Source organism: Castanea sativa, chromosome 12, assembly GCF_040712315.1.
Source record: "Castanea sativa cultivar Marrone di Chiusa Pesio chromosome 12, ASM4071231v1".
NCBI classification, from domain to species: domain Eukaryota; kingdom Viridiplantae; phylum Streptophyta; class Magnoliopsida; order Fagales; family Fagaceae; genus Castanea; species Castanea sativa.
In genome coordinates, this window is record NC_134024.1 from 7352222 (window position 1) to 7422951 (window position 70730).

The window sequence follows — 70730 nt, forward strand, 5'->3', positions numbered from 1 at the left end:
TATATATATATAATAGAGAGAGAGAGAGAGAGCAATATAATAGAGTAGCAAGAGGAAGCACCCCACAAGATAACATTGAATGTGTTATCAAAAAAATAATCTACTAGATGAATAGTTGTAGTACAAGTCTACAAGATACACAATAAACCTTCCAAGCCTAATGTTATCCTAGCATTTAAGCCCTCCAAACTCTGATTAGCAACTGACTATGTCAAATCCTTTTTCCATCTAATCACAAAATCAAAAAATTGGGTCCTCAATCGCAAGCCACCAAGTCTTCTTGGATTTGTGATATTGCTCCAATAATATCCAAATCCAAACAACTCTTAGCACTTGACTATGGTGAAGATATTGAAGGATAAAATCTCTTCTCATTAATATGACAATGGTGAGAGGGAAAGAGAAGAGAGAAAGACTATATGTATGACTATCTTAATAGGAATAGTTCTCTCTCTCTCGCTCTCTCTCTCTCTCTCTGTGGGAAAAAAATTGAATATTGCCCTCTCTCTCTATCTCAAAAAAAAAATTTGAATATTGCCCTCTCAATTACATATAACCCACAAATTACAATATATTAAAATAATTGCAAACAAATTAGCTCGAAATTAACCTAACAAAAAATCAAGACTTAACAATGTGACTAAATTAAAAGAATACTCAATGTTACCACCGCGCACCCTTGGCACGTTGGTTACTCCACAAATATAAGTGCTTGTGGGGTGTGGGGGGCAAATGCCGAACTTCAAGTCTTCAAAATGAGCTTCACACATATATATACTTAGATTAAGATAGAGTAGAATTTCTATCTTGTATCAAAAAAATTATAAAAAAAAACTCAATGTTGAACTTGATGAATATGAGAAGCAAGGTATATGTGTTGAGTTTTTTAGTGTCCATTAATATTAGATCTTTCTAACTCTTATGGCAACTTGGGGGTGTTGTGAAAGCCCTCTAGCAAAAGGGAAAAGTCTATTTCGGATATAGAATTTATTTGCCAAACTTGAGCTTCTGGGTGGTGGGATCGTGGGATTCATAGGAGATTGGTCTTAATTTGATTTGCATTTGACAAAGCAATCCAAAAAATCTATTTCTTTTTAAGAGAGTTTCAACTTATGGTGTTCGTTTCTGATGATAGCAATTCATTATCAAACTAAGATACCAGTCAGTTTTTTTGGTGTAGGCGATAATTGAACCCTAAATCTCTTATTCAACCATCAGAGTTTTTATCAATTGAGTTAATTAGAACTCACAGCAATCCAAACAATCTAGTTCAATTAGTTTGTAACTATGAATAGAATTAGGTATTTTGGCGTAAAAAATGTTAGAGCATCTCTATATCTATTTTTTGGAGCAAAAACACCACTCTTCACACTCCAACATATTCCCCATCTCCATTTTTTAGATTAAATTTGCTACAGTGCTTCTCTACAAATAGAGAACACGATAGCTTTTATTATTTATATTTCAAATGTTTTTTCTATTATAATAATCAGGTATTGAATAAAAAAATATTGAAAAATAGGTAGTTGTTAAAAAAAGAATAAAGAATGAATGGAGAAATAATATTTAAATGAGATGGAGAAAATGATAGAGAATATGTTGGAAAGTGTATTTGAAAAAGTAAGTAGGTAAAAAAACTAAATATCACTGTTCATTGTCCAAATAGTACAAAAATTTAGATAAACCGCTGGAAATGCTCTTAGAACCACAATTAAAGCCATATCTTGTCCATGTGTTGTGTTGTGATTGACTAAATAAAAGTGGTGGGTCCACAACTTCACCTTTCATAACTCGCTACTTAAGCAAGTTATAAAAAAAGTTGATTTTAGTTGTATTCCTAGCATTCTTGTTTTGGAACTACTAAATTTGTGGATTCATGATGGTTAACATAAATTGTGACGAAAATATTGGTTCTTATGAATTTGAGATTATAACCATAAGTTTTCATTTAATATGTATATAGTCTTCATTGTATCACATGTGTTTAGGTTTATGTATAGTAGTGAGTTTCAGTTAGTTAACTAATAAAATCATATTTCACCTAATAAAAAATTTGTGATTCGAACCCAACTCTACCAAAAACCAAATGGGTCCCTCTCTATTTTTGATGACGTGGTAAATATGTAGGCGGGTGACCACAATAGACAACAATGCACTATTCCACACCCAACACATGGAAATGACTAACATGCGCCTGTGGCCATAAATACCACCCACTGGCCACTTCCAAACTCTTCTCAAATTTTCTACACCCTCATTCAGATCCTAACAAATCTCAATTATACCCCTCTCAATTTCCACAAATTTCCAATCCCACCCCTCAGATTCAATTGAATCAATTCCCATTTTAATTTCAATTTCTAGGGTTTCGCTAATCTCACCGGTGAGTGAATGCAAACAAAAATGGAGGACCTTCCTCTTCCAACACTGTTCGAACAAGCTCGTAAGATCCATTCAACCGCCACAGACTCCGGCGCCGATCAGGTACACTCAATTCTCTGAAATCGCTTTCATTTTGGGAATTTGGGGTTTTAGGGTTTTGAATTTTGTGGGAAATTTGGGAAAAATTGTAGGAGGTGGTGAAGAAGGGTTTGGAGGCTTTGTTGAAATGCGAGGACATGGTAAATAAGCTTGGGTTGTTCTCATCGAATGAGACCAAGGAAGATATCAGCACCACCAATCTCAAATATCTCCTGGTAATTTTTTGGTTTTTAGCTTTACTATATTGAATTTTAATTCGTGAAATGAATTGGGTTTTTCTCTTTTACTTCGTAGAGTTCATAAAAGAATGAAATTTAGTGAATTGGGATATGGGATATGGTTAATTTTCTTTTAGGGTGTTTTGGGAGTTTATAAAAGAAGGAATGGATTGGAGATGAAAGATTTGAATTGGTATTGTAACTGCTTAGCTTGTCATGGGTGAATGTCCCTTGGATTACCCGGCTACTGGTTTTGGCGTGTGGGGTCGGTTACCCGTGCTAGAGGCAAGTCCAAAGGGCTCTTCTTTCGAAACAGTCCTTGCATTATATATTTCATTAAAGGAATGATTGTTACTCCCATTATTAGGAGTCCTAATAGCCGTTTAATTCCTTACTAGTGTTAAAGAAATCCCTTTCAATCTATTCCGTTGAATTCATTTCCTCGCTCCCTATGCACTGTTAATGAAAATTTTGATTTATCAAAAAGAAAGGGTGGGTAAAAGGGAGAAGAGGAAGAAACTAGTGCTATGTTTGATTCATGAGAAAATGTGCAAGGAGAATTAATCGAGAGTGAAAAAGAAAGTGTACTGCTTTTAATTTGGAAAAATGTTTAATTGCACTGTTAATATTCTACTAGGAAGAAATGAAGCTAAAAAAAAATAGCTTGGTTTTTTTCTTTTGATGAATAAGAGGAAAGAAAAAGGAAGTTGATAAAATGTGAAGCTTTCCTAAATCAGCCATTACAGGATTTTTTTTTTCTTTTTTTTTAATAAGCTCTCCATAGGATACTGAGAACTGAAATTTATTTTTAGTTTGAACTGGATTTTTGAATTTTTCCGGTGGAACATTTATTTATGGAAAAATGTTATACTTAAATTTAGATTTATGCTGATGGTGACTCTGTTGTCATTAACACTGAATTTGGAGGAAAAATCATTTATGAAGAAGAAACATAACTGTTGTGGACTGGTTTTGCATTTGTAAGGAGGATGGGCCGATGGGGAATAAGTTGATCATTTGCTTCTACACTATGATATGCTCATAGAGTTTTGGTCTTTAGTGTTATGATTATTTGGGCTGCAGTGGGTCATGCTTTAGGGGGTTAATTGATATGTTGGCTTGTTGGAATTGGCGATTAGCTAGACATTGAAAAGGTGGTATTTGGAATTTGATTCTTTTGTGCTTAATGTGGACTATTTAGAAAGAATGAAATTGGCTAATGATTGAAGGATTCAAACACACTACGATGGAGCTTAAGCTAATTTTTTTTTACATACTTTCTTTGGTTGGAAGACTACGTTAAGTGGCCATTCTTTCTCTAATTAACTCGAGTTCCTAGATTATTTCCCTTTTAGTATAATTTTTTCCATTAAGTGCACATTCCATATATTCAGTTGTGATCTTTGGTCTAAATAAATAAAAAATTTACTTTCCTATCCAACAAAAAAGTCCATTGCATGATTGAATTGGTCATCTGCCAATTATTGGCATAAGTCTGAATATTATCATTTTGAAAGGATCCTTAAGTGTTTCTATCATTGAAGTGGTCCTATGACAAATCTTGGCATAAATCCAAACATCGACATTCTACCAGAACCTGCAAGTGTTTCTATTCCAGTGATTGAAATTGTGGAACTGGTCATCCGCTGTGGCTTTATCCTTTTGTCTTTAAATATATAGAACCACAATCATTAATCATTTAGGAATGAGCAATGCCTTTATTTAGGAGATTTAGATATGATGAACCTTCTTAGATTTTTTTAGGTTCATTAGTCTAGGAGACACGAAAAAATAACTTTGCTTCTTGGTGCATGATTATGATCTGATTGACATTATGAATTTTTCTTTTCAAAAGTTGTAACTGAGTATGGAGAAAATGTTTTTATGGGTATGATTGGACTTCAGTGCATCTTTAGAAGGTCGTCATCACAATGTTTATGGTTGTTATAATAGCTGAAGATAGTGTAGTTGCAAACTTGGTAGTTCTCAAGTTTGGTTTCATTCTTATTGGAAGCTCTCATGAATTTCTCGCATCCAGGTGCCCTTTTATCTTGCTGAGTTGACTGAAAAAGTTGCACAAGATGACAGGATACAGATTCTTAAGGCTTCCCAGGAAAAATTAAAGGTGAATGCTTTTCATTGCCTTTAAAAAAAAAAAGTTCAAAGCTTTGTTAATTAAATGTTGTTATGTCACTGTTGACACTGGGCAACATTTTTTTTTTTCAAGGAATTTATATCACTATGTGAGGCAATGGAACTTGTACCAAAGGAGGAATTAGAAACATCTACTCAAGGAGTTCCAAATTCACCGGCTGATCAGAGGGCTCGCAAGGTAGGTTTAATTACTTTTTTAAATTGTTCAATATATGAGAAGCACAAATTTCTATGTTATGACTCAAACCCCAAAGTTTCAAAGCCTATGTGATTTTGCTGTTCTCCTTTTTGTAATCACCCAAGACATGAATGTTGCATCTGCAGCATATTATGGTGGTTAAAAAGGTGGAATGGAAGCATCTTCTTGTAATATAGTACTTACTCTTCTTGTGCCTGTATCTAGATTGCTCGGTTCAAACGCCAAAAAGCTGCAGAAGCAAAGTTGCTGGAAATAAAGGAGCGGAAGGAGCGGCGTGGGCGTTCTACCAAAGCAGCTGCCTTATCCACTCCTGTTGAGGCAGGAGAGGAAGATGAGCTGGATGATGATGGAGAAGAAGAAAGAGAGGTTAGCTGATTGGTCATTTGTTTAGGGTGCTGCTATGTGTACTCCATTGTTATTTTTTGCTTGATATCATGAGTGCTGGGATGTCCCTAAAATGCAGAAAGTCAACTCTAGGACTATTTATTTTAAACTTTTATCAAAGTTGTTGTCTCCCCACCTTCAGGAGAAAAAAATGTTCTGATTTTAACTGTTTTTGAAGATTTCCTTTTGTGATTCTGCCTGATTAGGTCTTGTCCCAGAGTATGTTGACATCGCCTTACACCTCGCTGGCTATCTTTCTAGATCTTTGAATTCTAGTTATATATTATCTGAATCTATTTCTGGTGCAATCAATAAGATCTAAAAGGTTTTAAAATGCATTTACTGACATTTGACTAGATCTTTCTTGTACTTGACAATTTTTGAGATTACCATCAGCAAATATCATATGCACCAATTTGTGGTTTTTACCCAAAGAAATGCATTCTTCGGTCTTGCAAATGTGATCTAAATGTTCTGTACTCTATTAATTATTAAGAATGATGGCTTTTTTTTTTTCAATTTAAATCAATATGGTTTCAGATTTTCTTTTAGCAAAGAAAGTTACTTTGCTCTCTCTACCTTTAACAGTTTCAGGATAAATCTAATTATATGAGTAATCAATTAATCAGGCATTGTGAAGGCTTAAAATTTTCATCAACTTATGCCATCAATTATGCCTGGTTTAGTTTGTTAAATGTCAAGTTACCCTTTCTTTTTCTTTTTCTTTTTCTTTTTGGTTTTTTGAAGCTATTGCAGTTTTGACTGAAATCATATTTTTCTCCTTGTGCAGGCCTGGCTTACCACCATCTCTTTGGCAATCTGTAAGGTTAGTTATGTCTTCAATATAACCTGCTAAGTTCAAGGATTATTTTTTTCTTATTTTAAGATCTCATTAAATCTTCATGCCATGTGACAATTTTCAGTCCTTTGATCTTCTGAAACTGCTAAAGGATGAGGAAGAAATTCTCTGTGCTGTAAAGGAAAAGAAATCGAAGGTACTAGTATGGTTGGTGTGAGTTACCCGGTCTGTAATTAAACATAAGCTTACTAAATGATTCTACTAGATAATTTGCTTTTCACTCAAGACTGTAAATTTGTTAGTGGTGCATGTGTTGCATGCAAGCTCATGGTCTAGTCACATACACTTACACTTTAACATATATATATATATATGGTTGTTTTTGTTTCTTTTTATTTGTTGGTATTTTGTAGGCGTAGTTGGTCAATTGATAGATTATTAACTTTATACAGTTTATGGCTATGCACTTGTGTATGTGTCTGTTGAAATTTGTACATACAACACTTCTAACTTGAACTCTGTATTATTTAGGAAGGGGACAAGGAGTTCTCTCGAGATGTTCTTGATAATCGCACAAAGACAGTAGAAGCTTGGCATCGTGATGCTGCAGTCCGAGCTCGGTATACTAAACCAGCACAGCCTATCACATGCGCTGCATTTGCTCAAGATGTTCTAGAAGGCAGAGCAAAGGTCTCTGAAGTACATGACCACAAACACCAGCCAATGATATTTGGTCCAGCGAGTGTTGTTGGTGGAGGCTTTACAAGTGAAAGGGAAAGGATGGCAGCTCAGGTTTTTCAACCTACTCACAGGTATAATTTTATTGCCTAATAAATATACACCTACAAGGAAAGGCGAAGCCCGATTTCTTGTTTTGCTACTCTTTGCTTTTGTTTGAATTAGGAAGGGTAGAATGAAAATGATTGCTAAGATCTCTCTCATATGAAAATGAGAGAATTTATGGAATACTAATCTTCTACTTAGAGGAAGCAGTTCTTCTGTTATTTTAAACACCCCATGTTTAGATGCTAAATTGAATATTTTGTTCAAGGTTGCCAACCATGAGCATAGAGGAAGCTGGTCTAAAAGAGATGGAGATAATGAACAAATGGCAAGAGCGGAATGTAAAATTGATGGAGGAAGCCAATCACTCATGGTACAAGGACAATCGAATGCCGAGGCCAGGTGAAGAGGAGGATGAAGATGATGATGCTGTCGTAGAGAAGGCAAGAAGATGGGATGACTGGAAAGATGAGAATCCTCGGGGTGCTGGTAATAAGAAGCTAACCCCTTGTGGATAAATGTGGCACAGACCGATTATGTATTCTCATCACAGCTAATTAATACCGTTTTTGTGTTCATTTTTCGAAAATTTTGAGTGACTGATATTGGAATTACAAGTTTTATGTATAATATATAGATGATCATTAGAAAATAATTTTCCAAGTTTTTTGCAAGTTTTGGTCGTTGGAGTGCTTTGCTTGACTGAGAAGTTTGTAAGAATTAATTAATGGATAATAGAATGAAGTCTGATCAATGATACACATACCAAGGAATTGATCAATTATATAAAATAGAATAAAAAATCATACAAAATTATATGTTGCATGCTCTGCATGACAAATGCAAGAGACCGAGTGGCACATGTGTATTGATAATGAAGTTTCCATTCCGCGTCATTGAGCACGGAAATTTTGAAAGAGACGTTTTCCAAGTTGCTTTATCAATCTTCTCAAAACAAAACAAAAAAAAAAAAAAAAAAAAAAAATCAAATTATTGCAAGTTAGGAGTTATGACCTCTTCCATTTCTTTCGGCTCCTAACCTCAAATTAATGTCTAGCAAATTATATTGCACCAACCCTACGTTATTTGCAAGTTTTGCTAATATTAAAATTTTTATTAGGAAAGACAATTAGAAAAATAGAATGCTGGCCACAGAAAATGCTAAAATAAAAAGGAATCATTCTGTTTTATTTTATTATTATTAAGAAAAAATAATAATATAAACAAAATGAAATTATTATTCTTCTTTTTTTTGTTAAGAAAATTTGTGAAGTAAGCTTCACTTAGCTTAACCGATAATTCTTTTGTTTTTGAATAAGAGGTTAGGGATTTGAATCTTGCCTACACTAAAAATTAATTAGCATCATATATAGGTTGAAATTCTATCGATATTTATAAAAAAAACAAAAAATAGTGAAAATGAAATGCTCCAAATTGAAAGGAGAATGTGTTTTTTTTTTCCTGGTTCTTGATTTTTTTTTTTTATAAAAAAAGATTGCTTCATATTTTGGCCTCCCTAGATCCGGCCCTAATTTATAAAATTATCTATAATCAAATTGGTATTATCTTTAACATTTCCCTTTCTTTCTTGTCATATCTACTGATTTGTCTAATATCGCTAAGCCGCTGCATGGCCCCTTAATCCCAATGCAGTTGCACTTGATTTTTCTCTCGTTGGTTGTATTCCAAATTGAAAAGCTTCAGTTCCAAATTCATTGTCTTCTATTTTTCTTTCAAACCATTTGGTCTTCCTTGCATCCAACTTATTTAAAATAATTTGTGGTGTATTCAGTGGTGATTAGCTCACTAGTTTTGCTGCGCCCCTTTAATGGAACCGTGGACAAATTAACTGTTTATATATTGTTCATTTGTTTGAACTTTGAACAAGATTTTTGCTGTCTTGTAAGTTGTAAGCAAGTGGAAACATCTGAATCTCTGTCATGTAAGGTTTAAGGGGTTAACAGATATCATCTAAATTACACATACATTGTGGAACCAAATTCCTGGTTTTTCTTTCGAAAGCAAAGTTATATTTATAAAAATTGAGGCTTTAAATAGTTGTAAATAAATTAATAAGCTAACGGAAAAAAGCTAATCCAAACACACATTTTCAACAAAAGTTTTCAGTTTTATTTAAATAAGTTGTTCCCTAACCGACACTAAATACAAAGCCTCCTAGGTCCAAACCTCCAAAAGCACATTACCTCGCATATCTGATAAAATTTTATAGTTCCTAATATTAGTTATATGTCTCCTTTTCTACAACCTAACTAAATGTATCTATTATAAAGAAAGCAGCATTAGGCATCGTCCATGCATAACTGCATTTATATGGGATTCCCTGATCACTTTTCTTCACCTATTATGACACTTTGCAAGCAGTTTTAGTCCACAAACCACTAAAATTGGAAAACTTCCCTCAGCATAGCACACATTTAACCATTAAATTTAGTGCACATCACATGAAGCTGCCAGCTTGTTTTAGACACATTTCCAGAAATAGGATATGTACAGCTAATTAAAGAAGATGGATCCAGTCAACACTCGTTGGTTACATTCAAGTTTGGTATACGTGAACTCTTATACTTGGATGGCGGCGGGACAGATTAAATGAATCTAAATTGTAATCTACTATCAGATATAATCAAAGCTTTAATGTAATATAAAAAATTAGGTAAAAATTCTAGAATTCCACTATGTGCTCTTCTAACACCAATCAAGATGCCATGTTCTCCTTCCTAAAAGGCTAAAACACAATTTCTTCATCTCCTTATTTGAAATAGAAAGGGGGAAAAAAATCTATCATCTTCCACCTCAAGAAATTATCTAAGCACAAACACCCAAAAATCCTGAGCGTGTCAATGTTTGGACACTCCTACATACATGCATCCAGAGTAAAAAAAACATAATTCTTTATTTGATTTTATATATGTTTTTAAAGATTTTAATAGTTGTTATTTGTTTTGAAAACTTACGATAAACATAATATATGCCTAAAATTAATATAATTAATTAATTAATTGTTGTATTTCCATACTAATTTTTCAAGAATTGCCATGTCCATGTCTTAGGATATTAATAAGTTCAGCAAACAGGTGGAAAGTAAATAATGAAAGACTAACAAGAGAAAAAGAGAGGGTGGAAATGGGGGCAGTCAATAAGATTTTTTAAAAAGCATGAACATACATAATTATAACTAAACTTATATGTAATTATGTACACAATGGCATAAGACTTTTTTTTTTTTTTTTTGGTGGGGGGAGACAAGAAACCAAAAGATTGAATAGAAAGGAAACTTAAGCCAGCTCGAAATGTACTTGGCTTGTGTAACAATTTAAATATCAAAAGAAACCTCTCCTGCACAAGAGAATGCCACCTATAAGCTTGGAATTAGCTTGTCTGTCATTTCTTCAGGTTGCTAATACGCATCTGATTCTGACATACATAAAGAAGGCAACTAGAAGACTCAATTATACCAAATGATAAGGTTTCTACTCATATCACCAGAAACCAACATTGAAAAGCAACCATCATAAAATAAAAAGCAATTGAAAGGGATAAAAATAACATGCAGAAGCTATTTGAAAAGATGAAACATAACTCTATACCCTGTTAGAAAAGGCAAGACATACCAATGACAACATAACAAAGTGTAGGAGAAAGAATGAAGAACAAAATAAAGAAGAGAATTGAAAGAGAACACGCCTTCATATCTTTAACAATGGCAATGCCAGCACAAGTAGTATCTGTAGGTATACAAAATATAATACATTACATAAGATCATTGCCACCGTGAACTGTATAACAAAAGCTATATTACTTGTCTTGAAAATCATACAGAGATTTCACATGATAAACAAAGAAAAATAAGCAATCAACAAGACTTACATATGTACCCCCATTGTTCAGCAGTCACAAAGTGTAAGTCTTTGTCCTAAAATTCTCATCCAACTGTAGAGTATAACACCAAATATACCCACTTCCCTTCCAAGGTACACAACAAAATACACCCTCAACTCAACTTTCAACGCACTTAAATCCCCTGCAAATGCACAACCATATCACAAACAAAACCGAACACACAAACAAGTCCAGCAACAACACCACCCACACATGTTTCCTCCAAATTTGCTTCGACTTTTGCCGATCATTGGCAAAAACCTTTTGCACTGGCAATGAAAAATCCCTGCCATTAACATCATCAAAAACATCCACCTTTTTTTCCAATGTACCACTTTTACTATCACCATTGGCTTTTTCACTACCCGGCCTCTTCTTCTTCTTCTGCAGCCCTTTACTCGGCTTGGCCCCAAGCAAAGGTGTCATCACAACCTTCATCCCTTTCGTAGAGTCCATGCTCGGATTCCTACTATCCTTAGATTCACTACCTGAAGAATTCAGCAAGCTCAAATCCAATGCCATTGCTTCCAAAAAAATAGGATCACATTCCTTTTGAAGGCAATAAGGGCTAAAACTATGAACACCCTTTAAAGCCCCTGATTCAATAACCTCCTCAAATGCGCATTTTATGCGGTTTAGGAACCAAATTTCCTGTGATTGTTCCATATTCTCATCAAATATCGCGAAATACACAAAAGGGTCTTTGATTAAGAACGTGTAGGTCCTTTTTCTAATGGTATGCGTGAACATGGAGTGCAAAGGTGGGATCTTTTCAATGCATTTCAGAGCTACGGATTCGAGATCGGGTTCTCTGATGAATTGGGAGAGAATTGTGGTTCCTTTGGCAATACAAACATATTGGATGAGTTCTGGATTGGTAATCATTGATTGGGTTTTTTTTTTCAAGGAGGGAAATCAATTGGGGTTTGAAAAAACTGAAACTTTTTTATGGGTTGGGGATGGGATTTGGGAATAGAATCGAATTTGGGGAAATGGGCATTGAAAATCTGAGCTTCTTATTGGGGCTCCTCTCAGAAAGTTGATTCCTTTATAGAGGGATTCCCAATTCATCAACCAGGGACCAAAATCTTCAAAATTCACCACTCAATGAAACTCTCTTTCTCTCTCTCTCTTTGGAACTTTCATAATTTTTTTCCTTATTTCCCAAAAATTTAATCTCTCTCTCTCTCTCTCTCTCTCTCTCTCTCTGGGTGAATTTCTAGGGTTTGAGATTAGGAGGAGCTGTGAAAAAAGAAGAAGAAAGAGCTGGATCCATTGGAAGGAAGAGAAGGGAAAGGAACAAAATAACGATTCCCTATGTGGAATGGGCCTTTTTGGTCTATGATTTAAAAGGGTCAAATTTGGGTTTGCAGTTTGCAGCCTGGTTTTTTGTTTTTGAACCAATAAAGTGATGCCACGTGGGAGGAATATGGTGGGTCTTATTAGAGGCAATCATTGGTGGCAAGAAACTATAAAATATATGGGGAGAGTTTAGGCGTGATATCTGACAAAACAAAATGATTGCTCTAGTTTAAGATGCTTTTAGCTTCGTTAGTTGTCAGAGAATAGATACAGACTACATGTTCTTGTTAATTGATGTTATTTTGTTGGAAGCTTGAAAATAATTGGTGCAGAAATAATGACTGCTAAGTTATTAATAATTTTATTTTATTACCCAAAATAAAATAAAATTCAATACCTTTGTTGATTTGAAATGTGAATTCTAATATCAATATGTCCTTGGGTCCTTTTCATCTGGCATTCAATTTGAAACCATTATTGCCATCTATGTCCAAAAATAGAGTTCTATGTAACAAGGGTGATATGAGGTGAGACCCATCCGTTATGAGAAAGAGAAAATATATACGTCCGGTGCAGGGTATATTTATCCCACGAGGCTGTAGCCATTCATAGAGTCCGAGAGGCCCTTAAGATAGAAGAGCTGTTATAGGCAGGCCCACATAAGGTCGTTATAATTAGATCCCATAGCCATACCCGCATACCAGCTAATCATGTATTGTAGTTGTTCTTGTTATGCCCATTCCTTTGGGAATGTCAAATATCAAGTCATACCTGAAATTGTTTAACCTTTTTGATGAAGTGGGGTGGACACAGTAGTTTTGAACCTTCAATAGTTATTTTAGTTTCTCTCAATAGTAAAGTCTCTATAGATGAAAATTTCGGTTCTTGTTTCAAATGTGATGGAAATCAGATTGCAAAATTGTTTTGTTTAAATGACTCATGCAGAATCCTTTCTTTATTGGTAGGTGACTAATGCAAAATCAGATCAAAGAAACTCAACCAAAGTCTGATAAGTATATCTTCGAAAAAAAACCCAATAAGCATGTGTTCTTAATTTCGGTCTAGTTGGAACCATTTGGAAGATCCAAAGAAATGGCTGCAAAAGTCATTTGCACCGAATTTCGTGTATTGATCCATAAAACCAATAGCAATGCATGAAACATAAAGTTGCCTGAGATAATATAAGTTCTGTGTGTATTTTCTCTATATATAAAAAGACATATTACAACATATACTATATGGAAGAATGAATGCTAATCGTAAATTTTGTTATATCTTCTAAACAAAACGAATGACCAAAATTATGGTAAAAATTCATACCCAACATGCAAGGGGGAAGAAAAAAAAATGTTTCACTAGTATGATCTCCAAGCTAATATGACACAGAACATGTCCCATATAAGTCTGAACCAATTAAAATGTCGGAGTTTTGTCATTGTTCTTCCTTTCTTTCTTCTCTTTACACGCTCAGCTAACATAAGGTGGATCGAGGAAGGCCCATTCGAAAACCTGTTCATATTGGATAGCAGCATTTTCCCATGTGTAGTCCCTCTGCATACCTCTTTTCATCAATCCTTCCCAAGAAGGCTTGTGCTCTCTATAAGTCCGAGTAGCATTTCTTAAAGCCTGCAATTTATCAATCAGTGACATTAAAAACAAGCGAGGATCTACCCCCAACCCCCCCCCCCCCTCCCCCCAACAACACACACACACACACTATCAATGTAGAAAACCCACAATAGATCCATTTGTATGATTTTTTGTAGCCATGTGAAGAAAAAAAGTGCATGAAGAGTTTAAAACTCCAATTGAAGATCCATAAGCACCCCCCCCCCCCCCTTTGCTTGACATGGTAATGACTAGATGGGATCCACAGGAAATAACAAATGAAATCAAATTTAGCATTGTGTTGCTGACTTGTCAGGTCATAGAGTCCGATGCTAAAATCCAGAAATCAGTCATCATCACTTGGATATATTCCATCAGACATATATATTACTCATTTCTAGACTAACCATCAAGTTACTTTTACCCATATGTAAAATTATAAAGCTATAATGATTAGTTATTGTCATACACAAAAACTTGTTTAAGTAAAAAAAATAGAGTATGCAGGAAGTTTGTGCACGGTAAATTTAACTTACCGCTAACATACTCTCTTTTGTTAGTGGAGAAAAAGTCCACCTGCCAATGCATTCCACAACAACATTATAATTCAGCCTTAGGAAGGTAAACATTATTCATGACAGAGTCATAATGAGATTGTGAGGAATGGAAGCTTTATCGATAGCATTCATAATAAGATGCAGAGGAAATAAAGCATTACCCACAGTACTGTTGTAGTTCTTATACTAGTGAAATATTTTCCACAAAAAGAAATTGCTGAAAAGTAAGACTATCAAAATGAAATATTAACCAACACAACAAATAAAGAAAGGCTCATCACAAGCTTCCAGAGTTGCTATGTCATAAAGCACAATGGCAGCTTCTTTGATACTATGCTGTGTCACAATTAGCAATGCCAGTCTTAGCGACATCTATTTCTTGCCATCATAACAATTTCTCAAAAAGGTGAACATCTTTTCATAGACAAAATGCTTTTGCAAGCTGGAAGAAATCACTGGTTATTGTTTATTTTTAATTCTTCTCTGATCCATGTCACAAGCAAACTAGATATGCATTAATTTTGAGCAATATTGACATCCTTCTGCAAGGTATTTATGTTCCAGGCATACAAAGTTCTTTTTGAAAACAAGATGGTGATATTTTTTAACCCCTCCACACTATTGAATGCTTAGTTCTCTCTCTCTCTCTCGACAAGTAAATGCTTAGTTCTCTCTTATTTTAATAAAAGATCTTCAAGAAGTGTCTTGCTTCAGGGTTGCAGATCTGACATTTACAGTTATACACAGGTTAAAGGATCCATGGTCCATCATTATGCTGGTGTCACATCCCCTGAAGTAGAAGCAAGAAGCTGAGATTTTCTAAAAATTTATGAGAAATTACCGCTAATCCTAAAGGGGTAATAGGGTTTGAACTCAAGACCACATGCTCTAATACCATGATAAATTACCACTAGTCCAAAAAGATTCAACTGTTAAAAAAGGATGAGTTTAATTATTTAACCATTATTCTAACCATATCTATGACATAATCATTCCTCAATTTTTTCATTGATGAGGAGATGTTGATGAAAATATACCCAGACCAAGAGCTCAAGGAAGACTACATACCCTGTACCTTCACCATGGCCTTCCTGAACAAATGGATTGAAATTTTCTACAGTATCCTGACATACAAAGAACAAAAGGCATTAAATAGAAATAAGCCATATAACGAACAACTCCATTTGATTTCTTAAATATTTAAACTTACTCTGAGTCCTCCAGTGTCATGAACCACTGGCACAGTTCCATATCTCATTGCATACAATTGATTTAGTCCGCAGGGCTCAAACCTTGAGGGCATCAACAGTATGTCACACCTGATCATTCCAAAACAAAAGTAAGTTGGGGCCACCAATTTTTTTAGGAACATGTAAACCATGAAATACAAATTTTGAAATACCCTGCAGTTATCTTATGAGATATTGGAACATTAAATCCAACCCAACCCCGAAATTTGTCTTTATAGGCAGACTCTGTTGCTCTCATCCAGTCTTCAAAATCTAGATCCCCAGATCCAAGCATAACCTGAAAAATATTTGATAGCTTTACTTATATAAAGGAAAATAATAATCTTAATGAGACACCCAGATAAAAGGGATAGAAAGACCACACTATAGCACTTGAATGTATTCCTTGATGTAGACTAGAGCTGATATCTTTCACACCCATACATTAAATACCTGTCTACTGTGGTCAGGTTTCAGGGAGCAAAGATTCTGAGCTAATTCTAATAAAACCATTAAAGATGCAACTAATTTTATCCATCTTATATTAACGGCAGTTCAGTCTAGATATATTCCTCACAATAGAAAACAGGATAGATATTTGGAAGCAATGTAAAGGGAGCATGACAGCAAGCAGTAAAATGATTATTTGACATTCTTCACTAATAATTAGCTTACAAATTGTACTTCATCTTCCATTATTTCTGGAATTGCTGATCGGATCAGGTCAATGCCTTTCTGGTAGTCCAGTCTCCCAATAAATCCAATCTACGAAGTTTAACATGAACCAATAAGAGAAGGGAGAATATAAATTTTTTTTCTACCAAACCTGTGTGTAAAAATACATTAACATCTTACCAATGGGCAATCAGGCCTAATGGGAAGACCCACTTCTTTCTGCAAAGCAATTTTGCATTGTGCCTTCACCATAAAGACAGTTGAGGTAAGAATGCTAGGGTTTTGTATAATACCGATTTTAAAACAAAATAATTAGCCACCTTTCCATTAAGATTTTCAGCAGAATAATGGCAAGCAATATGCTCATCTGAAGATGGGTCCCATTCAGCAACATCAATGCCATTTGTGATCCCTGGTAATAAGTAAAAATAATTAGTTTGAAAGTTAATACCAAACTAAATAATTTAATTGAGCAACACTTTCTTCTATTCACCAATTTTTCTTTTTATTAGCTGACACAAACACATGTATAAGGCAGAGAAATGGAAATGATCATTAATGATGAAATTGGCAAATCCCTTCAAGCACATCCAAATCAAAGGCAACTCCAAAAAATTTCAAACTTTGTCAGCAGAAAAATTTAAAATCCCCATTATTTTTTAAGTTTGTTAAGATTATATGAGTTTTGAAGATAATATACATATAAACCACGTGTGGTAAGAAGAAACTAAACCACCTCACTCTTCAGCCAAACTAGTTTGACACAAAGAAAACATGTAAAGTTTCTCCCAAAAAAAAAGAAAAACACAGCTGGCGAGACAAATGTTTAATAAGAAATGTACTTAATTTCAATTGGTTTCAACCAATCCACGTTGCTTAATGCAAATACATATAAAAACTTGATTTATATATCAAACAAAAAATCACTCTTTTAAATTCTTGAGTAAACTGTCACTTCCTAGATGTAAACAGACTCAAAAGTCAGTTAGATAATTGCTTAGCATTTAAAAAATTTTAATCTTTGAAAAATAAATCCAATAGAAAGATTGTTCAATTATGTGATTTGATCTGCTGAAGGGCCGATGTTTTAGTAATATTGCTTGGTTTAGACGGGAACTCTTCACGATAGATGGGAACACTGTATTAAAAATGTCTACATCAATTGTAAAAGATATATGGCTTTGGGACAATATCTCAAAATATAAATTATATTTAAAACTTTCTCTGAAGCAGTGTAAAGTTCCATCAGAGGATAACAATTAGTTAAGATATTAAGGTTTTTGAATTAGTTGAAAACATAAAATGGTGTCCAAAGATTTGAAAATTTGATAAAGATTATAAAAATGACAGGACATGAAAAAAACATTCCACACCTCACCATCAATATGATACTCTTAACTCTCTTTATCAAAAATAATTCTCCTCTAGTACAGAATTTGCAAAGGTATACTTTAAGCTAAATAGTAAATAGCTAACACATACCATTAAGAACGCTCCTTCGACTGCTTATAAGCCCATTTAGACCATATCCACCTTCAGCTGTTGTTATTTCCCAGGAATACCCCTACAATAAGAAGGTACTGTTTTAACATAAAAAGCACCATATCATGATAAAATATACGGCATTTATCTAAAAGAAACATTGTTACTATACCAATACTATTAAAACACAACCGATCTAAATGTTTATTTGTTTTCTGAAATAATTTATCTCCTACATGAGGCCAATCAAATATGGTTTCTAATCCAAAATTTTCAATAACAAAAAAATTTCTAAAAAATAGTTCGTCATTTATTGATCACTGCACAAATGCTTGGTAGCATTTAAAACCTGGCTAACTGTCAGTAATCGATCAGCTGTCACAACTGCACCCTTCAGAAGATTGACTGCTTGACCTGTGTCTAGAGCATGTTTCCTTGCCCATGTTGGAAACACCCATTCCACAGCTCCATACCACTCTGGAGGTAGTCCCAAATTCATATATGTTGTTGCTGGTTCCACTCCCTTGCATATGCAAGACATTAGTTTATTAGATTAGTGTTGACTTAATAGCCAAAAGACATATTTACAAGAAGTATACCAATCTTCAAATTGTACTTATGAGTGAAGATTGAGTTGCTTATCACCTCTTAAAGGAGCATGAAATTCACATAGGAACCCTTTTAAATGGAAACACTTCATGTGTTAATATTCTCTACAGTTTCACAAGGCAACAACCTTATACCCATCAAGAGTGATCTAGTTACATAAAGGAATCCTTGGGGCATCTCAAGGGTGTTCTAGAATGCACAGGAACATCTTCCATGTGTTCAGAGCCCACTTGGACCATTTCCATGGGTCCATCCTTGTAAGGAAGATTAATTTGAGATGTTCTAGAAAAATACAAAATCTTAAAAAAAAAATAAATAATAATAGAGAGTAATTTATAAATCATGCCCCAAGAAGTGACATACTTAGAATTTCTTTCTAAGTATCAAAGAGAAAATGTAGTTTTTCATTCTATTTTCTCTAGCATTTTCACTATAACATATAAGGGTCACTTACAGATTGGCATTCATGTCAACCAATTCTTTTTGGGAGTTCATGTCATACTATGTTGGGTTAAACAGATGTAATCACAAGCCATTGGATATGCAAATGTTCTATTGTTTTCTTTGAAAAAACAATAAAATAAATTAAGATGAAAGCATCTACCTGATGTGCAAGGTTATGTATTACAAGAATGCTTCGGGCATCTTTATAAACTCCATATGGACGATACTTGGCTGCCAAAAGTCTGCATCACAAGAATTCTAAAGATAAAAAAACCCCCCTACCAGTCTTGTTAACTTTAACTAAAGACAACTACTAGAATAAATCAAAGAAAGCTCCTAAATAATAATTCTATGCCTGAATAAAGCATAATCTGCAGGAGAAAAAAATGTACAGCAATGAACTACCCAAATCATTATCATATGGCAAGAGCATTAGAGCCAACACAGTAGCAAGGAATCTCCCATACATAATATTCACTGGTTGATTAGCAACTACTCCCACATCAGTAAGGAAATGAGTACTTAAGGGCAAAACATATCTAGCAGAGTAATCTATAATGCCAGAACAGTAAGCGTTGGGGGGAAAAAGTGAGACAATAAAGCTGCAAAATACATAAAGAGCAGAGTCTAAATCTTAGGAAATATAGGGAATGAACAAAGTAAGCAAATTGTCAAACATATGCAGAAATTAGCAAAGACCTCTTACATTGGCACAAGGCTTGCGTGCCAGTCATTGACAAGGAACAGACATTTCTCCCCATAAGTGAACCCTCCCAATGGAAGCACTAATGGAGCTTCACATGCTGCATGGCAAAGTAAAGTGAACCGGAACTGTAAACCAAATAAGAAAAAGTTGTCATTAGTTGCAAGTAAAAGAACGTAGAACTCTATCAATCCAGCCTTATAACTTTAAAATTTTAGAAACATACCTGATTATCACCAAAAGCACCATGAATATCCCCATATGGATTTCCAGGTCTATGGTATGAGGGGTGGTCAACAAATACCTAAATGAGAACAGAAAGAGCTATCATTATCATTAAGATTCTCCCACTGTCATGCTATATTGACTACCGAATGAAATAAGAGTTCTTGGCTAACATAACTATTCAATAAAGGCACATGGGTTTAAGCGTATAAATAATTCAAACACCCCAAAGATTAATAAGTAACTGAGAAGCATGCAGAATTTCCTACCCAATCAACTCCATCCCTATACTCATGGAAGAAGCCAACTTCCTGAACCCCTCCAAAGCAATATACTTTGATGAGGCGATCTAAATCAATAGCATTAGCAAATTTCTTATCTGCAGGAGTACCGTTGACATATTTAGGAGAGACGACCATAACACGGTGTCCACGAGCTGCTAATGCTATAGGCAAAGAACCACAAACATCTGCTAAGCCACCTGTCTTTGAATATGGTGCTGCTTCAGAAGTGACAAAAACAATATTGTGGGTTACTTTTGTCTTGGCATTCTTTTCTCTTCCTATGTCCTCAGAATCTTCCAGGCCATTGGTAGTTGTTTTTTTGGAAGAGTCATTGACCCCATTGAATTGAACTTTGCCTTCGGTTCAAGAACATAACATTTGCAGTCAACTCTTAGAAATCTTGATAATCAGTATAAATTTAAAGTTGATAAATTGAGAATGTGCGAGTTACTCAGAATCAAAATGATTGATAACCAAAAATTATTTAGTATATAAAAAATTACGAATATCATCCTTGTAAGTTGTAAGGCAAAGGAGAATGGAATAATAAGCACAAATTTAAAAACAAATCAACAAGAAAGTCAAGATGAGCTGAGGAAGACTATGCATTACTTTAATAAATAAATAAACTGGAAGAAGGGAAGAATTTTAATTTATGATTGCTTATCACAGTTAATACATCATACGAGATTAATTGCGACTGTATCTTCCTAGTGAAAAAAAAAATGTTACATGTGCACTAATTAATTCAATGGTAACAGAGTAAAATATAGTTTTTCAGATGATCTTTCCTCAAATATACAGGTCATATATTAGCCAGGCAAGTGATAATCAACAAATATTCCAGTATATACTTTTGAACAAGATTCGGATCCAGTTTTCTATAGACATGTCACTAAGGTCCAGAACACCTTACACTTGAATTATATGTCCACATAGATATGGAAAATGAATCCAAAGGGAATAATTTTTAACAGGACCCATCAATCAAATACCAGTCTCCAGTAGAAGTTGTACACCTCAGAATTAGTGTGGTCTTAAATATCTTATCATCTGAAAAGTTGACATTTTCTCCCAAATCCCACTCGACCCACTTGATAATATCTCTTTCTCAAATGACCAGGATAATCTCTAAGGTCTAAATTTAGAAATACAACAGAATCTAAGAGTAAAATTGATTATAACAGTACCCCTTGATATATTTTTTTCTATTGAAAGTACCCCTTGATCTTAGACCATCTTTTTCATAATTAGAAATGATCATATAAAAATAATAATTTAAATAAAATAATAACAATAATAAAAAAAGTATAAAACAATCATTAAAAATTTAAAACAACATAATATAGAACTTAACAACAATTGAATAGATTCCAAAACACAAAACTAAACCAAATACATAAGTAATACAAAGATACATACCAGATTGAGGAATCAAGTTAAAGCCAACAACAGAGCCAGAGCTAGAGCCATCCAACTCTGTGCCCAAAAGAAGTCCCTTTTTTTCTTCCTTTTCTTCATCTTCAACAGCAGAATTCCCATCTTGTGAACTACTACCACGCCCACCACCTAAAACTGATGCTCTAATCCTCAAACACCTACTTCTGCTTCTTCCACTCCAAAAAGGAGCATAACCCAGTTGCCCAACTACTGTAAAGTTGCTAAATTTAGCTTGCACTGGATTCCTAGAAGATGGTATGCATGAAGAAACCTTGGTGGTCATTTGGAGAGACTCCATCTCTCATAGAGAAAGAAGTCCAATGTAAGACGAAAAGGATCGTGAATTGTGGTTGAGAACCATAAAATAAAGATGGAAAGAAAAAGAGAGAGAGAGAGAGAGAGAGAGAGAGAGGTGACAAAAAGAGCAAAGTACAACCGTTTGGATTGAGAGAGAGAGAGAGAGAGAGAAAGAGAGAGAGAGTGTGTGTGTGTGTGTGTGTGTTGTGTATCAGATCCAGCAAAAGCGCGAAACTCGGAAATGGATCCTCGGTGAAGTTTCATTCATGTACCGACTGTAAGGAAATGGGATCCAATGATAAACTGCCACGTAATGGTTTAGTTTTACATTGGAAGTGGATGCGGCAGATGTGGATGTACTACGATGTAAAAAACCAATAAAAGTTTTGGTTTTTGTTTGTTTTTGAAGTCGGCGATTGTGACTTCGTTTCGAGTTTACTGACGTGGCGCTGTCTCAATATGCCATTTTGAAAGTTTGTGAAATAAACAAAGGGGGAGGGACGTAGCATCACATTTATTAATACAAAACTATGACCCGTGAAATACATAAGAAAAGTTTTATGCTATCTTTAGAAGGTTTGAGGTGAGCAGAGGAGGATAGGTTACTCGAGAAGGGAGTAGAGTGAAATGGTTATCTCTCAATTTGTTTGAATATTTTTAAAATTAAGTAAAAGAGAAGGGAATAATTAGAGTTTATTTGGTTTAGAGGAATTTTGGATCATATCACTCAAAACTCATAATTGAGTTATCAAAATACATTGGACCCACACAATTTTTTTTGTTTGGCTTAGTTTTTAACCCTCGTTTCCATCACTCAATTCTCTGAATTTTGAGTGATAAATTATGAAAATTAAAAACACATTTTAGGTGGCATTTTCGTAATTAAACACACACGGAGGAATCCACGGCCAGAGCAATAGCCGCAACTTTTGACCCTTTTTTTTTTCCACTGGGTTCGGTGAGTTTTCCTTTCACACTGGCTTCTTCTTCTTCTTATTTTTCTTTTTCCTTTCACACTGGTCTTTTTCTTTTTCTTCTTCTTCACGCTGGGTCTGGTCTGGTTTTCTTCATCTTTTTTTTTTCTTCTTTTCTTTCCTTATCACATTGGGTTTTTGGGTTTGGTTGCAATTTTTTTTCTTTTTTTCTTTTCCATTCCTTTTCACTAGGTTTCTGGGTTCTCTTCTTCTTTTCTTCTTTTTCTTTCTTTCTTTCTTCACTTCTCACGATCTTTTCTTTAACACACAAACACAAAGCCACAAACATGTTCATCCACACAAACCCACCAAATAGAAACAAACAAAACCCACTAAAATTAAACTTAGAATTCTAAACATATGAAGTTCAAGATCAACTCAAAATTTAACATCAAGATCTTTTTTTCCAACTCAAAATTTAACATCAAGATCTTTTTTTCCAACTCAAAATTTAACATCAAGATCAACTTGAAATTAAACAAAACCCACATGATTTTTACTTGGTTTAGGGATACAGATCAAGATCGTCTTTTCCCCACCGTGCCGACGGCTTCGAGCTCACCATCGGAGCAAACGGAGACCAAGCTGAAGAAGAAGAAGCTGTAGAAGATGAAGATAAAGAAGAAGAAGAAGCAGCAACCATTTTGAGAGGTACATATAATGGCTTAGTGGGATGCTTTATGAGGCTAATAGAAGGGTCTAACTTGGTGATCAGGTATAGGTCCCACAAAAAGGTTGAAATATTTGAGTGATAAGAAGTGAAAACAGTGTCCAAACGGGTGTAGTAGTGAAAATTGGGGTATTTTAAGTGATGAGTGATAAATGACAAAAATTGAGTGAGGAGTAATGAGTGATGAAAAAAAAAAACCAAATAGGGCCTTAGTCTTTTAATTTGTAATATTGTTAATTTAGTAAGGGCAAATTTGATAATTCATTTGGTCAAGCATTTTTATTCTCCACTCTCCCTCCAAATCTCTCCAATTTGAGGGAATTAAAAATGAGGGGTTAGAAGTAATTCAAACCCCTCCAAAGCCCTCCAAATCCCTCCTCCTCATTCCTTAAAAAATATCCAAACAAGGTAATTTAATCACTCTCTCTTCCTCTACTCTACTCCCCCTCATTTTAGCAGCATTTGTGAGGCATATTGGGGAAACAAATAGCTTTGTTGCGGAGTTATGGGGACTGAGGGATGGGCTCATGCTTTGCAGTTCTCTGAATATACCATGTGTCATTATTGAGTTAGATGCTAAAGTGGTGGTGGATGTCCTGCAAAATACAAACTATGTTAATGTTGTTGTCTCTCCTTTACTGGATGATTGCAGACAGCTTGTAGCCCGATTCCAGTAGGTGCAAATTAAACATTGCTATCGTCAAACTAATCGGTGTGCTAATTTGTTGGCAAGGATGGGCGTGGAGCAGGAGGCAGATTTTGTTAATTTTCATGGTCCGCCTATGGACATTTTGGATGTTTTTCATTTTGATAAGAGTGGCTTGTATGTTAACAGGGTATGCCCTGAACTGATTGTTTTTGTTTAGTTCTTAATGCAACGTCTTCTTTACCAAAAAAATATATATATAATACTTACTACTAGTATAATATACTTTTTTTTAAAATATAAAATTTAATATATTATTATAGTTACTAATAATAGGCATTTATTATGTATATGTATATGATTTTGTTTGTATATGTATAAGAGACACTTTTCAAAACTTGGATGTGGATAACAGGATAAGTATTGTAAACCTAAGATAGCAGAAGAATCCAAATCAGTGAGTTAAGGCAATGAGGTTGGCCAAGCAAGAAGGCTTTACAGCACTTAATCATTGAGAATGACTCAAAAAGTTATGCATGAAGAAGCCTCTTGAGTCTTGAGTTCCCAGGTAAAGAGCTTTTGGTTTGAATTTGATATGTTGCTAGAGAACATTAGGTGTGTGTCTGGATGATAGGATTTTTGTCCATGTATTAGATTTAATTTGAGTGATTAAGGCCTTGATTGGATTTTCCTGGATTGAGTTAACAAATTCTAGTTTTGTTAACTCATAACCCAAAATCAGTGGGGGCCACGGGTAGCATGCTTGTTTGGATGAATTTCGAAACCCTTAACTCAGTGATGATATCTCATAATTTCGAGTGATGGGTGAGCAATTTTGGAAACACAGTGAGGCTGTTTTCAAGTTAAGAGTTTTGAATTATCTGTGGCAATTTTGTAAATTTCCAGCAAACACAGGTCCTACAGCAGTGTCTCGTCCCATCACTGCAGGCTTTTGTGAGCAACGGATATTTTTCCTCACTACTTTCCCAACCACCAGACCATACTCTTCTTCATCGCTTTCCCTTTTCCCTTCTCCCAAACCCATAGCACAAGCACAACCCTGTCCAAAGCATTCTTATAGTCCTTCAGAAAATCTTTTGCTCCAATTTCGTCGATTAGCACAAGGCCTAGCTCCAACGAAGCTCCATTGATCGATTCCATTTTTAGGTGAGACCCAAATGCTACCCCTCCTTCGTGTGGGTTTCCCGATTTGAAGATCAGAACGAAGAGAGGAAGCCTTGAATGGACCTTCGGTCTTCTTAGGGTGGGACGGAGGTAGCAGCAATGATTTTGATGGAGAAAAAAGGGGTGATGGGGAGGAGGATAGGTGAGGGGCAGAAAATGAGAGGCAAAGAAAGGGCTTGTTGGATATGTGAAGGTCAATGGTTTGGGTAAGGAGAAGTTGCAGATAACAGAGGAGTTGTGGAGAGAATGGAGAGAAGCTGATAGGGGTGTGCATGGTTGGGTTGGGTTAGGTTGAGGGGATTTTTTGACCCAACCCACCATGGTGGGTCAAAAAAAATTCAACCCAATCCAACCCATCACATAAGTCCAACCCAACTCACATGGGTCGGGTTGGGTTGGGTTGAACCCATGGGCTGGACAATTTTTTATTTTATTTTTAAATTGAGTAGAAAAAATATAAATATAAATATATTAAAAAACCCAAAGATTAGTATCAATGCAACTCCTTAAAAACAAACAACACTAATGACTAAACAACAATAGTAATTTACTAGGGTTTGTATGAACTAATTGGCTTTTATATAGGATAGGAAGAGCTTGTTATATTGAAAATTTTATTAATTATATAATATTATATATATATATTAATTAAATATATGGGTGGGTCGGGTTGGGTTTGGCGGGTTTGAAATTTTATGACCCAAACCCAACCCTACCCGCTATCAAAAATTTTTTTGTAACCCAACTCAACTCACCAAGGTCTAAAAATCGATCCAACCTGACGGGTTAGGTTGGGTTGGGTCGGTTTTGGCGGGTTAGCTGCACACCCTTAGAAGCTGATGAGATTTTGTGGGAAGGGCGTGAAGAGGAGAGAGGTATTACACAAGGGTAGTCTGTTGCCATTGTAGTGCTTTTGCAGTGCAATCAATGCTATGTGGGACCCAATGAGTGACAGAAAGGTGGGTTTTTGAATTAGGTGGGTTTTTGAATTTGAGATAGCTGTGAAAATCTTCCACCAAACAGAGTTATGAGTTTTATTGAGTTAGAGTTGTGAGATATTGGGATATGAGTTTGAGTGAGGAGATTTGAGTTATGAGTGTTGGGATATGAGTGAGTGACAAACCAAACAAGGCCTAAAATTCACATCCAAATTCAAGTATCCAAATGCAACCCAAAAGTATTACTGCAGAGAATTATATCAGTGCTCATTTTGTTAGGTAAATAGAAATTCTAATTGTGTAGCTCATGAACTATTGTTTGATGGGCCCAAACGAAGAATTTGATCGGTTTTGTTCCTTTTATTGATTTCCATCCCAGTTTGTTACAAGTGAATTGGTGCTAATAATTTTCTGAAGTATTCAATGCGTGTTGGCACGAGGTTTGCAAAACTCAAAAAAGAGCAGCCAAACAAGATTCAAGATTTCAACAACAAAGGGTGGAAAACCCAGAATAAAAAATTTATATATGTTTACTGTGCCTTTCAATTTTTTCAAGTTTCTGATTAGCAGTGCTTTGCTCCTATCTTTGTATTTCTGCAATGTAAAGTTTCTGTCTGCAGGAAACCTGTTATCAAATGAACGTATTTTTTAACAAATGCACATCAAGAGTAATGCAACTCAGTGAGTAATGTGACTCAGTTATATTTTCCATCCCTATTGTTGATTGTAAACTATTAATAAAATGCACTACGAAATACGTATGGGTGGTAAGAAATACGTATGACTTGTAGTGTTAACTACTTAATACAATATATAGCTTAAACATTTTTTGGTTTCTGGTATGCACTCTTGTTAGGGGTGTGAATTGTAGTAACAAAGTTGAACTTATCCACCACCAACCTTGCAAGTAACACCTAATTTTAGTCACTAGAAACATAAAATGTTGACACCACTAATTGATCTAGTTTTCTGTACCTCTCTAAAACATATAATTTTATTTAGCCAAAAAAAAAAAAACTTATATTCAGAATCTCAGGGTATAGGGGGGAAACAGATTAAAAAAAGAAAACCAGATCCAATCGCAACTGCATTCAGGTCAAACAATTGCCAATTGGCCTAAAAGTATGGTATACATATATGTAGAAGGCACTCCAGCACAGCCACTTAATAATAATATGTTGATTTTCCAATACACAACTTAAAAACTCTTTTTTTGGGAGGAGGGGGAAATAAAAATACACAACTTAAAACTTGTCACGCCTTCAAATAATCCAAGCACGCAAGCAGAAACAAATTTAGTTTCAACACCATTTGGGTTCCATCACTGGTTTGGTAACTTCATGAGAGCTCACCATATCCATTATCCTGCCCTGGCATTTCTGAAAAATTCAAACAAATTTTGACTTTCAGCAACGGAACCATCTCATTGTGCAGAGTTTTACACAATAGTCTCCTCTGGCAAATTACGAAACAGCATCAACCAAATAAACAGGAAAAAGTAGATCCAACATGACCAATAAACAATACCAAAGCCAACTCTCATCATAATGCATGGTAAACCAGACAATGAAACATTCATATGAAAATAATTAGATTAAACAAGCTGTAGCCTGCGTGTAAATTTCCATGTAACTTCTTCCGTGTAATTTTTAATGTCAAGAGGTATTTGCTTCAGTGTTAATTGCCCAATACTAATAATTCCAAATCCAAAAGAAGCTCATCATTAATCAACCTTTGGATCCATTGGACCTTCGAACTACTTTACAGCCAAACGTACAGCTATTCTTTTTACAAAAAAGCTGCCCAGGCATGTAGCCTTTGCCTTTTAAATGATGGCAGCACATAAAACATCTTTAAAAAAAATGCCACACAAAGTGAAAGTGGCAGTGAAGGCTGAAGAGGTGGCATGGTGATGTCTAAGAAAAATGCAAATATTGGTGGCTATGGTAGCAAACACATTATTGGTAGCCACTTAATACTTAGATTCACCAGTTTCAATTTAAACCAGAGAAAATATGCATAAAATATTAGGCCTATATCTGCACTCCAATTTTTCTCCCATATATGAAGACCAAAACGTTTTTATTTCATTCCATCTTTTCGGATTTTATTTTGTTTTATAATTCAAAAATATAATAAAGTTTGATTCCCAACCAATCTCAGCATTCTTATATAAAATTTCAAGAACCTACAATTACATCACATAAATCCTTGAAAATATTTATTTATAAACAATACATTGGATAATAAGTACTAACTTTCCATGAGAATTATATTGGTCATGACTAATATGCTTTGCACAACACGTAGAACATTTAATTTTAGAGGAGAACACTGACTTAAACCGTGCCTTTGCATGCTTTCCCCAGTTTCAAGATTCCAGAAGAATTGTGCAGGAAGCTAGACTCTGTTATGAATCCCATTTTGTGAGTACATGATATGGGGCAAGGAAACTGCATATGATAGGCTGGGATACACTGTGTCTAAACAGATTGCACTAATGTGCAAGAATTTGTTTGACAAGTTTAGCAAGGATAATGATGATAGTGCACAACCAAGAGCTGCTCTAACAGGAAACCAAAGATACCATGGATTGGCAAGTCATACTACTAGTTGAAGGAATTGGGAAGCAAGGAGTCAAATGGGGTGCGGGAGGCTTCGTAATGAAATCAAGACAGGTTCAAAGACATTTTGAAAGTACTGATCTTATGTAAATCTATATAGAAACCATGTAAGATTTACCCCCCCCCCCCCCAAGCCCCACACCCCACCTCTCTCTCTTTATGTAAAAATTTATCAGAGGAGAAAAGAAAACCAAAATTATAAAAGCACAAAGACTAGTTAGGCCAATTCAAGCTCTTTGTTAGCAAACAAGAAATCATCCTTTTATCTTGCGATCCACAAGACCCAATTTTTAAACCAAAGTTTCAGCAGCAAATTGACGGCAATAGCAGAGGTACATATATCTCATACAACCATTTCATAGCATATTGCAAAAATTGTAAAAGAAACTCAAAAAAGTACCAAGTTTAATACCTTTCCAAAATAAACTCTAATAATCCTCATCATGACGGCGTTTCCTGCTCTTCGTCTCAGATCGCTTCTTGCCCCTACCAACCCATGAATCATCTGAGCCACTTGCATCAGAATCAGATGGTGAGGAGTGCCTTCTGTTCTTGCGAGTTCGCTCTCTGCGAGAATCATCAGATGCATCAGAATCAGTATCATCAGAATGTCGGTGGCTTCTCCTCCTCCTCTTCTCCTTCCTACTCTTCCTATGCCGCCGCTCACGCTCATAATCATCATCTGATGACTCATCCCTCTTTCTCCGCCTCTCCTTTCTCTTCTTCTTTCCTCCATCTGAGTCATCTGATTCACTACTTCCTCTCTTCCCACTCCTCTTCTTAGACCTCCCTCTCTTCTTCCTCTCCCTAGAATCTCTATGCTCATCTTTATCCGAATCCTTCTTCTTTCTCAACGACCTCCCCTTAGTACCAAGTTTTTTTCCACTTCTTTCAGCAATAATCCTCTCAATCTCTGAATCTGCATCAGAATCTGAATCCTCGCTGTCATCCTCTTCATCACTCTCCTCTGAGCTCCCAACTGCATTTTTTCTACTTTTCCCATTCAACTTACCTACATTCCCCTTCAACTTATCCAACTCAGCCAAAGCTGCAGCCTCAATTGCCTCTGGGTCTTTATCCTTATCATCCTTCACACTCAAAAAGTTCCTGCACTGAAATGTGAGGTGTCCAACACGACCACACTTCTTGCATGCCCCGCGAGCCTCATTGGCATTGGACCCAGTTATACGGGCAAGTGCAAGGAGGCCTTGGAAGCTTGCATACGCATTCTCAGCATCTGGTTCAGAGTTTGCCGACGCATTTGGCTTTGCAGAGTTCTTGCCATCTTCCTTGTTGGGCGCATACGGGTCATACCCAATCGCACTCTGCCAGATCCCATGGGTTTGGAGGGCTGCACTACTGTGAACTCTATTGTTCGCAGGCATGCGAACCCTCCCCGCTGTAGCCGGCATCTTGAAATCCCAATATCAAACTCTGCAACAAACAAAATTTTAGTAACACTTTCCAACCCTTCAATTCAATAACCCACAACATAAAAAAGTAAACAACATGAACAATGTAAACCACCCAAATATTCAACATGCTTCAGTAAGTGCCGTATAGTTGCTTATTTCTTTACTTCTGAGATATTTTACCTTGAGAATTAATATAATCTCATATCTACAACTAATTTGCAGCTAATATTATCAAACCACCGCAATTTTGTACACCATTAGTTGATCTGTCTGTCTCATGTCTAGCATTGAATGTGTGATGATACTTTACCCAATATCTCATAGAAACTTCAATGCTGATTATCTTAACAAACCCAAATGTAATAACAAACCCATATGCACTCAGAAACTTTCCTTCCATTAATATGGTATTTCTATCCAAGCAAATAATATATATATATATATCAAAGATTGAATTTTTATTTATAAAAGATGTAAATTTAATGTCTATAACAGATTGGAGACCCAAGTTCTAAAAGATTTAACTAAAATCACTTTTTCAATCACAAACAAAAAATCATGGGTTTCAATTCAAAGAAAATCAAATTAATTTCACAATTTGAAACCAAAATCTAAATCGAAATCAAACCCATCACTAATTCAAATTCCAAACCCCAAAATCAATTCGAATCCTAGAGTTTTTACGAATAGAAAGGTTTGGAATTCAAAATTCTAGGGTTTGAAGCAAAACCCTAAATTTATGAACAAAAACTAAAAATCAAATTCGTGAGAGAAAATAGTTACCAGATACGACTTGAAGCGCAACCTGTGGAAGAGCAGAGCTATACCGAGACGCAAAGCCAATGAATGAAGAAAGCAATGAGAGAGAGAGAGAGAGAGAGAGAGAGAGAGAGGAATTTAATTTTGGGGATTTTGGTATCTTTTATAGGAGAACAAAGTCAGTTTGCTCAAATAAACAAAAGAGGGACACCTAGCATTTAATATATATATATATATATATATATATATATATATATATATATATATATATAAATTATTGTCTTATTATCTTTTTTCTTTTTTTTTTTCTTTTTTTTTTTGAATGGAAGATATAGATATTATCTTTCTATTTTAGTAATGTTTGTGCGCAAAAATTTGAAAACAAATTCTATTTCTATGTAATTATTTTAGTAATAATTTGTCGTTTAAGATTTTTTATGAAATTATTTTCAAGGCAATACTATTTTTGTTTTTTACTCTTAAAATGTCCCAATTAGTTCTCATATTTGTTAGGTGAATAGAAAGAATAGTACAATGTTCACAATATTTTAGTAATTTTTAACAACAAATTTTATGACAAGTCATTCTTATCATAATTTGAGTTTATTATCGAAATTTTTTTTTGTCCACTAATAACAACTTACTGTCTAAAATTTATTGTAAAATTGTTGTAAAAATATTGAGAACCTAACATTTTTTTAATAAAAATGGAAATTAGTAATTGTGTAACTCATGACCTATTGTTTGATGTGCCAAAATAGACTACAATTGTTTGAAGTGCCAAAATAGACGACAATTGTATTGGTTAGTTTGTTCTGGATAAAATTTGTTCTATTCGAAGGGGACAACAACAAGAAAACAAAAAGAAAACAATAATGACAGAAATTGAAGGGTTTATCCAAACTTATATGTAAAAACTAAAAACCAACCAAGTAGGTGGGTTTTGCATATATATTTTATGCCTTAATAAAAAATGGGCTTTAATCAAATATCTTTTTAATAAATTATTTACAATTCATGGAATATGCTTAAGTTATATTTCAATTTTTTTAAACTAATTTTTAAAATAACAAATCAAACTAAAAAATTTAAAATAAGGTAAATAAAATAATTTTATGTTTGTGGTAGGTCATGTTAGGTCATACGGGTTTAAAAGGCTATCAACCCAAACTCAACCCAATCCACGAAAACTAATCCAAGAGTTTAGTTTGGGTTGGGTTTGATCGATTTTATCATACTAGTGGGTTTGATGCATACCTTAGTCACTCCATCTCAACTCCTCATGTTTCATCACCTATGGATGAATACACAACAAAGCCTTAACCCCAACATTTTTTAGGTTAACTACAGATTCTCAACATGACTATTTTGACATGGTCGGACACGTGCACACACACACGCACACACATATATTTCTCTATTATATTACATCCAAAATTAAACTTTTTGTTAGTTTCTTGATTAACATATCATTTTTTCACCATTTCTATTAATGCTATTTTTTGTCTTCCTCTATCTCTTTTTCATTTCTTCAACTTGAATCAACTTTCTTTTTTTCATTGATGCATTACTAAAATTAAAATGTACCTTTAACACATGCAAACATGATACAAATAATTACCAATGCTTTACTATTCATAGTAGTGCTAGACAAATTTCAATATCCCAATGATAATATTTTTTTGTTTCAATACAAATTCATTAATTCTTCACCTATCACAGTGTAGCAAAATCCTATCACATCTCTTGAATTAGCTAGAGAAAGAATCCCTTCTCATACATAACATTCTTCTCATACATAAATCGATGGATCCCAATTTGAAACACATATACAAAGAGTTACAAAATATATGTTATCACATAGCCCTGAAGGAATATTGTTTATAGCATCATTCAGATAAATAAGTAAAAATCATTGACAACATATTCACAAAATAAGTTCTTACCCCACATTATATGTAATAAATATTCAACATCATCAACCAAAATCTGTATTTTTTTTTTTGTGTGGATTTTTTGGGATGTGAGAAGCATCAACCAAAATCATGTCTCCAAGCAGGACCACCTAGTGGCCAATCATCCATGCCATTAGGATTTGGACTACAGCTTGAGGCCCGTCTAGAATTTAATCGGGCCCCATTGCTCTTTGGGCTTGGGCTCCTTGGGGCATGAAAGGTTGTTCCTCCACCTGAGCTTGAGGAATCACAACCTGACTCAACAGCCAAGCCTCTCCTTGTTGATGGGTTCCATTGAGGCCCATATGGCCCACGCTGTTTGACTGTGCCTTGACCCCTCGCCTTGGCCTTTGCAGACTGAGTTGGGGCCATGTAGCTAGGTCCATCATTTGAGCCCATTTGTCTTTGCTTAGTTGGGTATGGGCTTGATTCAATTGAGTCCTGATTTACTAGGCCCATGTTAATGTTACTCAAGCCCGAGTGCCCAATGATATCCATTTCTACTGTTTTCTCGGACATTTCATCGGTGTTGGTGTTGGTGGTGGCGGTGGTGGTAGGAAGTGTCATGTAAGAGTTTTCTTTGTGGCCCATTTGACGGGCATGATGTGGTTGCGACGACATCCAACGCTCAAGCCAATTCCATCCCCATTGGGCCTTTTCACGCTCATCAACATGTGGCCCAATTTTATTATTGTTGAGATCTGGTTGAAAGTGTTGTTGCTCTTGCTATTGCATTGAAAAAAGTATAGTTAGGACAATGTCATTGGAACTTAATAGGAACATGTTTTAGTTAGGTACACATCTTGTTTTTCATTAGACAAAATGATAATCAAAAGCTATTCAAATAAACAAGAGATGTAATAGTGTCTCACACTAACCTGGTAGCTAAAAGCATAAGCAAGAGCTCTCTCCCTTTTCATCACAGCATCATGTCTCCTTGAAGCATTTTCCTTGATTCTCTCAGAACTCTGACGCCTATTATCCCAAGCTCCAATATCATTGCTTTTAAGAGGGCTCTTGGGCTTTTGATCAACCTCTTCTACTTTCTTTTGAAGCTTATCATGAGCCAATTGGAGTCGGCGTGCTCGTACTCTTGCTTGTACCCGTACCAATGCTTGCATGCAACGCATTGTCATTTGTGCTTGCTTGCGTACATTATGACCCCTCACTAGTGCTTGCAGCCTCACTAATCCCTTCAAAGCTCGCAAAGCCCTTCTAGCCTAAACAATAAAGCACACAATAGTTAGTAAAATAGTAAAATTTTGGCAAAGTTTTCAATGATAGCATAGCATATTGCAATATTGTGATGACAATGATGTACCAAAGAAAAAGTGGTGCATTCAAACACACTGTATAACACCCCTTAGCATTGATTACGACCGCTAGACTTGGTGCAACCAGGCTCCACAGAGTCAATATCTAATTCAGTATTAATTGGAATGTGGACCTAAATAAGATGCCTGGTAGACCTGAGTTGGGACCTGCAAGAAGTTAAGGAGCAATGGGCCAAACAATGAATGTCCTCTACTTTTCATTCATCACCTTCAATAAAAGCCATTGCTCATTGCCTGTCGTTCATTTCTGAACAATCTTTGTACTACAACTGCAAATTTTTTTTTTTAATGAAAGTACTATGACTGCAAATATTTCAATTTTATGCCTATAATTTATAGTCCTTCTTTTGGGTATAAATAATTTATAGTCCTTATTGTATACCTAATAAATTATAATCCTTACCTGTCCAATAGGCAATGGCTATTGACTCATTGAGGCTTTCTTAAGTTTAAATAAATTGGTTTATATGACTTAGAAAACCCATATCAACCATATAAGTTGACTTGGGTAAATAGTAGTTTCTGTCCTCAAATTTGGGGCATGCATGATTCTGGTCCAAATTTCAAAAGTATAATAATTTAGTCTTCCTGTCAATTTTCCATCCAAAATTTACTAACATGCCTAACAGTAAGTTGATTTGGATACATACAAATTTTGATAGAAAGTTGACGCCATGACTAAATTGTTACACTTTTGAAAATTGAGTGATTAAAATCAACCATGTTCCAAATTCAAGAAACAAACATGCAATTTAGGCTTGACATTTATAAGGCTTCATCTTGAAACCTAAGAAGCAGAAAGTTCAAATCACTTTCAGTATGTGAGAGCAAAAAAAAAATCTTACCAGGTAACCCCTATAGTATGCTTGAATGAGGGTTGCAGCCCTTTCTTCCTTAGAGTGGCGTCCATAACCAGCCAATCGAACAACTTTGGCCGCGGCTTGAGCAGCTGCAACAGCAGCTTCTGCGGCTGCAGCAGTTGCCACTGCAACAGCAATAGCATGGTTTCTATCTTCATTCACAGGACTTGATGCAGTGCTCTCATCATTTGTGATGTCCGCTGAACTTTCTGTGGGGAAATGTTCAAATGAAACAACCTCTGGAGCATCATGTTGCCATTTCTCCCCATTGTCCTTCTGCAAAATTATGTAATTGCTTAGCATTAACACCTAGAAGTGAAGAGATAGCAAGTAGCAATTATCATTCATCTAAAAGTGATTTGAGATTAATTTGCAATGTCCACTAGTAATGACCATGCAAAATTAGTGTCAAAGTTAATAACTTAGTATAGGATGGTTGTGTAGTGGGGTATACTGATATGTCAAAATTACTAGATGAATTGTTACTAATTTGCAATGTCACTCCCAATTAGCTCACTAATTTATTAATTGTTACATTGATTTTTAAATGTTAGGGTGCACATTACAAATTTATCTTGAATTAAGATGTTAATTGTAAAAAAATTTATGATTTAGCATGAATATTGTAAATCACTCATAATTTAAGATGGACAAATATAAGTAACCTAAGTTTTCAATCTTATTTAACATGTAATACATTTTGATAAGAAGAGAAGCAAAGGGTCCAAACACTCTAAAGTTTTAACCCTCATTTTTGAGTCTGAAGAAAAAGGAGCAATATTGACTTGAGAGTTGTGATACTCTTCTCCCTAAGCTTAACCAAAAAGAAAAAGAGACAAGAATCAATTGGGTGTTTGGCAACATAGGGAAAGAAAAAGAGACAAGAATCAATTGGGTGTTTGGCAACATAGGGATCTAAGGTAGCAAGCACATGTTGATGAAGATGGATGATGTGACAGCATAGGTGGCATGATAATTATATGTCATAAGCCTTGTAACATTATTTGGTTATGCTGTTAGGGGACCATATGCAACTATATCATGTCACTCCCCAAGCCAAAAATAATAGAACCATAGAACTGCTCACCATAAGAATGGTCATGATGATCAGATTAGGCAAACTTCATCCATCAACAAAGAATTTTAGAGAAAACTAGCTAATTGTTATTCAAATTCATGTGAATTTTTATATTGTTTAATGGTCAAATCCATTTATAAATCAAACCAATCCCATTGGATGGTTTGGTTGCTTTCATGTCTCTCTCACATTAATGTTTCTTAATAGGAAAGCTTTATTTGTTTTGATTTGATCTAATCATTGTATTTCTTTGTTGCAAATCAAAAGAGAAGAAAAATTCAGACATGTTGTTATCATGGAGTAATCATTTCATTTATTCATTAGGAAACCCAGTACGCATCAACAAATTTAAATTATAAAAAAATTTAAAATTTTATGAAAGCATAATTATCACTTATTAAATTGCCTTAAATCCTTGATTACTCTCATTTATATAGCTGTTACCTAGCTAGCGTTAAATGCTAGGCAATTACTGTCAATTAAATATGAGGTTAAAAATGAATGATTGTGGTGCCATCATTTTTGGATCATGTGTATGATGAACTATTAACTTTAATCTAGGTGTACCATAAAAATCAAACTTAATAAGAAAAAGAAAAATTGGAAAAAAAGTAAACAATAAAAATCACTGAAAAAAGGACCACTCAAATAATTGTCAATGACTGACAAAATTACCTTTTTGTCCTGCACTTCCTTAGGAGATTGTTTGAAAACTTTCTTCACCGATGAGAACCAGCTGCTTCCTTTCTTTCCCATCTCCGGCCAAAAGATTGGTTTCTTATCACAGTCATATATTAACAAAATAGCCATGTCAGAAAGTGGAATTTACACAGTTCATTCAGCCATCCAAGAAAACAAGAAAAAAAAAACACCATTAACATAGCTTTTAGCTACAAGGATCATAAATCAAAAAGCAAAAGGCAAATTAAACATAATCCAAATAGTATATGAAAACACAGAATCAAGCCCATGTACAAAATCCTAGAGATCTAAAACAAGAAATAAAAACAACACACACACACACACACACACACACACACATATATATATATATATATAGCCCATGAAAAGATATTATCTTTACAATCTTAGCCATCTAAATAAATCAAAATGTACACAACCTCAAGTATATGGTCATCTTCACCCTCAAGTATAGCAAGTTAAGGATTTGATTACATACACACACATACAAACACACAACACTGAAACACCCACATGCGTATATATGTAATATATGCATGAATGAATGGATTTAGGCCCATGAAATGGTAACCAAACCTGAGTTTAGTATGAAAATTTGGATGATCACCTGGCTTGAGCTTAGTTTCCCATCTTCTTCTTTTCATTTTACATGCATCTTATGAAAGCTTCTTCAATTCTTAGCTAGCAACAAAGTATAGAGCTGAGATATAGACAGAAAGAGAGAAGAACAAGGTGTGTGAGACTTTAGAGTATGGTATTAACTGCAAGCCCGCGAGTTTGCGGTTGGTATTTATCAAATTCACGGGGGCGCTACCTCGTAATACTTAATACAGTTGGCTCTTGGTCCAATACATTTATGACACGTCACCTATAACCCTTTCTTCTTAAGAAAACAATTTACTGGTTTTCTTTTCGGTTGGGCTGTAAATTCCTACGTCTACACCTATTCCTCTCTACTATGTGGAAAAATTGAACTTTTGTAGTTTAAGACCACAAAATTTTTCAGCACTTCTTGCCACAATTTTGGCATGGTAGAGTGTGATTGGTAAAGAAAAATGTTGAGTTCATGTGTAATAGTTTTTTTTTTTAGAGAATTTTAATTTATGGCGTCCGCTTTTGATGATGGCTCTTTATCATCAGGCCAAGACACCAATCAGTTTTTAGTGTAGGTAGAGATTGAACTCTAAATTTTTTATACAACCATTAGAGACTTTACTAGTTGAGCTAATCGGAACCCACCCATGTGTGATAGTTAATCACTCATAGTTTGTTACGTCAGAGTTTTGATAAAAAGGTTGTGGAATAATTTATAGTCCTAAAACTACTTTTTTTTATATGGGAAATACTAAGGAACGGTTAATAATCTATTTAAAAAAAATTATGGGAAAAGAATAAAAATGTAATTAATGTTTTAACAGTTTTTTCTACTTCTCATAAATATGGTGTCAAAATTTTCCTAAATTGGATTGTTAACTATCACCTTAAAGGCACCTATTAGCATTACATCTTTTTTTTACATAACACAAAAAATATATCTATTTAAGGCATAATCAATTAAAAATAGAGCCACTTTTTCAAGGGGGTTTGAAAATGGTTTTTCTCACTAGGGGAATTAATGGGCCGTTGGACTAGTCAATATTTAATTACAAATTGAATGCTGAGGAAAATATTAATATAAACTTTTGAATCTTTAGGAGTAATAATGTTTATGATTATAAAGTTAATTAGTGGCTATTAGATAATAATGAGGTGTAAGGTTTGAAATTTGAATGCTTATTCTCTATAATAACTCTATTAGTTATGTAACATAATAACATAATTAAAGTGTTCTTTCACGAAGGTGTGACTTGCCCCACAAAAAAAAAAAAAGGAAAAGAGTGTATGTGACTCCCATCAAAAAAAAAGAAAAAAAAGAGGGTATGTGACCAAAGAAATGTAAGCATGAACAATCACAAGAATGTCATGTTGATGGTCCCATACCATATATACTTGTCAAAACTATAAGCAATTGTTAAATTCAAAATTTCTACTAGTTTTAAATATAAAATATGATTTTTTTTTTTTTTTTTTATCATTGGTTGTCCCTTTAATTTCCCAAATCTTGTATATTTTTAATCTTAGATAGAAATCATACTCTAGTTTAATTTAAGTATAGATGTGTGAAATTCCCTCCTGAAAACTTGAACTTCATACATTTCCCCCCCCCACACACCTCACAAGTGCTTGTACTTGTAAAATGATTATCACTCTAAGGGTGCGCAGTGATTCAAAATCTCATTTATGACTACAAACTAATATGAGAGAAGCTTTAAGAGATTTGGAAAATAAATACTATTAGGGATGGCAATGGGGCGAGGCGGGGCCAAAGGATGGGGTCTTTGTCCCTGCTCTGCATGGTTTTATCTTGTCCCATCTCCGTCCCGCCCCGCATGGGGGGAAAAACTTTCTCACCCCATCCCCACCCTTTGGGGCCCTGGGAAGCCCCGCCTCACTCCGTAAAACTTTACTTTTTGTTAATTTTCCTTATAACTAATACAATTTTTTTTTAATGAAACCTATTTCATTAAAAAAATATACTTGAAATTACAACTAAATTTATCCCATCAAATCAAATCAATTTTTAGAAAAAAAATTGAATAATATATCCAAGTGTTTAACAAGACAATCACCACCAAAAAAAAAAAAAAACTCATAATATAACACAACAAAATAAAGGCAGAGAACCACATTAAATAAAATCAAATAAGCTAATATTGATATATTTGTTTAAATAGTAGGGTTTTAGGGTATGAAAAATTTACAATTATAATCTCTTAACAACACGGGGAAGGGCGGGGCGGGGTGGGGATGGGGAGGGGTGGGGCGGGGTGAGTCTAAAAAGTCTGAACCCATCCCTGTCCCGCCCAGTCTGAACCCATCCCTGTCCCGCCCAGTGATATGGGGCTAAAATCTTGCCCCCATCTCCACCCCACTACCTTTGCGGGGTGGGAAAAACCCACGCGGGGTGAAGCGGGGAGGGACGGGTTAAGCAGGCCGGAAAAAATTGCCATCCCTAAATACTAAGCTCCAATGCAATAAATTCAAATAAAAAATTTACTCACAATTTCTTTATTTTTCTATTCTTAATTTGATTTTTTTGATACAAAATAAAATTTTTACTCTAATCTAATCTAAGTGTATATATGTGTGAAATTCTCTTCTAGAGATTTGAACCCCAGCCCTTGCCCCCACATCCTACAAACACTAATACTTGTGGAATAATCACCGCATTAAGGGTGCACGGTAGTCTACGATTCCAACCCAAAAATATCTATATTAAAAATATCATATAAGGCGACAATTTGTTGAGCTTTGCATTAAAATGAATGATAGATTTGAATCTAAGCTTCACATTTTGTCAAATCCATATATATTTTTTTCCATTAATGAGTGTAGTTTTAATGACAGTGAATTGCTTTTCGTATACCGATTTATTAATAACAAGATTATAGTTTAGATATCTCTTCATCTAATCATCTCTATCTCATGCCACCCTCCTAACATGAAGTATAATTTAATTAACAAATGTTTTAGCGAAGAGAATTAATGTTGCTTCACGTGTTTGCTTCACAAAACAAATTCAAAAGTGTGCATGTTGGCCCGTCTTTTTGTGTGTTCCACTGGTCCCACATTTTGATCAACCTCACCATCAAAGTAGTAATTATCACCTTATGGTTGCACCACACCTACTTAATGCAAAATTACACTTGTATCACTACCTTTTCTTATTCTTATTATTATTATTATTATTAAAAAAAAAACACTGTACGACAAAAGAGAGCTTTGCAATAAGAATTCCTTTGTTTACTGAATTAAGGCAATGGTGATAGCATTTTCATTATCTTGTTCAAGTATACTAGCACAAAATAAATTGAATGATATTAAACATAAATTGAATCCTAAAAATACTTGAATTTTACCATGCGGTCGTCTTAAACTTAACAATAATGTTAAACATAATGTTAAGGGTCTTGTAGTTGAATTGACACATTCTCATATAAAAAGTGCTTGAAATTTATGAGAGGGAAGAATTTGAACTACAGGGTTATCTGCATATTATAATTATCTATAAAAATAAATATTAAACATAATCAAAGAATTCAAGGCTGAAAAAATCAATGACACGTGAAAAGCTATTTTCAATGCAAGTTGGAGATGCATAATGACTTAAATGAGAGATGGTGTAATAATCTGATGGTAGGAAATGCTCATGAACTCAGAAAAGGAAAATAAGAAACTATAAAGGCTGCACGTGAGAGCCTTTTCCATTCATGGTTTTGCCTTTTTCCTTTTGGCGTTTGGTATTTGAGCTTATGTTCAAGTTGGGGGATATTTGTTTCTTTTTTTTCTTTTTTTTTTTAAGTTGGGGAATATTTCGTATTTGTAAAGATAAATGTTATGAGGACAAAATTTCTTACAATCTTTTTACAACCGCTGATATTGCAAGTTATATATATATATATATATATATATATATCACTTTCACACGTAAATCTATCATTGATGCCATTTTTATTAGCACTAATTTACAACATACTATTTTCATTGAAATTTGAGACTCATCAATTATGAAAAAAATTTGTGAAAAATATGTTTCTAAATTTATTGATTTGTAGTCAAAAGTCTTATAACCCAACTGATATTTCTAGTGTTTCCAACACTTCAGCGTTTAAATCATCCCTCCCCATTATAATAATTGAATTATTTTTTAAAAAACTAAAATATTATTAATTTGTAAATTCAAAATTGCGTTGTTCTTGTGACTCTTGTCTGTTTCTATATATGGAGCCTGTTTGGTGGCAATGGGAAATACCTGCATGTCATTACTCATTGTCTATTCCATGCTCAAATCATCAAAACCTGTCACCACCCACTCAAAATAAGCCTCTTAAGCTTACACATGCATCTCACCCATTTGACACAGCATAAACATTTCACATGCTAGAGAGAACTGTAGAGTCTAGTGTACAGACAAACATCTCAAATTATCACCCTTTTTTCTTCATGGTTATTGACTTCATTGTCATTCTATTTCAATTTTCTTTAGTCTAGAGGATAAGCCTATATCAAATTAAAGGACTCAAATTGAATACTGTTCCATTACCTCCCATCAAATTAGTAAATGCATTGCTTGCTTGATGAGCTGTGAAGCTTTATTTCACCCACATTTTGCAGACCCAATTACCCTCTACATACGGTTGAGCATTAAAAAAGAAAAGAGAAGAAAAGGTTTAGCCAAGGTAGATTATGTCTATTGCTTGCATTTAAAGGGAAACTGAAGCAAGATAAAAGAAAGCATTAGGAAGGAGATGAGTCTTAGTTGTGTGCCTCCCTTTGATGGGTTTAATTTGGTTTGGTGAAATGCCCCTTTCAAAGTATTTATGTTATTGTGTTAAGGTTTTTTGTTTTATTGGATAGGTGTGGTGTATTCGTGTTAGGCTTTATTGTAAGCCCCATGCATACACACACATTTATTGGTGGGGGTGCCCCCTAGTCTGTATGAATATTAATGAAAATCTTTGTGAAATCGATTATTCCTAAGGGGTTCATCGGTAACACTATCGATAAAATTAGGTTAGGTTTAGCTCAACAAATTAACGACAATTGTGGGAGGTGGAATCCTTTGAAGTGGAAATTAAAGGTAACGACCCTTGAAATCAGTCAGTTTTAATCTGCATAATTACTAATAAAGGTTTAATTTAATAGAGTAAAAGTACTATTGTTTGGGTTTCAAAAATCATACTGCTCTACGATATTAGGAAGGCTATTAAGAGGTGTTGATTGTCCGTTTTTTCCCGCTCGAACATATCCCACCAATCTCACGCTTTGAGTTGATATTACACCTATCACTCTAACATGCCAATGCGTAGGGTACAACTAGGCGACTAGATTACTTGTAAATGAACATTTTGCAATCACATTAAATACGATGTAAGGTAATTGTGACGTAATAAATCCATAAATGATTGCACCTGAACTGAGCTCGTCGGCATGATGTTGAGATGAGACAGGGAGATCCATGAAGTTGTCATTTTAAGGGGGTGTTTGGTTGGTGCTTTCAAACAACCATTTTCAGTTTTTAAACAACATTTCATGCATTTTCACACACTTTTTCACCCACACGTATTTCCACAAATGTTTTCAAACAACAATTTTTAGTTTTTAAACACATGTACCAAACGAGCTTCTCTAATTTAGTTTTCTATTGTTTTGCCTTGGTTTTGGTTTAACAACCTTCCCCTTCCAACCCCCCCCCCCCCCCAAAAAAAAAAAGGTAATAAATTCAAGTATCAAATGCTTTAGAGTTTATCATTGATAAAACTATCCATCATTGCTAAAGAATACCAAAATTTGGTTCATATTATTCGATTGATTTATGGAAAAATTTTGGTTCCCAATCTATTTGGAGTTATATTTTTCCAATTCATTATATAATGTTTGAAGAGACCGTTTATGCATAGTTGTAGTCATATAACCTTTTTTAAATGAATTATGATAAGTTAAAAAAAAGAAGTTCAAAATTAATATGGAGTCAAAATTTGTCATTGATTTATTCAATAAATAAAATAGTTTATTGTTGAATATAGACACTTATATATCACTTTGAATTTGTGATCACGGAAGAATTTGCTAGGACAACAATGATGATGATACTATTAAGTTATTAATTTGACTTTACCTTTAGCAAATAAATAAATATAATAATAATAATAATAATAATAATAATAAGTACTCTCGTGAAGGGCTAAAAAAATCTTCCTTTTTTTTTATTGTTGTTGTTGTTTTTTTTCCCCCCCTTTTGTTTTTAAATGTATTGATAGAAAAGCTATGACTTGTTAAATGACCGGGACGCCTTATAAAGACAAGGACATATTCACTTTAACCTTTTTGATGCAAAAACTCCAGATCAGGAATCAAAGTCCTTTAACAAGTGGCTTCAAAAAAAAAAAAAAAGTCCTTTAACAAGTGGATCATAAGCAACACATGTGACCACCCCATCTATCTATGATCTAACCTTTATTATTAGCAAAGAAGGAAAAGAGATTATGATTTTTGGGTCAGCTACCTAAAATGAGAGATCTCAACCACTTATAATTGTAATCATGAGACATAAACATTCCTTTACATTTTGTTCAGGTTTGGTACAACCAATCTAATATGCCACTGCTTTTTCTTTTTTTTTTAATATTAATAATATTTTATTATTTCCTCAGATTAAATTACAAGGATAATTTGATGTATGATAGAATATAAAGTATTTTTTTGTTGTATTATTTTTTTTTAGAAACTTCTAAAATTGATCTTTTTTTTTGAGAGATTCTAAAATTGATCTTTATTTCTTTGTTTTAAAGCGTCTTGTATCATTATATATAAAAGGGTATTTTTATGTTCTATTTAAGACCTTTTAAAAAAAATATATATATATACTTGCCCCTCTTTTTTTAAGTCTAATTTAGTCATTTCCATAAATTTGGGTTTTATATGGTTCACGAGCCACCCTAGGAGGAAAAGACTTCTTTCTTAGATGGATTCCAAAACCATCTTTGTGAATTTAAAGAATCTCTTTTAAGATTTAAGGCTTCATTTTTTTTTTTTTACAAGATAGAATTTCTACTCTAACCTAATTTAAGTGTATATATGTGTGCAGCTCCTTCCTGGAGACTTGAACCCCGGTCCATATCCCCCCACACCTCACAAACATTTATACTTGTAGTGTGATCATCGCACTAAAGGTGTGTGGTGGTAAGGCTTCATTTCTTAAGAAAAATATTTTTCGTTTATTATGGCTATCCATTACATCAATTAGTATAAGAGTCTTGTCATTCTCCCATTTTAATAGCTAACAAAACTAAATGCTAGTAGTTTTAGCAGTAGAGATGTCGAAGGTTTTTACATGACCCCCAATGAGTCATATATGATGCATCAATCACACACCAATCTCTTTACAATGAAGACAACATAGAGGTAGGCAAGAAACATGACAACAACAGTCAGCCAATTCATAGGTGCATTCCTAAATACAACAAAACCTCGTTTTTTTAATTGCATAATGCATGAGCAAGTGGAATTTCTTTAATTACGTTTTAATTTTTGGGATAACTATGATGAAGAAAATGTAATGCTTGTATCTAATAAAGAGAAATTTATTGAGTACTCTGAGAGTATACTTCCTCTCTCTCACATGAAGGTGGACCCTATGGTAGATAAAACCAACTTTTATGTGAGAGAGAGAGTATATTCCGGGAGTATCCAATAATAGCCCCTAATAAAGTAGAGAGTAATGTGATTGAACAGCGAGGGATGACATATAAGATGATAGCGTGTAATGCTGCCTAATGTTTTCTTCCTAACAAAGAGATTGATGAATACTCAATTTCATGTCGGCTTATTCGTGTGTCACATTGAAACTAAAGGAATTTATCTCTCACCTTAGTCATCATACATGCATGGGTGCATGTATTATTGAGAATCTATCAAAATAGCTAAAGATTGCAATAAATAAGGTAACTTTAATTGAATTTTGAAAGCAATATTACTCTCCTTTCTGTTGGTAGAATAAAAACATTCTTTTTTAGATCTCACGTTTTAGATTTAGTAGATTATTGTTTTAAAGACCAAGTCTAGTGAAACTTTCTAGCTAGGAACAAAATAATTATACAAATAGAAAAATAAAAGTACTTATAAGTATGAAAAATAAATAAAGAAGAAGATTGAACCCAGAAAAAATCACATGACATCCGAGTACATAAAACATATATTCTTACCAAATGGAACAGAAACCACATGTGCAAATGGATAGTCTCAAATTATTTCTCAATTTTTTTTTTCCTGAGAATTAATGAGACATGGCTTTTTGTTATAAAATAGGCTGGTAGGGTGTTAATCAGTTGGGTATGACTTATGAGTGCATATGATGATTATGATCCAACACAGCCCGGTCCTCTCTCCCTTGTTTTTTTTTTTTTTTTTGGTTAAAACTTAAAAGGAAACATATAGATTAATGAACGGTTCGAAGTCTAGGGTACATAATATCCCAAGCATCAGCTAAAAACTGTAACAAAATACAGAAAGGAGGATTTGAATACAAAACAAGATCACTAATGGAGTTTCCTTCGTTGGTCAAAAGATTCGTGCTATGATTCCCTTCTGATATGAGCTTCATCAAAAGGTTGGAGGGGCCTGCAATCATAAATTTAAGCACTACAAAGGTTGAGTTGCTTCAGTCTTGGGGCAATGTGATGTTAATCTGCCAACAACTGATTATGCATCTATATCTCTATAAGGAGCTTTCAAATTAATATTGAGGCTGCTTGCGAGGGTAAGACCATCATGTACACGGCAAAGTTCAGCTGCCTTGTCCTCTCAGTTTTTTTCAACAAAAATGTCTATTCCAAGCACCCCATTGAAGCAAAACATAGCCATCCCAAAAATTCAAATCTCTCTCTCAAACTGTCTCAAATTTTGTGAGATGGTTCTCACTTCTCAGGCTGTGAGTTATGAATATGTGTTCTAGTATAAGTGGTAATCTGTACAAAAACTTGAATTGTTCAAATGAGAGGCACTGGAATCTTATGGCATGTTTGATTGATGGAGTTCTTTGTGAAATTCTCGAATCCTTAGTTCAGACAGTTTCTACTTTAATTATATGTAAACATGAAATCATGGATGCTGCCCTATTGCTATATTTGTCATCCCCTCTTTGGTAAGTGATTTGCAGCATGATGAAAAGTTTAGAATAGTACAAGCTCCAAAAGTGGCACCATGATCTTCACCATTTACAATTTATCTACAAAGATATTAACCTTTCACAAATGTGTATGAATAAAATACTTGGGACTAGCTAATTGAGCAACATCTCTGACATGATTCTAATAATTTTGCATATATATATATATATATATATATATATATATATATATATATATATTTATTGCAAGCATTCAATAACCTAAATTATGTGAAGAATTATGCTTACTTTTTTGAAAATGTGATACAAATACAGTATGAGAGCCAGTTCAATATAGTTTAAGGTGTAAGAATAATTAAATTGGGTCTTTTTTTTTATATTTACTTAATAATTTTGTATCTTCATTATAATATTTAACTGGTTCTCACTTCTTTGAGATTGAAAATTATTTATTTATTTAAGTTTCGTTAACATCTTCTTTCCAATTAATAATATGACCAATCCAATTGATCTAAAGTAAGATTTTTTATAAATTTTGGATTTGAGGATTGTTTATATATTTATTTTTGCAAATACAATTATATAATAAGTATTTCTAGCAAAATTCTTTGAGCAATATAGATGTTTGGAAAATAATCTACTCTTTTGAATATCATTATAATTATTTTCATTGTTCAATCTCGTGTATATACTATTTCATTATCTTTTAAATTTTTTATGATTTTTTTATTCATTTAAAATTTCTGTTTTATATTTTTTTTTTCTATTTCTAATAACAAATTTATCAACTTCTTTAAGATTCAATTATTTTTTATATTATTTAATTTTTAGTTTTTATTTTTAATATTGCAATATATTTTAGACATTTTAATTTTTTTTTAAATCTAAAAATATATATGGGACCTTTTTTATTGGAGGCCTTCGGCCACCCTGTGCAGTATTGTCAAGTTCCTTTTGGCCATATCAATAATAAATTATTTAAATTGCAAATTTTATATTTTAAAATTATGCATAAAATATAAGCTTATAGATGATATAGTAAATAATATTTGATTGATGCAAAATTTGACATGTATATTGAGAGCATAAAGAATATGCATTTCAACGGTTAGATTTTCAAAATATGTAATAATGTTCATTTTATTAAGTAAGGTTGTAGTTTTAAATTACAACCAATTTTGTAGCTAAATTTTGTTTAGAATTTAGATCAACCAAAAGTTAAACTCTCTCTCAAAAAAAAAAAAAGTTAAACTTCATTATCCTATTATATATTTTTAAATTGATTTAAAATTCTTTTATATATTTAGACATTCCATTAAAATCTTACCAAAACATATTTTCTTCAAATAGCTAGTATGCATCAATATGCAAACACAATTATAATAAATATCTATTAATAATTATCATAATGGTTAAATTTCATATTTAGACAAACAATAAAAGACAACAAAAACATATATCTTGTTAAACTTTACTAAGCATTGCACAGAGTACTATCTAGTTTACATCTTATTGCATAAAACTAATCGAAACTCGAACATTTCTTAATAGTTGGTTAAAACATTCTAAAAATATGATTGAAAACATAAACTAAATTTGGTTGATCAAACTAAAGTTATCGAGAATCAACAATACTCAAATTCAATGTAAAAATTTATAGTATTCATATTTTTCTAATTGTTCCTAATCGTCGATCATGCGAAATCATGAACAAAAAAAATAATGCAATGGTTAGATTAGTTAAATACATAAAAAATAAAGTGATAAATTTCCCAACACCTCTAGTGATTGTATTTGTATCTATCAAAATTAGGATTGTTCATCCAAGACTTGGTCTAGACTCATTCAACTTGGAGTGAACTAAACGGAAATCAACTAATTCGATAATTGATTCAGTCAACAACAATTCTATAATTCTAAAAGCTAATTAGATTGGTTTGAGTGGCGACTCTATTATTTTGCAACTCAATGCCGATCAATTTGACTGAAACACCCATCAAAGTCACAATTCTCCCTTTCAACATCATCATTCCCCTCCTTTAAAGTCTTCATTTTTCATAGATCTAGCAAGACCTCCACCATATTTGAAAGATTGTAGCTAGAACTGGGGAGATCAAGATCAAATATGCACGAGCATTCACCAAATATAGAATCTCTGTCATCAAGTGTCAATGCCACCAACCTTTAGGCTATCTCTACTAATCCAAACAATCTGGCCTTTGTGTGGTTAGTTGGCAAATTAACCTTAAAACTAACCCTAACCCGACACATAGATAAATAAAAAATGACAAAATTTAAATACAGTACTTTAGGTGTTGTTCTTTAAGTTATTCTCTTAAAATCCAGTCATGTGGCTACTTAACTAAAAACTACATTTCCTTGACATAAAAATAAGAGAAATGATATATCCATAACATTTTTACAACAAATCCTAAGTGGGAGGATGTTACTGGTTGTTATTGTTGGGCAAAAAAGTAATCTTAGTGTTAGGTTTAAATTTGAACCAATAACAACTAACAACCTATGATTTGTTGTAAAAATATTGTGGACGTAGCACATTTCTAAAAATAATTCACATGTCTGAATCTTAAAACGGAAACTTAAATAACAACGCCTAAGTACTGTACATCATTTTTTCACAACCAAAATAAAAAATGGTGTAAACTAACCAATCAAATTTGACGCTGACCCAATTGGCCAAATGAAATGACACGTGTCACTTACAACTAGACTAGAGTCACTAGGATACACTTGTCAAAATATCATCATTCTCACAAAAATGTTCTGAAACACTAACAAGCGCCTTGGTGCGCAATACACCCCTACTGCCTTTTCGTCTCCCAGTCCCACACGCGTTACATACATACATACGCACATTCCCAAATTTGTAGCCCCCAACATAACTAATTATTTGCTTACGTGTCAAACATAACGCCCCCGGCGCATTTTAGCAACTTCACCCCCCCCCCCCCCCCCACAACCAAAGAGCTGAGTCTGTCATTTTCTTATTCCTCTTTCTCTCTCTCACTGTATTATTCATTCTCATCTCTCTCTCTCTCTCTCTCTCTCTAAAACCCTCAAAACACAACCAAAAAAAAAAAAGCACATTTTCAATTTTCTCTCTCTAGAAACAAAAAAACAACAAACCCTACTCTCACACTCAAGCTTCTTCCGTCAACTCGCACAAACAAAAGGTTTCATTGTCTTTTGTATAAGCTTTTTTTTTTGGTTTGTGAAAATTGTTTTCTATGTTAATGTGATTGCGTGGTGGTGAAGTAACTTTGTTACGTGGAAAATGAAATGAAATGTGAAATAAAAGATGTGATTTTTTTTTTTTTTTTTTTTATGTATAATGTCTATGGAAGAACATATATGTTGTGTTTAGTGATAGTTGTGTGTACGTATTAGCGTAAATATATATGTATATATGTATGTTCAAATTTTAAAAAGTTTGTGACTTGCTTGGCTTTGGAACACGTATTAACTCTGAAGTTCTTATGGTATGTATGTTTGTATCTATACATGTATGTATGTATGTATGTTGTATGTTCAGATTTTAGAAAGTTTGTGAATTTCTTGGCTTTGAAACACATTAGTTTTGTTTGAATATCGCTTATTTTACTGAAAACTGAAAACTTTTTGCTGAAAATACTATAGAAAAATAATTTTTAAGTTATGAATAGTGCAGTGGGACTTAGGATTTACCTAGAAATCTGCGTTTTCACAAGTTTGGCTTGGCTGGGTCGTGAACAGTGCTGTAGGACCCAGCCAAAAATGCAAAACGCAATTTCATTTCTAGGCAAACGCCTGCATAATAAGCTAGAAGTTCATGTGGTTTTTGTTTTATTTCCTAATTTTAAACTCATGATTTTCAGAATATAGAAGCAATGCTGGTATAAATATGTATATTTGTATAGAACCCCATGCATTGATAAGTATACAGAAAATATAGTATGTCTTTGTGCAGCTTTAGATTTTATTGGCTTCCTTAAAATGTTTTGGAATCTCTTGGTTTAAGTGTTTGTGTTTACACTTTTACAGCGATGGAAGCAAGGGTGAATGCAAGGAAGAGGCAAGTTTTGGATGACAATATTGGTGTGGTGTATAGGTTTAAAGTCCTGTTGCCAAATGGGACAAGTATAGGATTAACAGTGCGGGACCCTGACCCTGAAATGCCCTTTGAGGACTTCATTGCTATGGTGAAAGATGAATACTATCAAGCTCGGAAGCAGTACGAATCAATGAGGTTAAAAAAGCATATAAATTGGAAGGGTGGTCACTTCTATCTTGAGGACGCGAATGGTGACAAGACAAAAAAAATGATTAAGTTTGAGAGTTTTAAGCCTCATAAGTGTCACATTTTACAGCTTCATGTGAGTATGAGTTGCATTATTGTTCTTGCCCTGTTTGATTGCTTTGTGGTTGTGGCAAAGGAAAGGGAATGGAAGTGTTGGGCTCTTTGGTGTACTTAAAAAATTTGAGATTAACACTGAATTTAGAAAAATACAGTTATACGGGTTACTCTATCTGAGTTTCTGAATTTTGAATCTATGAATTATTTAATAAGATTGTAAAATTGGTTTTTTCTAGATTGTAACTCCTTTGCATAAGCAACCAGATAGAGGGTTAGTGTAATGGAGGTTTTGTTTATATGGTTATGCTTACTTGTTGATGCTTTTACTTGGTTTTGATTTTGAATTAGGATGCGTCTGGTGAGACTGCTCATACCTTTGAGGTAAGCAGTCTGTTTGCATTTTTATTTGTGTACTTTTGCCTTTTAAATTATTAGTTGCAGAATTTATTTTCACCAATAGATGTGCCTGATCAAGGGTTGTCATTTACTATGTGATGAACTTCTCTGGTTTGCAGAATATGTGGGACTTGACACCAGATACTGATCTGTTAATGGAGCTACCGGAGGAATACAATTTTGAAACTGCTCTTGCTGATTTGATAGTAAGTTTGTCTAATATGGTTGATAAAATGACCTGGTTGTGTGTTTGATCTCTTTTGGTCATTAGGTCTGACACTCTGTTGCTCATTTTCCAGGATAATTCCTTGCAAGCAGTATGGTCCAACAGCAAAAATGATAGAAGACTGATAAGGTATGACATTACTGTGGTAACCATTAGGCTTGTGCATGACTTGAGCATGTTTCACTAATTGTATTTTCTCTGAAATATCATGACAGGAGGTACATGCATGAGTTTGAATGGCCCAATTATCAATTAGGAAAATTCAACCTATAAATTAGACATGGCTTATGTCATATGGTCTATGATAGTTTTTTGGAATTACATGGTAAATGCAATAGAAGAACTCAGTATAAAACCTCAGTTTTTTCACACTAATGGAATCATTTTTCATTATGCTTCATTGTTGATTACTTTGAACCTCCCTTCCATTGTGTCATTTACAATCTTGTAAAGGCTTATCCTCATTCCTCCTTTGTAATTAGTAATGCAAGACAATTCTATGGTCTGACTCAACACCTTACCTAGAGAAAAGCTTCATTCAGTAACACATTAAAAGTTCTTTCAGTACCTTTATCGTTGCTAATAACTAAATCTTTAGTTCCTCTGTAAATTGGATGGTTATTTTGTTTGATTTACATGATCCTTGTGTTGTGCTTAAGCTGTTATTGCTGTACGTGAACATGTCCTTACTCTTTAAATAATGACTTCCATATGTTTGTTTAATGTTTGCAGTGTGAGTATTGCTGCAGATAAGATTTCTATTTTTGACACTGGCCCTGGAATGGATGGCAGTGATGAAAACTCTATAGTGAAGTGGTATGTGATAGTGGACATTCTTTACTAATTTTCTTCATTACAGGTACATGCCAAATGATGTTCCTTTCTTGTTGATTAAAACAGAAGGCTTGGTTGTATTGGAAAGATGGATGGCTTTTGCGTTTAGAAGTCATTTATAGACTCTTCTCGTGGCCTGCTAGTGAACTTAAGGACCTGTACAAAACCTAGGTTGTTGGTATTAGAACTTGTTCTTTCTCAAAATGGGCTGCAAATCTCATGGGTTCTGAGAATGGTTACCTAGTGCCTCTTATAATTCATTACATAGACAGCCATCAATAAATAATCTGAAAATATTTCAAGTGTAATGGTTTGTATGGGGACAATTTAGTTTTTGACTAACTTTATTGTTAATGGATCCTTTACTCAACCAAGAGTTTTGGGACTATGGATATGTTACTGTTGTTGTTCTTGTTGTTGTATGCAGGTGCTTTACATATATTTTCATTTGTGTAAAGGCGTTTTGTATTATTATTTTGTTTTTGCTGCTTTAGCTTGGTTTTTACACCTCTCCATCATTTTTAGGGGTAAGATGGGTGCCTCACTTCACAGATCATCTAAAGGACAGGCAATAGGGGGCAAGCCTCCATACTTAAGGGTAAATCTTTTTAAACCTCGCAATGTGCATTATAATGTACATATGTTATATATATATATATATAGGCGGCCTATATTTATACATTATTGGTTGGAGCACATAGGTGTCTTGAATTGTGAGAGCCTTGTGGTATGCATCTGTGATATAATCAAATACAAAGAGAAGTATGCCATTATGTACTGCATAACTAATAACGCTCTCTGACTTCAACTCTTTGATGTGAAACTTATGGTATTGGGATTATGGTTAAGTGATTAAATTCACAATTTTCTAATAGTTTAAACTTTTTGGGACATTCCGTAATTTATCATATACTAATATTATAAAGAGAACCTCTCTAGAATTGTTTCTGTATTTATGCAGCCTTTTTTTGGCATGTTTGGATATGGAGGACCTATTGCATCGATGCATCTGGGGAGGTATAACCTCATTATCTCTCTTTCTCTCACCCCCCCTCCCCCTCTTTTCTTCTCCTTTTAGAGTAATTTCAAGTCCTAGAGAAGTATTTACCTTGGATTCACGTGTGCATAGTTTATTTGTTATCCTGAACTATGAACTATGCATTATCCTGCACTTTTATTTTTTGATAAGTATACTATCCTGCACTGTATAGGCGTGCTTTAGTTTCCTCCAAGACAAAAAGTTCAAAAAAGGTCTACACATTGCACCATAAAAGAGAAGCTTTGCTCAGCAGTTCTGGTACTGAACTTACCTGGAAGGTAAGCAATTTCCCTGAGCAGACTACTGACCTCTTATAAGGCATTTGCTTCTAATGCTATCATTAGATTTTTATTTTGTTTTATTAGCTTGTTATGTAACTACTTTATCCAAAAAAAAAAGAAAGTTTGCTATGTAACTAAACGATGGCACATTAACTTGCATTAACCATTACTGGTATTTTCCAATCAGACTGATGGTGGAATGAGGAATCCCTCAGAAGAAGAAATTGGAGAATCACAACATGGGAGCTTTACTAAGGTACTCTTGTGGTTATCTTCTTTCTTTTTGTTGTTATGCACATTCATCTTTTCTTTTCTTTTCATTTTTTGTGGATTTTGTTTTTGGTGGGGGGACTGTTGCACATCTTTTTCACCACTTCCCGAATAGAAGATTTTATTTCAATAAAGATAGCAGCTAGCCATATGCTTTGCAAACCTTGTTCCTTTTTATTTTATTCTTCTATTTTTCATTATTTATGATAACGTAGTTCCGTTGTGATATCCTATTCATGATCATATCTTCTTATTTTAGGTATACTAATGGTTACCAGAAGTAATTCAGTCCAGTCATTTAGATTGTTGTCACTTCTCTTGATAAAATCTAAGCCTTAGCATTCTTGACGCAGAAATGCAGAACAATTTTAAGTTGAAGTGCAGTCAATAAGCACTTATAAAAGTACCTTTTTAAAATTTATATTGTTTTTTAAACGTTTTTGGAGGGTTCCCTTAATGTTTATCCAAATTTTATATCTTGAAGTTAATATCTGGAAATTTCAGCTCACTTTATTTGAGTTTTTTTTTTAAAAAAAATTCTTAACAATCACATGTCAATAGGATGAGCTCCATATTTCTTTTACAAGGATTGCTTAGAATCTGGCAAGAGATGCATATGCTGTAGATCAGTTTCGGTTAAGTAGTTCTAAAATGCCATTTCCATTTTGATGTATGGAAATTCTTTCTATTTTTAAAAAATAGATATTACTGCAGCCTTCAAAAGGTTTTTGAGGGTTACACCTCTCTGAGCTCTAAAGCTAATACCGATTTTTTGAGGTGAACATTCTGTTTGAATTTGAAGCTAATGACTTAATGTGTAAGGTCAATTCACACATGTTTTGTAGCTCAAGACTTATTTTTGTACCTAGGCTGCTGAGCTCATTACAAATCCATAGTTCCTTGGGTGAATGCAGGGAGGAAATTTTGTATGGGGAAGCTTGGAGCCTAACATGTAGTTGGAGTTAGAGAGTGGAAAGTTATTAAGCATCAATGGGCTAATAAAAGGCTCTTAAGACAATCTAGAACTAGCAAATAAAAAAGCATAAAAATGTGCCTTATTTTGATGGGAGGATTTGTAAGAATGGCCCGTGGGGCATACAGAACACTTACAAGCAGCTCAGTGTTCCTCTTGAGCAATTTTTTATTTCATATTTCCCTAGTTATCTGGGAAAATTTGTATTCTCTTTTCCAGGGTTGGGGATTTTGTGGATTTAATCTATTGTACTTGATTTAATGGGTTTATCGTTCATGAGCGTCATTATTTTTGTTTTAAATCTAGGATGTCAAGGCTTCAAGGGCAGGCACGCATGTCTTAGTGTCAGATTCCTTAAGTCGTAAGTCACAAATGGTCAATAGTTTTAGCTGGGTTTAAGGTTGTAAACAATACACGTCTTGAACCATGCTGGTAAATCATTAGATTTATGGGGATAAGAAGTCTTTTGTTTTTCCTCCTCCTTTTCCTCTTGTAAACTTTGTGGGACTGTATTGATGTGATGTTTATTCCCAGCTTATGGGTGGCTCATAGATCTAATTGTTAAGAAGTGTTGCTTATCTGTTTGATGTTCACATTGTTGCTTGTGTGACTGTCCATTAAGTCCTTTGAAAAATGACGTGTATTCTTCAGTTTATCTTGGGGATAAGCACTAAAGTAATTACATGCAGGAGTTTGTTTGTCTGCTATTTATGTGATTACATTGTACAAGTTGGTAATTGTATAAATTTTCTTGACAGGTTGAGATTTTTGAGCCAAAAATTAATAGCTTTGAAATATTTAAACTCCAATGCAAGCTGAAAGACATCTATTTCCCATACATTCAGGTTCGTTTGCCTTGAATAAAATGCTTAATGGATATTGCTAACTTTTAGTTTCATTGTTGAACAGAAGTAGAGATATTTGTTACACTTTGCAATGCAAAAACCTTAGGACTACCCATAGCCTTGAGGTGATCACAAGTAATTTTCATAAGGATGTTGCTCTTGTTTCTGCCATGCTGGGATGTGCTTCATGGAGTCACTTGGGTTTGCAATGAGCATTTTCTCATTTTAATATATAATATCCTTACAGAAAGGAAACTATTTTAATGTTTGAATATGACTTATCCATGAAACACTTGATAATGGTCCTAGTATCTGATAGCTGAGTATTCAAAGACCTTACTATGATTTAATTTCTTGTCAATATTGTTTGGCTTGAGTTTTTTTACAGTTAACAACAAATGTAACCTGCTAACAGAGCTATAGGGTTCAAAAATCATGATTATTGAGAATAAATTCTGTTATCTGGCTTTTAGAGTTATTGAGAATGAATATATAACTTCCTTTGGCTGGTTTTTAGAGTTTCTCGTAGTAATGTTCCAGAAAAAGTACGTGACACATGCACATGTATGCAGATTATTGAGTACTCCTCATTTGCCTGCATGTGACATATAATTTTTGAGAGACATATATTTTGGTTGTGGAATAAACCTGTCAACCGTTGTGGTGAGACTGCAACAGTTTTTTATTATAATAATTTTTGTTAGTTCTAGAAATGCATTGTCTTGTATATTTTTTTGTTCTTGTGAAGGATATAATTTTGATATTCTTGTGTGTTATTTCATTGATGTGCAGTGTGATGAAGTGTTGAACTCGGGGAGGACTATTACACCAATAGAGTTTCAGGTTTAAGATTGCACTGTCCCATATTTCATTCATTTGTAAGAGCTCCTGGATAAACATATGTCCTGCTACATTTGTGTAGTTCAATGGGCCAATATGCTATGAAAGTGAAACTTGTGTTTGAATATGGTTAATTCCATCTAGATTATGTATATAGTTGCAGTTGGTAGAATTGGCCATCTACAAGTAGTCTCTAGCTTTGCCTACTGTGATATTCTAAAAAAAATAGTAATAATAAATAAAAAGACAGTAACTATAATATTGTGATTTAACAAAATAATGATTCTCTACATTTGCATTTAATGTTTTATTATATTTTTAGGATTATCTTATCTAACCAATTCTTCATGGGCCCGCCTAGGTCTATGTCCCTTATCATTATTTTTATTTGGATGGGTGGTTAATGGCCAGTACTTAATGCACGACATAATTTCTGCAGTAGGATTTACAAGTGTTGACAAGGTTGGTGCCTTCCCAGGTTAATGGTGTTGATTTGGCTGAAATAGAAGGTGGGGAGGTTGCAATAACCAACTTGCATTCTTGCAATGGTCCTGAGTTTATTTTGCAGCTTCGTTTTTTTTATAAGCAAGACAATGCTGCAACCAGAAGTCCAGGTAAGTGATCTATCATCTATACCTTTTTAAATTACCTACTTCTTAATATAAGAAATTTTCTAGTTGTTTTCCATTGTTGTTCTTAATGAGTTTCAGCTAACAACTGAACTCCAGCTTTAATTGCCATTTATTTCTAAGACTTGAAGTATGACAGGTTCAAAAATATACCAAGAAGCCAATGCCCGCCTAAAGTGTGTCTATTTTCCAGTCATGGAGGTACAAGAACGGCATATTATAACATTTTTATTTTAACATCTTGAATAATTTTTAAATTTATTTTACAGGGAAAAGAGAGTATTGAGATGATTTTGGAGAAACTAGAAGCTGAAGGATGTAGTATCACAGAAAACTATGATACCTTTAGTCGTGTGTCTATTCGACGGCTGGGTCGTCTACTTCCAGATGCTCGCTGGGTAGGTTCTCAGTCTTGCCATATTACCTTTTGATTGCAATTATTCCATAGTAATCTGTATCTGATTAATTCAGGAAATGACATCTTTCATTCTGTAGAATATAATTTCTGGTGTCCTCAAGTTCTAAAGGAGACAATTCAGAACGGGCATAGGAGATACTAATATTAGAGTCAACAACAACAAAGCCTTAGTCCAAAATAGTTTTCATTTTTATAAACATGCATGTTCTTAAAGCACACAAGACACAACCCTGGTGTGTTCAACTTCTTTTAAAAGACAAGTAGGTATATCTGATGCAGAAACACTGATTTTTCAATTCTATCCAGTGTTGAACTCTTGACCTTGATTTATAATTTCAACTTTTGGGGTTTGAGATAAAGATCATTCTTTCAATAAGCAGGCCTGCAGAATGTCTCTGTTACTTGATTCACCTTTTGGTGAATTCCTAATTTAATTACCTTAATACTCTATTTTGTGGTTATAAGCTAAGATTGGCCTAGTTCAGCTTGGAGGCTATCAGAACCTCAGCCATGGCTTCTCATACCAGAAATTTTGTATCAGAACCTCGATTTCTTGAATAGTTCTTGAAGGGTTCTTGAATAAGGATTAATGTTTAAGGGTTTTAGGTTAGGAAATATTGAATCTTGATGGCTGTTTGGCGTTAAAACAGAGGATATAACAAGGAATAAGATAAATAAAACACTAAGCAATCACACCTAGGTCTTCCTAAGCAATCCCACTTCGGTAGGAGAACACAATCACACCCTCAAAGTTCAAGTTAAGCTGCTGAATTTTACTAGAATCAATATCACTATATCTATATGAATAAAATTAATTTCAATAAAGCCTTTATATAGGCTATTATTCAACCCTTTCCTAGGAGGACTTGGACTCTAAATAATCTATTCCTATAATGACAAACAAACAAGGACTTAATAACCTCAAAACCAAATAGGAAAAGGACTCACAACATAAATAAGACTCATGGGCCTCTAGGACAGCCCATCACAGCCCATTCCAGGAATCTTGAAATTACCTAATTACCCTTATTCTAGGAAAGCTTTATTAAAACTAAACCAGCAACTTTCTAACCTTAAAAACTTAATACTTAAACTCGATAATAACTAAAATAACCTATGAAAGGTGTCAAGAAAGTATGACGTTAAAACTAGACCACAAATCTTGATTCTTTTGGTATTTAATCTTGTTTTTCCTTGAACTATTTCTTGTCCACATCACAAGCTCCATTGAGAGGAACCTTTGTTTGCCTTCAGGCATCCCAAAATTAACAATGTACTGAAATTTCTTTCAGTATATTTTTTGATAAGTAACTGTAAAAAATTTATTAGAAAGAAAAACAACCCCAATGCACCGGCGTTCTTTATGACTCTTTCCTTGACAGATACCAAGCCAAGATTATGACTCTTTTCTTGATAAAATAAAACTTATAACAAAAGACATGACCGTGCTCTAGTAATAATCCATGAAAGGACAATATATGAATACATTTGCAACAATTGTACACACACATACACATACTAGGTTTCAGGAAGTGACACACTTCAGTAAGGATTTAATTTGATGACATGATGGAACTAGCAACTTCAAGGCCTGAATAGAGAGATGACCAAGGTGACAATTATGATGAAAATGAAAGACCACTCACTGAAGAGCCACTGAATGTGAAGAATCATGAAAATCCAAATAGTACATACCACAGATCCATGCCTACCACCAATCTTGCTCCTTGTAAGGAGATCCTGAAAAATGCAATAGGAGGGTAAGAATATTGCTACAGAATTAAAAGTTTTAATGAGTTTTCTTATAGACACTAAAGTATGGGAATGAGAAGAATCATGAAAATCCAAATAGTACATACCACAGATCCATGCCCACCACCAATCTTGCACCTTGTAAGGAGATCCTGAAAAATGCTATAGGAGGGTAAGAATATTGCAACAGAATTAAAAGTTTTAATTAGTTTTCTTATAGACACTAAAGTATGAGAACTTAGGGAAATATAACACGGAAGACAAGGAAATTGTGGGCATACGAGTAGCAGTGTCTAAACCAGAAAAACTAGCGGTTGAGCCGTCTACCAACATAACATGGGGATGACTAGTGGGCTGCTCAAGATCAGAAATTGAACCTAGAATACCAGTCATATGATCAGTGGCCTTGAGCCAAGACGTAGGGTTAACTGATTAAATTCATTATTTTTCAATAGCTTAAGCTTTTGAAACAAGAACAAGTGGTAGTGTATCAATAAGGATGTCTTTCCTCAGGGCTAGTTGTTATCACCCTTCTAGTCTCTATCATTATCTTTAAGGGGTATGGTTTTTCTTAAATCACCACATGGTAATATATAACTTTTAGATATTCAATAATTTATTAACATTTCATTGTTTTAACTTCCGGTTTCCATTTGTTTGTATATCTTATATATGCCTTTGTCTTTTTTCTAAGTGCTGTTTGCTGGGTGAGTCTCATGTATCTATCACTCTTGCTTTGCCACAGGCATGGCTTCCTTTTATGGAATTCAGACACAAAAAGGGAGACAAATCACACTTACTGAAGAGATGTTGCTTAAGGGTTAAATGCTTTATTGGTAGGGTGGTTGAGTTTATTATAAATTGCCATATATTTGATTTTTAATAATAATTACTACAAATTGGGAGTTAAATGCTTGACCAAAAACTTTTCTTGTTGCAGACACTGATGCTGGTTTCAATCCAACACCTTCTAAGGTACAGAATGCTAATACTTGCACGTGTGTGTGACAAGAATGTCCCCCATTTTCCATATCTTGGTTCATTCCCATGTGTCTTATAGACATGAAAAAACTAAACAATGATGCTCTCTCTTGCTCTCTCTCTGAGGTATAGTCCATGCAATTACTTTGGTTCACCTGCTGCCAGCCATCCAGTGATAATTAGGCTATGCTAAGGGAATGAAAATGTAATAAGTTTAAGGAGTCAGTTTTATCTAAATATTACATAGGCTTGCTCACACATAACATGTAAATGGGTAATTTCATATGTATGCAAATAACAGATTTATGTAGTTATATGCAATAGTAATGAAGCCAAGAATAAAAAAATATTTAAATCAAGGGAGATGTGTACTTTTTTAACAAATAGTTGATTTCTGAACTTTCTTTCCTTTTTCTTAAACAATGATTAGTGTTTGCATTTCTTCCAGACTGATCTAGCTCACCATAATCCCTTTACTACTGCTCTGAAGAACTTTGGCAATAAGCCGCTAGAAAAGGAAAAGGGTAATGTTTCTTTGCCATCACAATAAAGAACTCTATATTAATTGTTTATGTTGATCTTTGTACGTTCCTCTCAATCAAAAAAATTTGAACCTGTAGAGGTCAAAGAGGTCAATGTTGAAATTTATAGAGACGGAAAACTGTTGACTCCTTTGCAACTGGAGAGAGAGTATCAAGATTGGATTCTTCAGATGCATGAGCGTTATGATGAAGAAACTGACTCTGGCGAGGATCAAGCTGTTCTTGTTGTCCACCCTACAAACAAAAAGGCACTTGGAGTTTCGTCAGATGGTAGGCATAAAGGGATAGACAGTTTAATTTCCAAACTAGTATGATTTGAGTTTTAATCATCTTCTGTTGGACTAGTTTTGTGTGTCAGAGTTACTTATCAAAAAAAAGTTCTGTGTCAGAGTTTGTACTTTTTAAGCTTGATATACATTGATAGCCTGCTTTTTGACATCTTAAAACTTTTGGATTGGATGATCTAATGTGGTATTAGAGTATTGGTTTGACTAGTAGGTCTTGTGTTCAAATCTTCAGTACCCCCATTTGTTCAGTTTCGGTTCCAGTTTTTGTTTTAGTTTCTGTTCTAAACCTGCATCTCCTGCTTCTGGTTCAGTTTTGTTGGGCAGGCAGCCAGCAAAGTTGGGTGCTAGAGTTAGTATTCATAAGCTTGACATTGTTGACCCACTTCATGACTAGTTAAGCGTTTGGCTTGGATGCCGTAACAGTCTATAAGTTAGACAAAGTTCTATTGACTACATTCTTTCTTCTTTCCCTTAATTTTTCAGTTTCTCATTCTGATTTTATATGTTGCTAGTTAATTATGGTTATTTCAACTTGTAGTCATAAGGGTGCATCAGGTTTTAAAGAGGAAGGGGAAATCATGGAAATCTGGTCAGAAAATCAAGGTTCTCAAGGGAGCATGTGCTGGGTGCCATAAAAACAATGTCTATGCAACACTAGAATACTTCCTGATTGAAGGGTGTAAAGGTGATGTGGGTGGTAAGTAATTTCTTTGACAACATATAAAGTCTTTGAATTTGACCATGCCTCTATGTTTCAGTAGTTAATGTTTAAACTGAACATATAGCTGATATGTTTATCTCCTCAATTTATTTTTATTGACAAATGTTGTGCTTATCCCCTCAATAAAATTGTCATGTCTTATGTCTCAAAGATATCTAGAGTTAAACTGGAATTTTAGTAGAATTTTATAACATTTTCAATATATGGATTTGACTATTCTTTTTTTTTTTTTTTTTTCATTAGGGGAAGCTCGAATTATATGTAGGTATGTTTCCTTTTGCAATCACAACTCTAATTGTTTTTTGCCCAGTCTATGAATGTAACTCCTTGAATAATTTTCTCATTAATAAATGCTCTTGTTACTTTGGGCTCGAAAGGCCACTAGGACTGCCGGATGATAATGCCTGCATCCTTGTAGTCAATGATGGGAATCCCAGTTTTGATATTCGTGGCTCTTTATCCCTACCCATTGATGTGATTGATTCTGGAAAGGTTTGCCATTGCTTTTTATTTATCTTTCCTTAATTCTTCCAGCTTTTTATGTAAATGAACAATTTTCTGAATCCTGAGTCATTCACATCAGTGCCTTGCTATTGAAAGTATTGAGTGGAACTTCCAGCTTGATAAACTACGCCAGAAATCTCCTTCAACAATTGGTTTGCTGAGTGAAAAACAATGTCTAGATCTGGAGGTTGATGGGGTTTGTATTTCTTCTTTACTGCTCTCTCTTTATATATGTTGGAACATGGTAACTTTTGGAATCCATTTTCCTCTTTCTTTGGTTTACCGAGGAAGAGAACAACAAAAACATATCTGAAAATTTAAAATTTTCAAAATATTAAAATTTGGAATACGAAAATTTTCATATTATTCCCTTCTTTAGAGCATGTAATTTTTTTTTTTTTTATAAGTAAAGAAAATTTTATTCAAAGACATAATAATGAGTCATCCAAGTATACAGGAAGTATACAGTAGGGGACCAAAATAATCAAATACATAATTACAAATATCCATCAAATCATAGACCAAAAAAATAGAATGACTTCCTATGATAGACATCCAATCCGATAGAGTTTTAAAGAAGAAAAGTTTTAAATCAACTATAGTCCTTTCAGAATCTTCAAAACACCGGTTGTTTCTCTCCTGCCAAATGCACCACATCAAACAATGAGGGACAACCATCCAAATTACACCATTAGGATGATGACCAAAATTTCCTTGCCAACATGCAAGGAGCTCAACCACAGTCTTTGGCATTGCCTAGTAGACACCAAACAAGGTGAACACCATAGACCACAACTCATAATAGTAGGACAATGTAGTAAAAGATGGTCTACCGATTCTCCATTACTTTTGCACATATAACACCAATCTAGAATCAACACCTTCTTCTTATGTAAATTATCAATATACATGTTAAAACTTGTCCCAAAACGCTTAAGTTTTATGGGAAACCACTGAACCATTTTTCTTACACGGCTCCTTAAGCATGAGCCTAGACCCCTCATCAACAAGTATGCTCTAACACATGCAATTTTGAACATTTAAAAGGCAGGTAGGGCTGAGATAGGGTTCAAACTCAAGATCACTTACTTTGATACCTTGTTAAACTACCACTTATCCCAAAAACCATGCTTAATTACTTAAGCATTATTCTAACATAGTATTTTCATGTACTTTTGTTGAATACTTTTTTTTTTTTTTGGTGTTGCAGGAATTACCTGTTGATGGTCCAGTTCATGCAGGACAGGTTCCTCCAACAGAAATTGTGGCGGTTTTACGGCCTGCCAATTTTGTTTCTTCTTTTACTTCAAAAAACTTGGATCAGAAGTATATTGTCAAGAGCAATTTAGAGATGCTTATGGAAGTTAAATTTGAAGAAGCTGAACATCCTGAAGATGCTCACCATATTTATTCAGGATGTGTAACACCTTCATCACGTAAAGGATTTCATGGTTTATACATATTTCCTTTGGGTTGCAAGTTTCCGGAATTATTTCAAAAGGCTGGTCTTTATACATTTAAATTCTCTCTTGTAAGTAATACCTAGGAACTATTGTCATTTCTTGTCTTTGTATGATATTATATGTGTTTTTAAATCCGAGTCTAATCATGTAATCTGATGTAATTGAATTTTTTTTATCAGAAGGATTCGACTTGTAATAATTGTATCAAAAGAGTGCTAGTTAAGGCATCTTCAGAGGTGGGCAAGTGGGAGCTTTTGAATGATGAGCGGAATCCACAATATAACGTGAGGTACGACACCTTTTGTCCATTGAGCTAATGATTTTTCTCTTTGAAACATTCCCTTTGGAACCTGGTGAGACATAAATGTTACTTTAACATATTATAAATTGAATAACTCCTTATGGAATGTAGCAAAGCTATATTATCACTTGTGAATTTGTTGTATTGGCTTTTTTTTTTTTTTCCTTAGGATTTAAATCTTTCATTTTTATCTGCACATTCAACTTATAATTTATTATTTTCATTTCTTATTATGAACTTTTTTAATAGGGTTGGTACATGTTTTCCACCTTTCTATTTGGGATGTTTTGACATTTATGACAATCGAATTACATTCGAACATACTCCCAAAGTGAGGATCAAAATTCATACAATCAAGGGTGTGCTTGTCCATGTTAAGAAAATGAGTACTGAACTTTCATGTGATAAATTAACCCTAAAAGTGAAGGTATGTTTCGCATAAACATATTTTATATGCCCTTTTGAATACATTGCACTCTTATTCTTTTAAATGTAGCTATGCTTTTTGTTAGAATATTGTCCAGTTTGCTAATTTTTCAGGATGTACTGATTGAAAGCAATGAGTTAGACGATATCAGGCCAAGTTATAAAGCGACTTTGATGATATGTCCAGAGAAGGAATTGTTCTCAGTCTCAGTTCCATGTCAAGGTATAATGGTCCATTGAGATAGCCCCATTCTAAGGTGGTGTTGGGAGACGTAAATTTTTTGTTCTTTTTCTACATTAATCATTCTTATTACATATTCTGTTTTTATTTGTATCAGTTAGTCCTGGATATTTACAGCTTGTCAAGGCCCAGCCGCCAATGTCAGAAAACAGACTGCTTCCAGGCTGCATGGTTAAGCAGCTCCTATTAGAGGTATATTGAGGAAGTATTATCATTTTCACAAACACTTGTATGACATGTTTCTGTGACGATTCCAAGACATTTTCAGCTATCTGCTTGAATGGGAATTGTTGCATTTTTAAATTAAAAATGTAATTTAAAAACTTCATGTCTTCTATCTCGTATCAGTATGAGGCTCGCTGGATTGGTACTTACCCCAAAAAAAGAAAAAAGAAAAAAAGGCTGGCTAGATTGGCTAGTTCCTTGTGTTGATGATGTATAAAAAGTAGTGTTTCTATTGGTTTTCTCCAAGAACAACAAAATGTTAATAAGTTTGACAGCACAGCACGTGTGCACTATTTTCATTTCCATTGAATTTTAGATGTTGCCATATTTGGAAGTTTGTAACTTCACTGCACCCTCTACATGGCAGACATGGTATGGAATATCTGTGTCTTGTAGTTAACCTTGTTTGGTTGTTCTAGTTTTTATTTTATTTTATTTTTTATATATTAAAAATGTAATAAGCTTATGAGAAGATACATGATACATGATTTGATAACTTTGGGCATAAAAATTACATCAATGTGTTATGGCTTGCATTAAGCCTTCATAATTGGTATTTTCTTTGGCATACTGCAGTTTTTCATAGCATGCAGTACATGGCTCCAATCTGGGCATGATAAATTGACTTAAAGTTTCGAGGCTTATTTTTTTCCGCCTTCAGATGTTATTCAATTGGATGTCATAAACAATATTGGATATTTATGCTAGCATACTCAACTTATATAAGCATAACCCTAACTAATTGGTATAAACTACATGAACACTTCTGCTGGCTAGCAGGCATTAATTGGATGTGCTGGCTAGCCGGCTAGCCCCATTTTCTTTTTTGCATGTAGAATAAATTTACTGCATAGAGTTCAATACAAGATTTGTCGTTCAACCTTGAAACAGTGGATCATGATCCTTTTTGGTAGACAATGAGAGCATGTATCCTGCACTATCTCCATTTTTGGTCTTACTTTCTAACTCTTTTAGTCAATGTGTGTTCCTACAGATGTTTGATGCATATGGTAATCACGTGTCAAAAGGCTTGGAAGTTCAGTTGGATATGGACGGATTTCATATGCTAGATCAAACAGATCAAATAGGTCCCAAGCGTAAGGTGAGGTTGCTTATATTTTTCTGGCATGTTATTTGACATCCTGAGCATTTTAAATAAATAATTGGGATTAAGGCTCAAGGAGTTGAAAGTTAAGCTTACTGGTGGCCTATGGTTTTTCACTATAACTAGAGAATTTTTCTACGTAGGTTGATGATAATGGATGCATTAACCTTGGTGGCCTCTTGAAAGTGATAGCAGGATTTGGAAGTAAAGGTATGATCCTTTCTTCGTCAGCTTTCTCTGTCATTGTACTGATCTTGTGAAACTTGTTTAGGAGATGACTTATAAAATATGAGTTGCCTTGTACAAAAAAAAATACCCTATACCATATGAATTTAACTAAAGCCTTTTATAATGAATCATGGTTCATGTGCCACAGTGGGATATTTCTTTTCTTATCACCCAAAAAGGGTAAATTATACCGACCTCCCTTGAGGTTTGCATGAAATGACACTCCCTCAAAAACTATGGAGGAAATAGCACTTCCCCTCCCCTAGGTTTGTATAAAAGTGACTTAAGTCCATGTCCTCTAGGCTTGGATTATTCTTTCTATTTTAAAATTTTATATATTTGAAATAGCATGATAATTCTTTCTAAAATATGAAATGCCATTTTTTGTTAGAGGTGATATGAATTTTATAAGAATCTTGTTTATTTTCATAAGATGTGACTAAGCTTTAACTGTACAGGGTTTTCTTTGGTAAGTAAAGATGGTAGATAGTTGTTGGTTGTTTCAGGGGATAGGGAATCAATAAAATGGGGGCTTTTGAGGCTTTGGTATTTATTGCAGATTCTGTTGTAGCAGCAAATGGAGATTTTTTTGCAAAGAAGATTTTTATTTTTTATTTTTTTATATCAGTATATTTAGCGCAAAATAATACTTATAGTGTGTTCGAAAAGACATCCTTTGCTTCTTATCTATTTGACAAAGGCATTGTACATCAAACCATTTATGCTCACACACCACAACAAAATGGTGTTGTTGAGTGCAAAAATAGACAACTCCTTGATGTTGCTCAAGACTTCTTGTTCCATATGTCTTAGAATAGTATAAGTAAAAAATAAATAAATAAATCATACCTAGTGTACAAAGCTTTCACTTTTGCAGGGTCTAGAAGAGATCATGATAGGTAGCCTTACCCAATTTATTGGAGAGCCTATTTGCCGGACACAAACCTACAATCTGTTGCTTTTGGTTAAATGATCGAATTCATCGTTTCTTAGCCAATCCCAAAAAATTTGGGACTAATGATTGGTTGTTACTGTTGATTAATTTTACAATTTCTTAGCAACTTATTCTTTTGAAACAAGAGGTACTTTATCATGATCTCAAAGCAGGTGATCCTAAGTTTGAACCCTATCTCCACTCTACCTCCTATTTAAGAATTTAAATATTCCTCATTTTGGACCTTATTTATTAATGTTTTAGCCCACTTGTGAGGAAGAGTGTTTGAGTAATATAGATAAATGACTACTACATAGTTTCCTAAAAGTAAATGGTGAATTTAGTCATTATGTAAAGGCTGCGTAGAGTCTATTTGTTCCAAGATGGGCTAATGTGACATATTTGCTCCAGCTTGGGCAACTGTTATAGAGCTACCATTGTGTAACTGGTACTATTGTATTGTACTCTTCGGAGTTTGGAATATTTCCATGGTGAGTTGTCCCCACCAACTGATCATTTTCAGAATATCCCTTATCCTTGTGTAACTAACTCTCCTATATAAGTGGAATATGGAAGCTGAGGGCTTTAACAATTTATTACCTCCTTTTTCTAAATACCATTTTCTAGATAGTACTCATAAACAACCATATTGTGAGTGAATTGTGGTTTAATTCATTCCATCAACCTTGCCTTGCAGCTTCACTTTCTGTTTTATCTGGCCATGAAGTTATTTTCAAGCAAGAGCTTCAAATTGAAAAAAGGGAGCTGAGGATTGCATCAAGGGTTTGTAATTGCTTGCTCAGTATTTTAGGTTTTAAAATATTGTATCAACCATGAATTATTCTTTCAAATTCATGATGTATGTAATTTTAGGTACCTGAGTTTTGTACTGCTGGTACTGAACTGGAAAATATCATTTTTGAAATTGTCAACTCTGAGGGTGATGTTGATGAGACTATTCATGATGAAGATAAGTATGGGCAATCTCACACTCTCACTATAAAGTCAGAGTCATTCAATACTGAGGAATCTATTCGGTACACCTTTAAACATGGGTGCTGCACTGTTCCTGCTATTCCCCTCCCTCAAAAGAATGGGATGTTTTGCTTTGAAGCTTCTCATTCTCGTCACCCAGAGCTAAATTTGAGTATTCAGGTGACCACAACTTTGCAGTGACTATGATTTGATTAGGAGTTCTATATTGATGATTGTTAAGCTTTATGAGCAGGTTTCTGTGCAAGCTCCAAAAGTGGAGTATGATGATATTCAGTCTCCATCTATAGATGGAAATGTCTTGCTCCTTCAGGACTCATCTTCCATAAAGCAAGTAGAAAAATTTATGGTGTCCATGATAAATAATGAGAAGGTACAGCCATTAACCTCAGCTTTATTTCATATTTTCAGATAAAAATGCATTGGTGTTCCTTAAAAAAAAATTTCAACTGTCATTAATTGAGTTCCCTGCCTTGATGGCTTCTCTATGCAGAAACTTGAGGATAAAATATTTCAAATAGGTTATCGCATTGGGAGTCTGGAGAAGCAACTGAATACACATACTAAAAGGAAGGAAGAAGTTGAGCAAGATTTGTTTCAATTGCAAGGTTTTGAATTACTAGCACATGTTATTATTATTTTGCTCATAAAATAGGCATTTAGGGTTGAATAAGTGAACGAAAAAGTATCCGATCAGATGTAAAGGGACATTTCTTAGTGAATCCAGGTCCAGTGATGAAGATGTCTTATTTGTAGAAAGAATTCACATATACAACTCAATATAGCAATTCAATTTCTTTGATGGTATATTTGCCCAAGTCATGGAGGCATGTAAAATTCTAAAGCTGATAGCAAATATATCGTAAATTCTATTGTGTCTGTTGAATTATTATTTTCTAAGACAAATATGTTCAACTGCAAGAGGAAACAAGGATGTACTGTTTACTATTATTTAGCGGAACATATACTTTTCAGCTAAAAATCACACATGTGAAAGAAAATATTTTTTAAAAAAATATGATTCACTTGCTAATCTAACCAACCAGGTCTAATATTTTCGTCTTTATTGATAATGACCTGACGTAATTCATCTAATTGAAAGATGCATATGATTATCCCATTTTAAACTTTGAACGTGCATGTTGAGATGCTTTTTTTTTTCAGTTGTCCACATCACTATAACTACATTTTATGTCCTACTGAGTGTATGTGGATCCTCATAGCTAATGACAGAGTAGGTGATAGACCTATAGCACTTAGTTGCATGGACATTGCCTAGTCATTAATTGGCCGCGACCTATGCTCTGGAGCCCTATGCTGGCAATATGTGTTACAAAAGATAATTTGGTGTCCAAAATTCACTGCTATTTATGAGTGTAGCATTTGATGTTGCTTGGTGATTTATCCTAAATATATGTTTGTAATTTTGCTATGCATAAGCATGTTTTCCTAATTATGACTCGTTTCCAGCATCTGTCAACGCAAACTACTTTCCCACAAAAGAGGAACTGATAAATTGGATAGAAAGCATGAATCACTCTGCGGCGGCTGTCCTCTGCAGTCTTTCAAGAGAATTCTCCTTCCAAGAGCAACCAAATCATTTCTTGGAAGATATAGTTGGCCTGGTTGCACTTCTGGGTACAGTTCACACCAACAAGCTTAGCAGGTTGTTTCCTCTTTGATTTTTTATTTATTTATTTTTGTTAGAAGTATGCAATTAAATGATTAAATATACCATTTCCCAATAGCTTAATCTTTTGGGAGAATATGTAATTTAACAATTTTTAACTCTCTTCTTCAATAAAGGAGTTACTTCAATCCTCTATATCTTATTCCATTTATGATGTCTCTGGATTGGTCTCTCTGCAGGATTTTAGCAGAGTACTTGGGTGAAGATCAGATGCTTGCTGTTGTCTGTAGATCCTTTGTGACTGCAAGTGCTCTTGAGAATTATGAACAAAATGGAGAAGTGGATTGTGGGCAAGCCCTTCATGCAGAAGCAGCTGCACGTGGAAATTCTATTAACGGTCGATTCCTTGTTATGTGCCTTGAAGATCTAAGGTATTCTTTTGTTACGATTGTGATTCACATATATTGGTAGTTATTGTTATAAAAATGATCCTTCCTCATAATTGCGAGAATATTTTTCTTCCCCTTTTCCAAGAAAAGATAATTATTAGGGTTTGAAGTTGAAATGTTAGCATCAAGGATAAAATCTGTAATGTTATATGAATTATTGAACTTTTTGGCAGGCCTTATACTGGGAAGTACAAAGTTGGTGA

At 34.1% G+C, this 70730-nt stretch overlaps 6 protein-coding genes across 8 annotated transcripts in view; 2 read left to right on the forward strand and 4 right to left on the reverse strand.

Moving 5' to 3' along the window:
* The first annotated feature begins 2232 nt into the window (after positions 1-2232).
* Positions 2233-7781, forward strand: LOC142619282 (PP2A regulatory subunit TAP46). The gene is made up of 9 exons (XM_075792344.1): positions 2233-2484; positions 2574-2696; positions 4738-4824; positions 4927-5031; positions 5257-5418; positions 6227-6262; positions 6360-6431; positions 6767-7047; positions 7287-7781. Exons 1-9 carry the CDS (start codon positions 2392-2394, stop codon positions 7534-7536), a joined length of 1209 nt encoding a protein of 402 aa, XP_075648459.1. The 5' UTR covers positions 2233-2391; the 3' UTR covers positions 7537-7781.
* A 2926-nt stretch (positions 7782-10707) lies between these two features.
* Positions 10708-11952, reverse strand: LOC142619283 (phytolongin Phyl2.2). Its single transcript, XM_075792345.1, has one exon. It carries the CDS (start codon positions 11801-11803, stop codon positions 11036-11038), a length of 768 nt encoding a protein of 255 aa, XP_075648460.1. The 5' UTR covers positions 11804-11952; the 3' UTR covers positions 10708-11035.
* A 1425-nt stretch (positions 11953-13377) lies between these two features.
* Positions 13378-22003, reverse strand: LOC142619634 (soluble starch synthase 1, chloroplastic/amyloplastic). Its single transcript, XM_075792833.1, has 15 exons — positions 21459-22003; positions 20022-20392; positions 19754-19831; positions 19531-19655; positions 18985-19066; positions 18121-18294; positions 17772-17853; positions 16610-16701; positions 16470-16532; positions 16290-16379; positions 15788-15912; positions 15596-15704; positions 15454-15509; positions 14365-14404; positions 13378-13846 (listed from the first exon to the last, which is right to left on the reverse strand). The coding sequence occupies exons 1-15, from the start codon at positions 21772-21774 to the stop codon at positions 13688-13690; spliced, it is 1962 nt and encodes a 653-aa protein (XP_075648948.1). The 5' UTR covers positions 21775-22003; the 3' UTR covers positions 13378-13687.
* Positions 22004-27244: 5241 nt separating this feature from the next.
* Positions 27245-31197, reverse strand: LOC142619356 (uncharacterized). 2 transcript variants are annotated; one of them, XM_075792435.1, is made up of 3 exons: positions 31009-31197; positions 29223-30244; positions 27245-27565 (listed from the first exon to the last, which is right to left on the reverse strand). In XM_075792435.1, exon 2 carries the CDS (start codon positions 30220-30222, stop codon positions 29239-29241), a length of 984 nt encoding a protein of 327 aa, XP_075648550.1. In that variant the 5' UTR covers positions 30223-30244; positions 31009-31197; the 3' UTR covers positions 27245-27565; positions 29223-29238. The 2 variants fall into 2 exon arrangements, with proteins under 2 accessions (XP_075648550.1, XP_075648551.1); XM_075792436.1 differs by having other exon boundaries at positions 27245-27641.
* Positions 31198-32645: 1448 nt separating this feature from the next.
* Positions 32646-37678, reverse strand: LOC142621157 (protein IQ-DOMAIN 21). Of its 2 annotated transcripts, none has more exons than XM_075794471.1 (5): positions 37521-37678; positions 36887-36988; positions 35119-35409; positions 33818-34159; positions 32646-33665 (listed from the first exon to the last, which is right to left on the reverse strand). In XM_075794471.1, the coding sequence occupies exons 2-5, from the start codon at positions 36965-36967 to the stop codon at positions 33018-33020; spliced, it is 1362 nt and encodes a 453-aa protein (XP_075650586.1). In that variant the 5' UTR covers positions 36968-36988; positions 37521-37678; the 3' UTR covers positions 32646-33017. The 2 variants fall into 2 exon arrangements, with proteins under 2 accessions (XP_075650586.1, XP_075650587.1); XM_075794472.1 differs by having other exon boundaries at positions 37490-37676.
* Positions 37679-49728: 12050 nt separating this feature from the next.
* The window catches only part of LOC142619750 (structural maintenance of chromosomes flexible hinge domain-containing protein GMI1), a 22489-nt gene continuing 1487 nt past the window's right edge, over positions 49729-70730 (forward strand). The window contains exons 1-37 of the mRNA XM_075793008.1: positions 49729-49834; positions 50682-51013; positions 51343-51375; positions 51510-51596; positions 51690-51745; positions 52349-52432; positions 52976-53048; positions 53412-53467; positions 53662-53767; positions 53958-54026; positions 55772-55858; positions 56651-56701; positions 57177-57312; positions 57467-57528; positions 57597-57725; positions 60243-60333; positions 60438-60472; positions 60927-61002; positions 61099-61290; positions 61846-62004; positions 62272-62293; positions 62406-62520; positions 62612-62728; positions 63743-64063; positions 64175-64284; positions 64546-64723; positions 64837-64945; positions 65061-65155; positions 66183-66290; positions 66437-66503; positions 68153-68238; positions 68329-68610; positions 68684-68821; positions 68942-69056; positions 69919-70114; positions 70318-70509; positions 70701-70730. The exon at positions 70701-70730 is cut by the window's right edge and continues 291 nt beyond it. Coding sequence (XP_075649123.1) covers positions 50684-51013; positions 51343-51375; positions 51510-51596; positions 51690-51745; positions 52349-52432; positions 52976-53048; positions 53412-53467; positions 53662-53767; positions 53958-54026; positions 55772-55858; positions 56651-56701; positions 57177-57312; positions 57467-57528; positions 57597-57725; positions 60243-60333; positions 60438-60472; positions 60927-61002; positions 61099-61290; positions 61846-62004; positions 62272-62293; positions 62406-62520; positions 62612-62728; positions 63743-64063; positions 64175-64284; positions 64546-64723; positions 64837-64945; positions 65061-65155; positions 66183-66290; positions 66437-66503; positions 68153-68238; positions 68329-68610; positions 68684-68821; positions 68942-69056; positions 69919-70114; positions 70318-70509; positions 70701-70730 — 4193 coding nt within the window. The 5' untranslated portion in view covers positions 49729-49834; positions 50682-50683. The remainder of the gene's footprint in view (positions 49835-50681; positions 51014-51342; positions 51376-51509; positions 51597-51689; positions 51746-52348; positions 52433-52975; positions 53049-53411; positions 53468-53661; positions 53768-53957; positions 54027-55771; positions 55859-56650; positions 56702-57176; positions 57313-57466; positions 57529-57596; positions 57726-60242; positions 60334-60437; positions 60473-60926; positions 61003-61098; positions 61291-61845; positions 62005-62271; positions 62294-62405; positions 62521-62611; positions 62729-63742; positions 64064-64174; positions 64285-64545; positions 64724-64836; positions 64946-65060; positions 65156-66182; positions 66291-66436; positions 66504-68152; positions 68239-68328; positions 68611-68683; positions 68822-68941; positions 69057-69918; positions 70115-70317; positions 70510-70700) is intronic.

What these genes read in the sequence shown, in the direction of transcription:
- LOC142619356 (XM_075792435.1), bottom strand. Translation starts at nt 30,222, where the DNA reads ATGCCGGCTACAGCGGGGAGGGTTCGCATGCCTGCGAACAATAGAGTT.
- LOC142619283 (XM_075792345.1), bottom strand. Translation starts at nt 11,803, where the DNA reads ATGATTACCAATCCAGAACTCATCCAATATGTTTGTATTGCCAAAGGA.
- LOC142619282 (XM_075792344.1), top strand. Translation starts at nt 2,392, where the DNA reads ATGCAAACAAAAATGGAGGACCTTCCTCTTCCAACACTGTTCGAACAA. An exon ending in ATGGAGAAGAAGAAAGAGAG is followed by an intron (nt 5,419 to 6,226) that starts GTTAGCTGATTG and finishes CTCCTTGTGCAG; the next exon opens with GCCTGGCTTACCACCATCTC. An exon ending in TCTCTTTGGCAATCTGTAAG is followed by an intron (nt 6,263 to 6,359) that starts GTTAGTTATGTC and finishes GACAATTTTCAG; the next exon opens with TCCTTTGATCTTCTGAAACT.
- LOC142621157 (XM_075794471.1), bottom strand. Translation starts at nt 36,967, where the DNA reads ATGGGAAAGAAAGGAAGCAGCTGGTTCTCATCGGTGAAGAAAGTTTTC. An exon ending in AGGAAGTGCAGGACAAAAAG is followed by an intron (nt 35,410 to 36,886) that starts GTAATTTTGTCA and finishes ATAATTTTGCAG; the next exon opens with AAGGACAATGGGGAGAAATG. An exon ending in CTTATGCTTTTAGCTACCAG is followed by an intron (nt 33,666 to 33,817) that starts GTTAGTGTGAGA and finishes TCAATGCAATAG; the next exon opens with CAAGAGCAACAACACTTTCA.
- LOC142619634 (XM_075792833.1), bottom strand. Translation starts at nt 21,774, where the DNA reads ATGGAGTCTCTCCAAATGACCACCAAGGTTTCTTCATGCATACCATCT. An exon ending in TCGAAGGAGCGTTCTTAATG is followed by an intron (nt 16,702 to 17,771) that starts GTATGTGTTAGC and finishes ACTTATTACCAG; the next exon opens with GGATCACAAATGGCATTGAT. An exon ending in TGGAAGATGAAGTACAATTT is followed by an intron (nt 15,913 to 16,289) that starts GTAAGCTAATTA and finishes AATATTTTTCAG; the next exon opens with GTTATGCTTGGATCTGGGGA.